The 71,468-nt window shown below is 44.1% G+C and overlaps 3 protein-coding genes across 18 annotated transcripts in view; all 3 read left to right on the plus strand.

Moving 5' to 3' along the window:
- Positions 1-11,718: 11,718 nt before the first annotated feature.
- On the plus strand, positions 11,719-25,497 carry LOC120704721 (tubulin-folding cofactor C-like). 15 transcript variants are annotated; one of them, XM_039989240.1, is made up of 10 exons: positions 12,857-13,723; positions 15,655-15,721; positions 15,909-15,979; positions 17,160-17,252; positions 18,171-18,919; positions 19,012-19,324; positions 19,403-19,480; positions 19,938-21,833; positions 21,944-22,062; positions 22,143-22,808. In XM_039989240.1, exons 8-10 carry the CDS (start codon positions 20,237-20,239, stop codon positions 22,632-22,634), a joined length of 2,208 nt encoding a protein of 735 aa, XP_039845174.1. In that variant the 5' UTR covers positions 12,857-13,723; positions 15,655-15,721; positions 15,909-15,979; positions 17,160-17,252; positions 18,171-18,919; positions 19,012-19,324; positions 19,403-19,480; positions 19,938-20,236; the 3' UTR covers positions 22,635-22,808. The 15 variants fall into 15 exon arrangements, with proteins under 15 accessions (XP_039845201.1, XP_039845211.1, XP_039845222.1 ...); XM_039989216.1 differs by lacking the exon at positions 12,857-13,723 and adding an exon at positions 14,505-15,379; XM_039989232.1 differs by lacking the exon at positions 12,857-13,723 and adding an exon at positions 14,505-15,379 and having other exon boundaries at positions 19,408-19,480.
- A 21,624-nt stretch (positions 25,498-47,121) lies between these two features.
- On the plus strand, positions 47,122-51,291 carry LOC120704793 (immune-associated nucleotide-binding protein 9-like). Of its 2 annotated transcripts, none has more exons than XM_039989320.1 (6): positions 47,122-47,279; positions 48,616-48,869; positions 49,586-49,854; positions 49,983-50,147; positions 50,214-50,342; positions 50,853-51,291. In XM_039989320.1, exons 2-6 carry the CDS (start codon positions 48,647-48,649, stop codon positions 51,063-51,065), a joined length of 999 nt encoding a protein of 332 aa, XP_039845254.1. In that variant the 5' UTR covers positions 47,122-47,279; positions 48,616-48,646; the 3' UTR covers positions 51,066-51,291. The 2 variants fall into 2 exon arrangements, with proteins under 2 accessions (XP_039845254.1, XP_039845261.1); XM_039989327.1 differs by having other exon boundaries at positions 47,187-47,279; positions 48,556-48,869; positions 50,853-51,266.
- Positions 51,292-69,220: 17,929 nt separating this feature from the next.
- Positions 69,221-71,468, plus strand: part of LOC120704808 (two-component response regulator ORR2-like) — a 2,802-nt gene continuing 554 nt past the window's right edge. The window contains exons 1-6 of the mRNA XM_039989338.1: positions 69,221-69,624; positions 70,058-70,146; positions 70,587-70,664; positions 70,746-70,816; positions 71,042-71,252; positions 71,347-71,468. The exon at positions 71,347-71,468 is cut by the window's right edge and continues 554 nt beyond it. Of these exons, the coding sequence (XP_039845272.1) occupies positions 69,492-69,624; positions 70,058-70,146; positions 70,587-70,664; positions 70,746-70,816; positions 71,042-71,252; positions 71,347-71,468 (704 nt within the window). The 5' untranslated portion in view covers positions 69,221-69,491. The remainder of the gene's footprint in view (positions 69,625-70,057; positions 70,147-70,586; positions 70,665-70,745; positions 70,817-71,041; positions 71,253-71,346) is intronic.

Below are 71,468 nucleotides of genomic sequence, written 5' to 3' on the forward strand. Positions count from 1 at the left end.
TGGATCTATCCAAGGCGTATGACAGAGTTGAGTGGTGTTTCCTTCGCAATGCGTTACTGAAGCTGGGCTTTCAGAGGAATTGGGTGGACTGAGTCATGACTTGTGTCACATCGGTATGCTACACTGTACGTTTCAACGGTGCTATGTCAGCACCGTTTACACCTACTCGAGGTCTACGGCAAGGTGATCCTCTTTCGCCATACTTATTTATGTTTGTGGCTGACGGTTTATCTACCTTGATCAAAAGCAAGGTTAATGCAGGTTCTCTTCAGGAACTAAAAGTGTGCAGAAATGCACCGGGTATTTCGCACCTCCTATTTGCTGATGATATGCTTCTCTTCTTCAAATCTGTACCGGAGCAAGCAGCAGAGATTAAGAATGTGTTGCAGACTTACAGCAGATGCACCGGACAACTGATCAATCCAGAAAAATGCTCTATTATGTTTAGCGGCAAGAGGCCAATGGAGATTCAGGAGCAAGTAAGACACATACTACAAATTGATAGATCGGTGTTCGATGCAAAATATCTGGGCTTACCGACGCCGATTGAGAGACTGAAAGGTGACTGTTTCCAGCACCTGAAGGAGCGCTTGAGTAAGCACTTGCGAGATTATACTGAAAAGAATATGTCCATTACTGCAAAGGAGATTTTGATAAAAGCAGTAGCACAAGCCCGACCAACTTACAGCATGAGTGTTTTCAAGTTACCGCTGGGCTTATGTGATGACCTGACCAGCATCATCCGTGATTTCTGGTGGGGAGTTGAAAATGGGAAAAGGAAAACTGCATGGATAGCTTGGGAAGAACTAGTTTTAAAAAAGTGCTGCGGTGGCATGGGTTTCAAAGATCTTCGGCTCTTCAATCAGGCCCTGCTTGCCAGGCAGGCATGGCGCTTAATACAGTTCCCTGATAGCCTCTGCGCACGTCTGCTTAAAGCCAAGTATTTTCTGAGGGGTAACCTAGTTGATACGGCCTTTTGCTCCAATGCCTCCTCAACCTGGCAAGCCGTCATGTATGGACTCGAGCTCCTCAAGCAAGGTATCATTTGGAGAGTGGGCGATGGCAGCCAGATTCGGATTTGGAGGGATCCATGGATACCCCGGGAGTTATCAATGAGGGTGTCAACTAGGCAAGGTAGATGCAGAATGAGATGGGTGTCAGAACTTCTAGACATGGAAAGTCGAGACTGGGGTTTTGATAGACTCATTCAGATTTTCAACCCAGCTGATGTGGAGGAAATTGTTAAAATTAAAATCCCAGCTAGGCGGATGGAGGACTTTATTGCATGGCACATGGAGAAAACTGGCCTCTTCTCAGTACGGAGCGCGTACAATCTTGCTTTCAGAATCAAACTGGGTCAGGGAACTGCGTCCTCTAGTTCTGCACCTGATGGTGCAAGGAAAGTGTGGTCACGTGCATGGAGCGGCAAGATTCCCCCAAAAGTGAATGTATTCACTTGGAAATTAGCTAGAAACAGGTTGCCGACAAGACGTGCGAAGTATATCTGACAGACACCTGGAAGCAAGTGATACATGCGCTCTCTGTGGCCGGGAACCAGAGACAAGCTACCACGCCACAGTCACCTGCCCCCGGGCGCAAGGTTTGAGAAGCGCAATGCGCGAGCATTGGCTGTTGCCGGATGAGGAACAATTTCACTACACTGGACCTGACTGGCTCCTATTGCTTCTTGATCAGTGTTCAGATGCAGTGCACGATCTCACCAAGCTGCTGCTCTGGAAGACATGGTCCATCCATAATAACATCACCCATCAGGAAGGTCCCATGAGTATCCCTGAAGCTGTTCATTCCCTTCTATCCATGCAAGCTACGCTGTCAGATGTTCTGTCTGGCAGCTGTTCAAACACCGGAAAGGGGAAGCTGCCCTGCCTAGTGCCAGGCAAGCAAAAGCAGAGTAGTGCTGGATCCAAATAGTTAGGGAGGACAGCATGGGATCCCCCTCCAGCGGGATGGACCAAAGTGAATATAGATGGCTCCTTTGTTTCCCAATCTGGGACTGCAGGCGTTGGCATCATTGCTAGGGACAGTCAGCGTCGAATTATTTTCACTGCGTGGCGTGTTCTTTTCAGGTGTCGAGATGCAGCGGAAGCGGAAGCGGAAGCGCAGGCATGCTTGGAGGGTATTCGACTTGCTGCACAGTGGGCCCAAGAGCCCATCATCGTAGAGACGGACTGTGCTAGAATTGTTCAAGCAATGGAAGCCCAAGAGGATCGTTCCACACTCAGCTTCGTCATAGCTGAGGCCAAGTCCCAAGCCCGGTTGCTAGTTGATTGGCGTGTTGCCAAGGTAAAGAGAGAGTGTAATTTAGTTGCTCATGAGTTTGCTCATTTAGCTCGGAGAAATACTCACACAGCAGTGTGGATAGGTCAAGCACCTGCGTGCGTACATGATCTTATCAAAAATGAATGTAATTCTCCGTCCTAATCAATAAAGCTCTCTTTTACCCGCAAAAAAAGATGAGTGAGGTGAGAGGAAATTCATGGGAAAAGTAAAAAAAATAAGGAAAGTAAAAAAATACTGAACCTTCAACAACGTGGCCGGGTAAATGTGCGACGTGGCCACAAAGGATATAGGAACGTGCGCGGCTGCCCTTCGCCCACGTCAATACCCCCGCAAAGGCGTCTTTTTTATTTTTATATTTTTCAAAAAAAATTTACAGAAATATATTTTTGATTTTAGATTTTACAGTTCTATACCCCTACCGCTCGGCAGGGGGGCGGCAGGGGCCTCCCGCCCGGCAGGGGGGCGGTAGGGACCTATATGTAAATAAAAATATTTTTTTTGCGCAGAGGTCCTTGGCGGGTGCCTGCCGCCAAGTGGTGGGGCGGCAGGGGGCCTGCCGCCCGGCAGGGGGGGCGGCAGGCTCCCGCCCCAAATATAAAACTCCGTCCATTCCCTCGCGCCCTCATTTTCTGCCCACGAGATCCAGAGAGGAGATAGGAGGGGTGAGGGCGGTAATTCCACCGGCGAAGCCCTGCCGGATTTTGGATCCGAACCGAAGGTAACCAATATTTCTCAACTATTATAGACTTGTTTCTAAAATAATTATGAATTAGAATAGATTTAGTTTTTGGATAGCGAAATATAGAATAGTAAACTTAGAATGACAGTACCTTATTGTTATTGCAGCATAAGACAATGGCTGCCTCCAATTCTGTTGGATTTTCATGGACCGAAGAAAAATCTAGTATATTTCTTGAGATCATGACACATCTTGTAATCAGTAAGAAGTTGGATCCATTAGCGGATGGTACGATAGAGATGGTGTTGTCCAAATTAATTGAGTTTAAAGATTTGACATTGTTTCGAGGTATTACAATGCAAGATTTAAAGGAATACCTGCTAGAACGTCGGAAGATATACATGAGGGTATGTGAACTAGCGAATCATCCTTATGTTATTGGATTCTTACAAACTACTTGTAAGATATGGATGCGGCCAGAGGTGTATGAGATGTACATTAAGGTAACTCTTATTCAGTTCTAATCACGTCCGTCATTTGTAATCTATATTTACGAAATAATAAAATTATTGTGTAATTATATACTAGGATTACCCCGAGGACATGGAGTTGATTAACAATTCGATACCAAATTTCCGTAAATTGGTATGTATCTTTGGTGGAGTTATGCAGCAAACTAGACGAAGGAGGTGGAAAAGATCTTCGGGTGATAGTTCTTGGCCTCCGCAAGAACAGATGACCGGAGGTTCGTCAAGTCATGCTGCACCACCTCGAGCACCAAGTTGTGTTAACTGGGATGACGATATAGATGACTTCATGCCCCCCAAATCATGGCCTCGAACACCTGATGTTCCTCCCCCAGTACATGAACCTAGAACCAGAAAAGAGAGAAAAGGAAAGCCGAGAGGTTCGTCAAGTAATACTGCACCACCTACAGCACCACCATCTGTCAACTGGGATGACGACTTAGATGATTTCATGACATGATCTGTAACATATGATGGACATCGGTTTTAGATTGTGATATAAATTGTGATGGGACGCCTATACCTTTAATTGCAATACTTATATGTTTGCTATGTTTGATTGTAATGATTATATTTATGATACAATACCACATAAGATACAATGAACGAAATATAAATAGAATGTTAAACAAAATACCACATAACATATTACATTGAAGGTTTCATTCGTTACAACCAAATTCGAGACAAATACATAATATACTTAGTTTCGTACACACAAATATATTGCAACCTGTTACGTGCACAACTAGATGCGGCGAATTCTTTTAGGTGGAGCCGATCCATCCGTCGGATTCCCGGAAGGTCCAGCCTCGGCAGCAGCAGTGGGTACTGAAAGCTGTGGGCACTTCTTGTAAGTGTGACCGTTCGCTCCACACAAGTTGCAATGTTTTATCTTCTTTCCAGCCTCGGACTCGTCCATTCCGTTCCGGATACGACGTGTCTGCCGTCGGCCTATGCCCCGCTTCGTAGCTGCATCAGGGATGAGCATTGGATGAGGATTTTTTGAGTGAATGGGCCTAGAATACCGATGCCGTATATCTCATGACACCAAGTCTGTGCTGCGGCTTCTTTTGTGAAATATTGAGAAACATATGACGCAGCATCTAACCCAGATACAGAACAAGCCGCGATGATATAGGAGCATGGTAAGTGATGCACCTTTGGCTTCTGACATCGGCGGAACACCCTACCGTCAATGGTTATCAAAACTTCTTGAATTACCCTTTGTCTGCGGACACCCTGTCCGGTCCTGTCCCTGCATGATACCTCAAATCTTTGCTCCTTTGTGCCCATCGATATGACTGAGTGAAATCGAGCCTTTTCAATTTTTTTCTCCATGTACTCATTGACCCTTCTGCAAAAATGCACTCCTGGATCATTAAGTAAGGAAGCGGCTGATGCGTATCGCTCCCTAAAATACCTTATACATCCATACATGATGAACTCAACAATGCCAACAAGAGGAAATCCACGAACACGACGCATTACCATATTGTAACATTCAGCATGGTTGGTCGTCTCGATCCCATAATGTCTCCCATCTATGTCATACAGAAGTGACCACTTCTCTTTAGGCGCACCATCAATCCACTGTGAAAATGGCTTAGCATGTCCAACTAATGAATCTGTAGAACGTCTCCTGCTGGATGATGAGGCCTGACTCTTAATCAATTCAGCGCTCATATCATCAATTATACCCCACAAAGCATCGAACTTCCTCTGCTAATTCTGAGTGCACAATCGCTTGAACCAATTCATTAGATCCTTATTCTTGAACCGCTCATAAAAGTTAGCAGCCATATGCCTCACACACCACCTATTGACAACATCTGGCCATATAGGAGGTGAAAGTTGACTACCTTCTTGGAGCTGCCTTATAGCTGCAAGTAGACCTGCATGTCTATCACTGATAAGGCAAACATTAGGTCTTCCAGCAACAACGTGAATCTTCATACGTTCAAGAAACCAGTACCAGTTTTCTGCGTTCTCATTCTCAACAAAGGCAAAGGCGATGGGAACTATCTACTTGTTGCAATCAATTCCGATTGGCGTCAATATTGTTCCATTATATTTCCCTGTCAGGAAAGTGCCGTCAATACACAGAACATGAAGGCAGTAAATGAATGCCCTCACACATGCTCCAATGTAGAAGAAAGCTCGCAGCAGAATGCTTGGCCCCCCTGACAAGCTCGGTACACTGTATGTATCAAAAGCACTTCCAGGATTTCTGTGCACAATTGCTTCAAGCATACGAGGTAGGTTGTCATATGATGCTTCATAAGTGCCAAATCTCATCTCAAATACTTTTTGTTTAGCCCGCCAAGCCTTTGCATAGCTGATCACATACTGGAAATTCTGTTTAATGTCCCTAATTATCAATGCAGGCTCGTAATCCATTTTGTCAAGAATCACCCTATACATCTTCTTAGCCACGAAAGTTGATGTGATATTACGATGATGTCCCACAACACCTGTCAATCTACAAGTATGTGGTGTAACAATTGAACATTCCCAGTGTGTCTTGAACTTTCCCTTGTATGCATGCACTCGCCATGTACAGTCTCTATATGCACACCTCACCTCGTATTCTTTGCTGCTTAGACTTCAGTACTCTGAATTCCTTCCTCAGAGATACATCCCAGAGCTTCACAGCATCCTTCACATCCTCAATGGTACGATACTTTGCCCCTTGTACAACATCATTCACTCTGTATTCAAACTCCAAACTCTTAATATCTTGTACTACTGGATTCCCAAAACCCTCTTCACGCCATTCACCTAGCACTGGGAAGCGCTCATCGTCCTCATCGTCCGATGAGTCCCCACATTGCTCCATTATTCGCGCATCCTGGTCTTCTTTCTCTATTTCCTCCACAATTTCAGGTATCCGCTCGCCTTCATCTGCCAAACCTTGTGGTTCTGGTTCTGATTCTGAAACTTGCATGTTCTCTTCTTCTTTATCCTCTTCCATCTCTTCATTGCAGTAATATGTTGTGTGTGTTGACCCTTCACCTAAATCACTGGTCTTCTGGTGAATCTGAATTACCATTTCAAGAGGCCACCCACTTTCAAGAGCTACGTGCATGTAATATTGCCATTCTTCCGTACTAATTATATGCGTCAACTCCCAGAAATCCCCATTAGTTTCCCAGTAAGTCAAGGTATGAACCGTAAGCAAATGAGTCTTTGGATTCACATTGAACATCCTGTGAAGTCATTTCCTTATGGACTCAAAACTCCTCTCTAGGGGTTTATCTAGACTGCATTGTCTTCTTTCCAATGCTGATAGATTTACTCCATAGGAATCATGAGTAATTCTATAGAAGTCATCGTAATGAACTACGCCACTTTGCTCGACATATCTGGCCATTCAAAGACTTCATTTTAATTAATCTAATATCTAGAAATATGCTATGGCTTCAATTATAACCACTAATCTGAACCCTAAGTGCTTACAATAATAAAAAATACTAATCATAAAATTAAACATACAAAAATTCTGAAATGACAAAGTTGAGAAATATTGGTTACCTGCGGTTCGGATCCAAAATCCGGCAGGGCTTCGCCGGTGGAATTACCTCCCTCACCCCTCCTCTCTCCCTCTCCCCTCTCTGGATCTTGTGGGCAGAAAATGAGGGCGCAGAGGGAAGGGGCAGAGTTTTATATTTGGGGCGGGAGCCTGCCGCCCCCCTGCCGGGCGGCAGGGGGCCTGCCGCCCGGCAGGGGGACGGCAGGCACCCGCCAAAGACCTCTGCACAAAAAAAATTATTTTTATTTACATATAGATCCCTACCACCCCCTGCCGGACGGTATGCCCCCTGTCACCCCCTGCCGGACGGTAGGTGTATGGAACTGTAAAATCTAAAACAAAAATATATTTCTGTATTTTTTTTTGAAAAATATAAAAATAAAAAAGACGCCCCGCAAAGCCGGCAGCGAATTCCGCCGAGCAGCCGGATCGGATGGCCCAATGAGGCCTTTTTCCTGGGCCCATAGAGATGGGCCTTACCCAAATAACTAGACTGGTCTTTTCGAACTTTTTTCATTTTTATAATTTTTAAAAATTAAAATTTCAAAAATATATGTCCGTTTTCAAATATTTCAAAAATATACCCCGGTCGCCCTCCCATAGGGCGACAGGCCCAATGTGTAATTTTTTTTTCAAATTTGCAACGAAGTCCCTGGAGAAAAAAAAGGGGGGGACCTGTCGCCCGTTGGGGGGGCGACAGCCCCCCCTTTTTTTTCTCGGACTTTTATTTTTGCAGGGACCTATTTTGAGCTATTCGAGCGTGTATTCGTCATCATCGTCGGCAAGATCTCAGCCGCTAACTCCTACCGCACGTAACTTGTCCTTCATTAAATCACGGAAAAAAATCGCAAGAACTTCCCTTATTTCACGAGCATTATGGAACCCACAAACATAATAAGTTCACATAAATAATATCTATATAAACAAATGACAAGTAACCTACCACAATCATAAACATCGGATACAAATAAGCGGTCCACAGCTATCTCATTACAAATAAACATCATATACATCTAACCACCCCTAGGGCGTCGGACCCTCTTAGCCCTCTGCTGGGCACGGACATGTCCCTCGGAGTAGGTGAGAACATCCGGAGACCTCACCTGTCACTCAGGACGCGCAAGGGGCTGCGGTGTCTGCTGCTGAGAGATCCCAAGTGGTGCTCCTCCTAGCTGTGAATACCCCAAGACATCAGGGTCACCTTGCGCGGCAGGCTCTTCTGGACTCAAGCTGTCGAAGTCGTCTAAGGTGAATGTCTCGTTATCTGGTCGAAAGGAGGAAGAAGAAGGTCCGGCGCCCGCATCGGGGTAGAATCCTACGCAAAAAATATGGATGTTAGCGTACGCTCGTATATTTCGTAATGACATGTAGAAACCGAAATACGAAACATAAATTAACCTGTGTACGCCGGTATCTGTGGCCCCGGTACCATCCCTGGATACGGTCCGCCAACTGGTGCTGTCCCTCTAAACATTCCAGTATGGCCGAACGCAGTAGCTGGATCGTATCCTGTATGTGATATTAGTAAATATGTAGGAACACTTGATGTAATTTTAAAGAGATATGTACATTATCTGCACTTGGGAAGAACTGCGACGTCGGCCCGTGTATGGTCGACGGACACGGGAACGACGACGACGCCTGAGACGACCCGTGGCTGTCTTCGTACTGCACACGGCTTCCGAAGTTGTGCGTTACCTGACGCAACTGATCACGCTGCCTCGACCATGCCTCTATCTGCTCAAACTGGGTCATTGGGGATCCGGCACGTACCCTCGTCAGGTAAGTCGAGCAGTCCGTCTCCATCATGTTGCAAAGGCGAAACTGTATCAATTCAGTAAAGTTACAAACACATGAATTATCTTATGAATATGATTATATATATATGCAAATATGATCAAGAGACTCACCGCGCCAGCTAGTGCCTCCACGTGGTGCCGGCCATAGCCAGTCTGAGGCCTCGCCTGGTGTGGCTGCGGGTGAGTGTCAACAAAAACCAGACGAGCCCGAGTCCGGGGTAAGTACCAGGTGAGGTAAGCCCTGAAGGAACTGTCTGTGTGTGGTCCTGTTGGTTGGACCAAGAGCTCGTCTGCCTGTTCCCATTGGTCCACCCACGGCTGGATCTTGGTGAGCCAATCATCAGAGCATGGCAAGCCACTCCTTGACAACCTACAAAGTGGAGTACGAAGAATCGTTAGATTCGACACGAATGTATGAGCCAAGTTAATTCATAATTACCTGTGGTCCTGGCGACTGACACGCTCCAACGCGGTGGGCACCGGAAACTCCTGGCGCTGCCCAAACTGTCTCCTGACTCTCCAGGGGCAATATGCCTCAACCGCGATGTCATAAACCAGGACGGCGGAAGTAAGCCACAGGCTCGCATTCGCGGAGCAGTGCGAAGACAGGCCTGCTGGTGCACGTCTAGCCACAGCCTCTGGGCTGTAAGGCTCCCAGATAACGTCCTCGGGCGTCAGCATGTCGAGCTCCGAAACAAACTCAGGATATGCGCGTCTAACCCGCGCATGTGCCCAGGACCTCTGCATTCCGAATAAGTAAAATTAAAATTGCGCTAATACATCATGTAACAATGAATAACAAAATTAGATTTGATACGAACGTACCTGACGCCAGATCCAGATAGTTCCCATAGTGGGCCTCTCGTCCTCCTCGTCGCCGTACATGCCTCCGTGGTAAGGCTCGTGGCTGACAAAGGGCCGACCAACGGCTAGCCTCTCGTACGACCAAAGCTGTAGCAGTAGTGGGCACCCTGACAGGATAGCGTTCCCATGTGTCTTCATGCAGCCGTCACAGAGTCCACGGTAAGTGGCTGCAAGTACCGCCTCACCCCAGCTGTAGGGCGGTACGTCCTCGTCCCCATCCGCAATCTCCCGTGCATACGGAAGGAGAATCCTATCGACCGAGTTGCCATGAGTGTTGTTGAACATGATGTAACCAAACAACCAAAGTAGGTACGCCTCCAGCGATCTGGTCACACTGTACTCGTCGGCATCCGCAGCCAAAAGGGCAGGCTGCATAAACAATTAAGATAAATAGTTTCAACTATCAATGGAACATGTGAATTGTAACAATTAAATTTATATTTGGAATGAATACGTACTGTAAACTGTAGGAACCAGGTCTTCGAAGGACCTGCTGCTCGCGGGTGCGGGTTGATCGGACCTGCTTCATCCACGCGGTCAACCAGGGCAAAACGGGCCTCCAGCTCATCCTTCCATGAGGCCGCCACCACACGCGGACCTACAGCCTCCCCGACGATAGGGAGGCCGAGGAGGTAGGCCACGTCCTGCAGCGTAGGAGTCATCTCCCCACACGGGAGGTGGAACGTGTGTGTCTCCGGCCTCCATCTGTCAACGAGCGCCGTCAGGAGGGATCAGTCGAGCTGAATAGGCCTAACCTCGACAAGACGGCTCAGAGTCAGTAGGCCGGCCTCACGTAACCTGCAAAAAAACAAAAAATGTCGAAACAAAGGAATACCGGCGAATACATAAGTCATAAACAATAATATTTCATTACATACTGGCATGTACTTCTGCCAGTCATCAGTGCTGTGTATCATCATTAATTCCCATAATTCACTTTCTACCTCCCAATTAACAAGAGACTGGACAGTGATCACATGTGTCAACGGATCAACATGGAACTCACGCTGCAGCCACTTACATATGGAACCAAAACTCCTTTCCAGAGGTTTATCTATGCCGCTAGATGTGCGCTTAAAGGCAGAAAGATCTACTCCATTTGGCCCATACATAACATTGTATTCACCATAAAATACTTGATACTGCATTTTGCTCGACATATCTGTATATCACATAATACTTATCGAGTTATACTCTTTACTTCACTACCTTATTCAATAATCCGTAAAAACTAAGTATGAAATTCAACTACAACGTATAAGTATTCATAACTACGTGATGACTCTCGAATTCTATACTGCATATGCCAAATTCTATTCTAAATCATAATTAATTTATAAACATGTCTCTAATAGCACTGCAATTGTAATAATAAATGCGTAGAACTAATTTTCTAAACTAATTTACTACTACGTAACTACAAACTAAAGTATCATTGAACTCCTACTTAAATGGATCTACTATAGCACTAATTAAATTAAATTACTCATATTTAAATACGTAGTACTTAAATATAATAATATTTAAACTAAATGTACTAACCTGCAGATCACAAGTGCTGAATCCGGCAGGGCTTCGCCGCTTTCCTTCTCCTCACTCCTCTCTTTTTTTTCTGGTTTTTTGGTGGAATTTTCGGGCTCAAATGAGGAGGGAAGGGGAGGGCTGGGGCTTTTATAAGGGGGGAGACCCCGGTCGCCCGCGGGGGAGGGGGGGGCGACAGGCCCCCTGCCGCGACTGTAGGCCGGGCCCAGCGGCGGTCGCCCGTGGGCCGGGCGACAGGCCCCTGTCGCCCCCCCAACGGGCGACAGGGCTTGTTTTTTTTTTCTCCAGGGACTTCGTTACAAATTTGAAAAAAAAAATTACACATTGGGCCTGTCGGGAGGGCGACCGGGGTATATTTTTAAAATATTTCAAAACGGACATATATTTTTGAAATTTTATTTTTTTTAAATATAAAAAAGAAAAAACCGCGGTCTTTTCCTGGGCCTTCCTGAGCCCGGAAACGCTCATGGAGTCCAAACAAGAGGACTCGAGTCCATCCATTTTCTTGCCGTTCCCTCGACGCCTCCCCCGATGCCATCCGGCGCCGCCGCCGGAATGGAGCCGGAGCCCGAGCAGCCAAAGGCCGCCGCCGGCGGGGCCCACCGCAAGCACCTGGCCATGCTCGAGCGCCTCTCCAAGCGCTCCTCCTCCTCCTCCGCCGCCGGCGCCGGCGCTTCCTCGGACTCCGCCGGCGCCTCCCCCGTCGAGGCCTTCCTCACCCGCTTCGCCGCCGCCAAGCTCGCCGCGGAGTCGGCGCTCTCGGCCTGCCGCGCATCCTCCCCCGAGGGCGACGCGGCCGCCTCCCTGGCCGCCGCTGCGGCCGCCATCGACGACCTCGACCGTCTCGTCGCCGAGTCGTCCCACGCGCTGCCGCCCTACGAGCTGCGGTCCGCCCTCGCCGCCGCCGCCGACCTCCGCGCGGCGCACAGGGCCGCGGCCTCCGAGATCCGGCCCAAGAAGTCCTTCTCCTTCAGGAACAAGAGCAGGGCCCCGAAGAACCCGCCTCCAGATCCTGCCGCCGCGCCACCACCACAGCCGCCGCCCCCGGAGCAGCCGAAGCCTAGCATCGACGCGGTCCTACCAGGGTGTGGGTTCCGGGGCAGGAGCGGCGCCACCTTGGTGAAGGATCTGCGAGCCTCCAGCAACAAGGATGGGGATTTCACGCTCGCGGATTTGGTTTCATGCGAGGTCTATGTCAAGGGCAAATGCCGGGCACTGTATGTCCACAAGCTGAGAGATTGCCGTGTGTTCGTCGGCGCTGTTCTTGGCTCGGTGCTCATAGAGGATGTCGAGGGGTGCACTTTTGTAATGGCGGCGCACCAGATCAGGATTCATGAGGCGACGGCGACGGATTTCTACCTGCGGGTGAGGAGCAGGCCGATCATTGAGGATTGCAGTGGTGTGAGATTTGCACCGCATGCTTTGAAGTATGATGGGATTGATGAGGATTTGACGGAGTCTGGGCTCGATAAGGAAACTGGCAACTGGGCCAATGTGGATGACTTCAAGTGGCTCAGGGCGGTGCAGTCACCGAACTGGCGCTTCGTTCCGGAGGAAGAACGGTTGCAGATTGTTGACATCTCGGAGATCCATGAACGGGAGGATGATAGCTGAAGCTGACCTGCTCTTGAGGGTTATTGTTCTTGATTGATTAGTGAATTTTGATACCTGCGGAGATCATGTTTGAGTTTGTTTAAAGCTGGCTTGTAATGTACATGCTGAGTTCACAGTATGAAAGATGAAATAATTTGATGTTTCTAAACAAGACTAGTTCGTGGTTTACAACTTTGCATGCACAATATTGATAAGAGCAGAGTGTTTTGAGAACTAAAAGGATGTTGGGATTCTACTTCATATTTTACAACATCGAAGCTATTGATAAGATTAGAAGAGGGTTTTTGTGGAAGGGAAGGAAAGATGTGAGAGGAGGACATTGTCTGATTGCTTGGTCTAAAGTCACTAGACCATGCTACCTGGGTGGTCTTGGCATCTCTCACTTTCAGTTCTTAGGTTGGGCCCTGAGGCTGAGATGGCTCTGGTTGCAGAAGACCGAGCCTGATAAAGCATGGTCCTCCTTCCAGGTCAAAGCGCCACATCAAGTCCAAGCTTTCTTTGCTGTAGCTGTTGTGACTTTAGTAGGGAATGGAAAGAACTCTCTCTTCTGGTCTGACAGTTGGGTTGGCTGATCAGAGTCTAAAACAACTCCTCCCACATCTGTTTAGTGCAGTTGCTGCTAGGGGAAGAAAAAGAACAGTTTGTGCTTCTCTTGAAAATAGAAAATTGGTCACAGATATAAAAGGAGCTCTCACAGTGGAAGTTCTGCGGGAATATCTGCAGCTTTGGGATCTGCTTCAGGGGTTTGAGCTGCAGCCAGAGGTAGAAGACAGTCACATTTGGCAATTCCCCACCTCGGGCAACTTCTCCACAAAATCTGCATATGAAGCTTTTTTTCATTGGGTCCATTCAGTTCAACTCTTGGGTAAGAATTTGGAAAAGCTGGGCCCCTAGCAAATGCAGATTCTTCTTATGGACAACCAGGGAACACCTAGATTTCTGCTCACCCCCATTTGCTGCTCACCAAATCAGAGAACTTCTCCCGTTTGAGCCATTGTTTCTCAAAATGGAACCGCCTTTTATTCAAAGGGTTTTTGATCAGATCCTACTCTAGTCATAGTGGTTAAAGAACATAAAAGGGAACTTTGCCTTCCAGTCAGTGGACATAAACGCTCTATCTATGTTGCTAAAAATTGGAGTATCCTGGCTGTCCGTAGTGAACTTAGCACCCCCTTTATAGATCTCCCTAAGCTCACAGACCTCACATCCCCCCATTGTGAGTGCTTGTATCCTCTATGCATCTTATCAAATTAAAATCCCCACCTATAACAATCCTCAAAGCCATGTTTGTCAGATTAAGTTTCAGCTCTTCCAAGAAATTTAAGGAGAACTAATGGTAATTGTTACCCCACAAAAAATTCTCCCTTTCCAACACATCATCTTGGATACCCACTAAAATACATACAGAGTGCTCACTTGCTGGAAGCTCCTGATGTGAAGCTAGTTCCAAACAAAAGGCACGGTAGATAGAGGTTGAAGCTCCCAATGTGAGAAATCACGTTTTATCGTTTCCTTTACCCCACAACAGGGAGGTGGTCCTGGCAGATAATATCTCTAAGTTTTCTTCTTCTGGACCCTTTCCTAATCCTCAATGCAACTGTTCGGCAGGTTGGAGCTGGAGGCTGGAGCTGGAGTGGTGTGAGAGAAAAACACTATTGCTTGGCTGGTGGCTAGAAGCTGATGTTGGAGTTGTGTGAGAGGGAAATATTGTAGGGCTGGAGGCTGGTACACCAGCCGAACACGGTGAATGACACTTCATTGAGAAACTAGCTAAGTTTTCTCAGCTCAGTTCCTGCGTTTTTCCTCCTTTTCTCCTTCATAGCCCCTTTGGTCATTCTCAATAGGAGCTAGTTCCAAATTTTCCCCTTCCAAATTATGGTTTCGTCACGTAAGTTTCGCCTACAGCAGCCCTAAATTTCTCCTCCATTCGCATGGCAGAAAGCACATTTGCTACACCCCCTCATCTGACAGTCACATTCTAAATTTTGCAACTCTTCGTCCTCGTATGCATAGAATCGCACCTTCGTGTTTCCGGCTCCGCTCCTCGCACCTACGCGTTTTCGACTCCGCTCGCTCCCGTGCCACGCTAGGTGTCCTCGACCTTTTTTGCAAAAAGGTCCTCCAATTTCTCAAAAATCAACCCGTAGTCCAAGTCGTCGTTTCCAACTCCCCGCAAACCGAACCCTAGCTTCTCTTTCCTTCCTGCCGCCGGCCGCCGCCCAACCCTTCTCGCTTGCACATGCCTCCCGGCTCGCCCGCCCAAGCTCTGCAGTCGCTCGAGCAACGGAAGCATTCTCGGCCTCCGGCGGGGACGGCGGGCTTCTGGCAGAGGGGGCATGGAGTGGAAAAGCCCGTCCCTCCCGGCGCCGTCGGAGATCCGGTAGGGCTGTGGGGGAGCCGCTGTCCCCGGAGCCGGCCAACGCCGCGGCCGTGGGGCTGACCGGCGAGCTCGCCTGGGCTGCAGCAGCAGCTCCTGCTCATCTCCGCCGCTACCTTCGCCGCCGTCGCCAAGCGACCCTAGGTCTGTCATCTGTGGCTTCCTCTCTTCACCCCTCTATCTGTGAGATCAGTGAGCTCTCACGTTCTCACCCCTGGCTTCCACTTTTGAGCTTAGTGTTTACTTTGCCATGATCTGATATCTAAATTTTTCCTGTGTTCGTAACGCCGGCGATGGAGTGTCCTTGACCCATGTTTTCTGTCCTCCTTTTCTGATGAAGCCTACGATTTGCACAATTTTTTTTTTGTTTAGAGGCTTCCTATCTTTGATCTTGTGAACTGCATCTTTGTTGACTGCAGATTTTACTTCTCCTGGTGCCTGCGGTGAGGATCGTGAATCAGAGCAACATGATTAAAGCTTTTCCAGGTGAGTTCTTGCCTTCTCCCTTTTATCCTTTAACTGATGAATCAAGATCTTTGTTTTCATTCACTGGTTTTGCAGTTTCATGATCCAAAGTCTTAGATTTATGTGTTTTGGTTGTCTTAGTTTAGAGTACTATGATATACCTGAATTTTCAACTCATTTGTGGTTTATGTCCTCTTTGTTTATGCAGTACCTTGTGCTTCCATGGACAATAATTTCTTGGACCAAAACATTATTGTACATACCAATATCCTTCAGTAGGTAAGTTCTGTACCCCTTCGCTTTTATCTACAGTGAGGGTTCCTCGAAATGTGGATATTGATTAGTTTTTCTTCAATAAGTTTTGAGACTAAAGAAAATTTGTACTTTGAATTTGTTTTCTGTAGTCTGAAATTTGATGTTGGCCTTTTGCCTCGCTTATAAATTTGTGACAGCAGAAAATTTTCATATATAATCCATGGAGTCTGCCTGGAATAATGAGTTAACACACACACTTCCACCAAAAGTTATTCATAATTCATCTGTAAGCAGCAGGTGCAAAGGATCATGTTATATGGATTTGGTTTTGGAAGCTCATTGGCAATTGTCTCACTGTCTGCCGTGAGAAGAAAATATATTGTATGTGTGTTTCTCTTTGCATGTCTGCTATTCACAATGAATGGTGGTATTATATAAACAACAATTTAGGTTCTATCTTTTGATTCCCATTTCAAACCCATTGTTCTTCTGATTTGCTTCAGTGCGGTTTTATTTTAATCAAGTAAGCTAGCACAAAATATTTTGTTGGAGGCATGGCCTCGTGATGAAGATGGACTGATAAGCTGTCACTCCACACCCAAGTACTTGATAAGCCATAGGAGACATCCTTGTTGTAATTTGGTAAACCAGTACTTGTTTCACTTTGTATACCAGGATGTCTGGCTCTGATGTGTGATACTCCTATGATGATTGTTTTCAGTTTCGTTACAGAGTCCTATGCAAGTTTAGGCTGCAACTTTAAGCTCCACTGGAATATAAATTTAGAGTGCAATCTAAGCATTCAGACACACTTACAGTTGGAGTGAAACTGTGAACTGTTTGCTTCAAGGCAGCCAATTGTATGTTTATAAAAGACATGATTTGGTTTCTATCTTTGGTGTGTGTCACTTCACAACTTTACAACATACTCTAAAACAATAATCTAGGAAGGATTCCGCTAAATAGACAAGAGAAGACACTACATGCCTATCTCCAATATTATGAGAGATAGCTTACTGTTGTGTTGTTTTGCGTGAAAAGTAACCTGACTTTAGTGTTTGTTAGTCAAACCACATGTTCTATAATGTCATCTTGAAGTTTAGCTTACTTCTTTCTGAAATTTACGTGGCGTTAGTTTAACACTATGGGCTTTTGCCACTAAAGTTTGCATTCCTGAAATTTTGCTATAATTGCTAATTTTCAGGTCTGCTTCCAACTGTAAGGAAAAGGATGAGGGTCCATTGGTGCTCTCCGCTGCTGGGCGTGGAATCTAATGTTGCCGCAGCACGATGCAAAGGTGGGTTTAGTTTCTCTGCTTGGCACCAGCATTCTACTTTTGTGATGCTTATATACTGCAAAGGGTGCTTTTCCATGTTTTCTTTGATACGTTGCATTTCTGTACTAACCTAAAGGCCCCGGGTATTGTAAGGGGCATATTCTCTTGTTCAGAATATCTGATCCAAACATACTTGATTAGGATAGCACAATCTTTGTGGAATTCTCGCTTGACTAAGTTGCACACAGATGTTCAATGCACTATAATTTGCATTGTGTTTCTGTTCTGAAAGAGAGTGTAATAGGCTCAAGTAAGAACCTGGAAACATAAATGAACATTTCAGTGTTGTGGTACAGCTGCCAAATCATGTTACATTGTTTGCAATGCAAGAGGGTCGTGTGCCATGCTGGTTACAGTAGAGACCGTACTCCCGTTCTACCAGCTAGGGAGCCAATTACAGTATGGCTGATGGATTCATCTATGATATTTTTATTATATTTTTTCCTCTCAGATTTTAGTTTACTTCTCTGATAGCTATGAGCATCGATTTAAAGAGCTGAGTGCTATTTGTGGCGCGTTTTGCTGATACACTCACTTGAGGTTTTCTATTTTAGATTCCTTCGTTGATTATTTTCTTTTTGCACAACAATGGCGACATGCAGGCTTCTCATCTCAAGTAGCAGAACTGATATTTAATTTCAATAGTTTCAAAATCTGAGAAAAAATGCAATCAGATTTGCTTCTTATAGCCTATACAACAGAGACAGGCCTGGTGTTCCTTAACCTATTGCCGTTCTCAATGCCATCTATATATTCACATCTAAATATTCCTAAGCAGGATCATCAGAGCACCATTGTGAATTTCAGCATTGCTGGCAGTTTAATTCCTTACTCGGTTTGATGGTAACTGGGCTGTTTATGCTTGTTTTTTATTTACAGGCCAAGCAAAGATGACAAGAAGGGGATGCACACATTTTGGCTCTACCAGTTGCAGCCAGCCATTTAACTCCATATGATCGCCTGCTGCTCGACATTTGATCTTAAAGAGCAGTTCTGTTAATTTGCTAAATGTCCTTTGGACAGTGGTGGAGCTGCCCATTGTTGTCAGGTTGGTGGACCCCAATAGATTTATGCAAAATCAATAGAGATTACTGTTCTATAGTATTTTTTAAAGACAGACCCCTGTGTGCAACACACAAGACCCCGGTGCTATTTTGATCTGGCTTCGCCCCTGCTTTGGATACCTCATGGCCTGCTGCTCAGTTCTGTTAATTAGCTAAATGTCCTTTGACCTCATGGCCTGCTGCTCGACATTCGATGCTATCAATTAAAATGTTTATTAGCTATGAATATATATGATTACAAGAACTCTACGGGCTATGGAGGCCACACAGCCAGCGACATCAACGCTTATGAGCAAAATGGCCTTGACCCTATCTACAATCATGTCTATTCTTAAATCTTATTGCTGAGCAAGATGGATTTATATGTATAAAATCTTTGTTGTTTCTAATCCCCAGACCCCGCACAGTGCGGGAAGCCTACGGCACTGGGTACGCCCTTTTTTTTTCTAAGCCTGTGTTCTATCCGAACTCATCATCATGGTTTAAAAGTCGTCGCCTAGGCGTCGCCTAGTCGTCCGGTCGCTCTCCAGGTACTGGGCGTCACGCTCGACTTACCAATCCGAGGTATGGCGTCTGACTTAGGTAGTTTGGCGTCGCCTAGGCGCTATATGGCGACTTTAGACGCCTCACGGGTAGAAGGCGACGCCATATCGCAGCGCGGGAGGAGCGCGCGGGAAAGCGCGACCCGCGCGGGGAGGCGCGCACGCGGAAGGATGACCCGCACGGGGGAAGGGCGAGAGCTGAGATTCAGATAGGGAAAGAAGAGAAAAGGGAGAGAGGGCGGCGACGCACCTGAAGGTTGGCGGCGGCGGACAGCCTCCGTCTAGCCTTTCCCTCCCCTTCTTCTCCGACTCCGGCGGATCTTCTGCCGGTCCTTTCCTTCCTCTTCTCCGCTTCCTCACCAGTAGCTTCCACCAAGGAGCCCAGGAGGCAGGAGCTGAGGACCAGGACCAAGGCGCCAAGCCACAGGTACTCTGCTCCCTTCCTCGCTCTCCGCTCCTTTCCTTCCTCCTCTCCGCTTCCTCACCAGCTGCTTCCACCAAGTAGCCCAGGAGGCAGGACCGCAGGAGCCCAGGAGGCAGGAGCCCAGGACCAGGACCAAGGCGCCAAGCGCCCAAGCCACAGGTACTTTGCTCCCATCCTCGCTATGCAGTTTGCACCCTTATGAATCCTCTCTTTTCTCTAGTCTGTACTCTCTGCCTCTGTTATTATATATTGTTGCTTTCTGCTTTGCTTTGTTTACTAATTGCGATGCCACTACTTTGCTTTCTGCTTTGCTTTGTTTACAACTTGGTGCTATACTGCTATGCCCATTGCTCAACTATTTGTGCCCTGTAGGCCTGTACATTGTGTTTAGTTTATTGATTGATCCATGGTGCTCTGCTAATTTCTTATTCAATTTACTCTGTGCTTTGTGCTTTGGCTGTCTAGTGCTCTGAACTATGTGCTCACCTGATTAAGTGATTAGTTTAATCTGGCCAATTCTATCTTGTCTGCTAGCTTGATCTTTTAATATGCACTGTTGTCCTCATCATATTTTAATTATGTCTATGATGGTTGGCTCTTTTCATGTACTATCTAGCAACAAAAAATGGCAACTCCAGCTGCCTCTGTCAACCCTGCATATGATCCCAAGACTGATCCAGCCAGGAAGCCCAAAAGGTCTAAGGACCCAGGCTGGAAGTATGGATATTGGGCAGACCTTGGTAACCGAGATGAGGTGACATGTACCTTATGTGGCACAATGGTTCATGGGGGCATAAAAAGGCTGAAGCAACATCTAGCAGGTGGCTTTGGAGATTCAAAAATATGCAGCGAAACTACTACAGAGATTAGGGTGGAGATGACAAATTACTTGGAAAACACAAGAGGCAAAGGCCAATGTACCTAGATGATGAGGAAGAGCAGGTAGAGGAGAATGGAGAAGCAGATGTGGTCGTGGTAGAGGCAAGTGCACCTGTGAATGAAGTTGAATCCCAGGCCTCTAAGGTGATGCCAAGTTCAGGGACAGCAGCAAAGAAAAGGCGTGTAGCCTATTCATTCAAGGCTGTAGCAGTGAGCAAAGGCAAGGAAAAGCCAAAGGGAAACAAGACAATTCTTGAGATGTTAAGAAAAACACCTGAAGAAATAGTCGATGAAAGGCGTAAAGGGTCTTACCAGCCCCCAATTCAGTCCAGCACTAAGACCAAGGAGCAACATCATTATGTGGATATGCAATGGGGCCTGTTTTTCTATGAGTGTGGCATACCATTCAATGCAGCAGCATCAAGACAATTTCAGGTGGCAGTTGAGGCAACAGCACAGGTTGGTTCAGGGTACAAGCCTCCTTCTCCATATCAGTTTGGGGAACCGTTGCTTAAAGATGCAGTGAAGTTGACAAGTACCATGAGGGAGGACCATGAGAGAGCATGGAAGCATTTTGGCTGCACTCTCATGTCAGATGGATGGACTGATAGGAGGGGACGACATTTGATTAACTTCCTTGTCAATAGCCCAGAGGGGACTTTCTTCTTAGAGTCTGTCGATGCATCAAGCGAGGCCCACGATGCATATATGCTTGCTGATTTGTTGGAGAAAAGAATTGAGGAGATTGGAAAGGAAAAGGTCGTTCAAGTTATCACTGATAATGGAGCTAACTACAAGGCAGCGGGTAAGCATCTAATGGAGAGAATTCCTTCACTGTTTTGGAGCCCATGTGCTGCACATTGTCTGGATCTTATGCAAGAAGATATAGGAGGGTTGAAGGAATTTAAGAAGCCCATAGCATGTGCAAGGCGTGTAACAACTTTCATCTATAGACATGGGAGAATCCTTAGTGCAATGAGAGAAAAGACAGGTGGGTCTGATCTTGTGAGACCTGCAGCCACAAGGTTTGCCACAGCTTTCCTCACTTTAAAAAGTTTGCACAAGCATAGAGATTCTTTGAAATCTCTTTTTGTCAGTGAAGCATGGACTAGGAATAAATTGGCAAAAACTAAAGCTGGTGAGGATGTGCATGACATTGTGCTCTCTACTGAGTTTTGGAACAAGGTTGAGGACTGCCTTAGAGCTTCAGCCCCTCTTCTCATTGTTCTTAGGGTGGTTGATGGTGATGAGAAGCCTGCCATGCCAGAGGTTGCAGCATTAATGAATCAAGCAAAAGATAGGATCAAGCAAAGCTTTGCTATCCCAACTAAGAAAACATTGCTAAAGAAAATCATAGATATTATTGAGAAGCGTTGGGTGAAGCAAATGGACCATCCTTTGTATGGGGCTGCATTGTATTTGAACCCAGGAAAATTACATCCCCTCATAAGAGATGATGATGATGCCACTGTTGGGCAGCTAAGAGGTTGCTTCCTTGAAGTTCTTGGAAGAATGGTGGAAGATAGAGATACCCAAGACAAGATTGATGCTCAGTCTTTGGACTATGAAGCCCTTAGAGGAGAAGCATTCTCAAATATAAGAGCTAAGCAAAACCTTGAGAAAATGAGTCCTCGTAAGTCATGTTTTTACATGTAATTTCAGCAGCTTGCATAATAGTAAATTTATTGCAGCAAGTCCATTTCATTCATAATTCCTAATATATGATTATATTTGGTCATGTAGTTGATTGGTGGGCCTCATATGGTGGTCGTGCTATTGACCTTCAAAGGTTTGCTAGGCGCATTGTTAGCCTATGTGCTTCATCATCCGGCTGTGAGAGAAACTGGAGCACGTTCGAGTTTGTGAGTACCATTTCCCCTGCTCAGTTTTTGTTTAGTTTCAGCATGTTAACCATTCTCTTTATGTCTTCCCCCCTTTTCAGATCCACACCAAAAAAAGAAATAGGTTACTGCATAAGAGGTTGAATGATATTGTCTACATTTCCTACAATCGAAAGATGAAGACTAGGTTTCAAATAAGGCGGGAGAAGAAAGGGAAAAGCTTTGACCCTTTAGTCATTGAAGAGTTCGATTGGGATAATGAGTGGGCTGACTCGTCGTATGTACACCCTCAAGGTGCACGTGGGTGTGATGAAAATGACCTCACATGGGCTGCTGTTGATGAAGCTCTTGGTGCATCAAACTCACTTCGAGGACGCAATCTCCCAAGGAATGCAAGCAGTAGTTGTGCAACAAATTCAAACCCAAGGTTGGATGAAGATGAATCAGGTTTAGGCAATGAAGAGGAAGAAGATGAAGACCCACATGATGATGCTTATGTGACAGATTCTGAGGATGCTCCTCCCGATGGTGGAGAAAGCATGGAAGGATTGCAAGCTGCAAATAACCATGATGAGTTTGATGATGGATATTGAGTTGGGGTTGTCTTTTGAGAGATGTTACTTATGCTGTATTTTTTATGGACTGATGTATCTAAGTTATGCTACTTATGCTGCAAATTATCCCACTAGTATCTAGGTTTATGGACTGATGTATTAATGTTACTTATGCTGTATTTTTACCCATTATGCTACTTGTGAACTTGCCCATATACTACTATTGTGGATTGTGATCACATATTGCTAAATTTCTCTATTTTTTTAGCTTGGTGCTTGGGAGAATAAAAGAGATCACAAATCATCAGCAAGAACAAGGTACACTTGATCCATATTTACATAGCTAATTAATTGCATTATAACTTGTTTCTTACATTCATTATCACTCACAACATGTTGCAAGTACATGCTACATCAAGTAAGAGAAATTGGAAAGAAGAGAGCTGGAAAATTGGCACCAACAAGGTATGTTTCTGCTCTTTTCCTACATGCTAGGACATCTGTATGGCGTCGCGTCGCCGTGCGCCTTAAGCGCCTAGTCGACTCAAAGGGCTGAGTCGCCGCGCTTCGCCTTACCGCCTTAAAAACATTGCTCATCATGGCTATCTACATGATTTGTTATTTTGAGGTAGGTTAATTATTATTAAAGTACTGTATTGAAATCCTGATAGGGCGCGCAGCGCTCGCCTTATGTTCTAGTCCTAAAGGAATTAGAAGTGGCTCTTCCTCATAGCAAAGACTCGACTTTTCTAGGGTTTAGGGTCTGCTCTCACATAAATTCTCTACACCTAGTTTTCTCCTGCGGCTCCTTTTTTTTGTATATTCATATTTTTAGAAATGACTATAGATATGTTATATTTTTTCAAACAGAAAATCAAATTTGCAAGACTGGAACATGATTTTAAAGATCTCAAGGAAAAGTTCAGCGAGGAGGCAAAGGAACGTAAAAATTTATACAAGCTGATAGAGATAAAGGGTTAGTTTTTTATTATGTTCTTACTTTAAATATTTTCACCGCAAAATATGGTTGTGACAAAACTAACACACTCCTATAAGTTTTAGAGGTTAAAACTATTATTTTCTTGTCTAAATGTGGGATTAGAAGTACTTTTAATCAGCCACAGATACCTAAGATTCCTATTATTGGGTTGTGAATGAGATAATATTATAATTTCTGAACATCATAATATTACATAGCTGACCTTTTTAAATGAATGTTCACAAAGTTCTGAAAAAAAACGAAAGAATGGTTATCTTATCTCAATTATTAAAACTAAATATGCATAGGAAAAGTAAAATGTTTAAGCATATTTAATGTCTTTATACTCCCTTATGTATCTACACATGATACTCAAAAGGGACTTATAATATGGAATAGAGGGAGTATGAAATTATTGATGAGTATTCCACCAATATGTGGTTCATATTTTAACGAGAAAATGATGGAGCCAATGGAATGTTAGAAACCTCTAATAAAAATTCTAGTGCAAAATTTGTAAAGAACTGACGCACACAAATGCCAAATCTAATGCAAATTCTAATGCAGGGAATGAGAACACGCACAACCCTTTGATGAAAGAAAGTATCAATGGTGTGGCCAATTCTACTAGAGGGAATGGTAAAACAGGTGTGAGCACCCAAGGTGGATCCTGTTTCAAAGTTTAGGTGTCTACAATAATAGATGTAGAACTTACCTCTATAAGTGGGGAGAAAACATGCAGTCCTCTAGTCAAAGAACCTGGCCTCCAGGTGTCTAGAGTAATTGATGTACTTCTACATCCAAAAATGGGGAGGAGATAGATAGTGCTGGTGGTCTGTTATCACCCATTGCAAATACATCCTCGTCAATAGTTAAGTCAACAAAAGTTTTGACATTCTACACAAGAAAAAGTTTTGCTACGAGTTCTTTTTCTTTTCTAATATGGATGACCATGAAAATTTAATGTTTGCTTATGAATTCCCTCTAACATCATTTTGCATATTACAGGTAAACACCCTCGGAGCAAAGATGAACATAGCATTGTGAATAATCCAACGATTATCAAAGAAATCAACAATTAACCGGACACAAAAAAAATGACAGTAATCAACAAAAAAAGTCATGGATATAGTTTCACTTACTCTATAATTTGCATGAATGGTAATACTTTACATGACACAAATATCATATTTAGAGAAGGGTACACCTCGACTCCAGATTTTTAAGGACACAACTGAACCATGACTCTACACTCAGAAACAAAGTCCATATAGTGGCATGAAAAAGAGATCATATATCAATGATGGAGGACAAAGGCATGCGAGGCGTAAACTCAACCTAGATGAAGAACCCGACGATTCAGAAACACCAATGTGTGCCCACACTTTGAGGGCCCTCGCTAGGGTAAAATATACTAACATGGATGAAGATACAATAGCACTTAATCTTTTGACAGAAAAAGTTTATCACTTCATGAAGAATGTGTGCCCTATTATTGGTAAGGACAAGAAGAATGTGCAGCCTATTACTGGTAAGGATCCTATCTGTGTTCACAAACACAATAATCTATGAAAATACAAGTACATGGATTCTATGAGAATTACCCTTCTCTGTTTCTGAGTGTAGAATAATTAGGTACTTACATGACATAAATATCATACTTAGAGAAGGGTACACCTCGACTCCAGATTCTCAAGGACAACCCTTATCTATTGCTGGGGCTTGAGGAGCTTCTCACCTCACCCTAGCAGCTCCAGCCATTTAGGTGGTTCTGGTCATGTGTTTTTAGTCTAGCTGTATTCCTTTTTTGTAAGAAGCTTTATTCTGTTTTAGGGCGGGTTGCAGGCCCTTGTTTCTGTAACATCCTGTGGGTTCTTTCCCTCTTTTTCTTTTTAATATTGATGCGTAGCTCTCCTTCGCGTTCGAGAAAAAAGTTCATAAAATCAAAGCTGAGTTTGTGCTAACCATATCATAGCAATGAAGCTCCCAGGAGACTTCACTTGACAAACCCCAGCTTCATTGCGTTCAAAGGTGGTAAGTTCTCTTGCTGTCCTTTCCCCAGTGTGGTGCCCGTCTTACTGGCTCTCCATTGCTTCTCAGACTATGAACACCTTTGCGATTTTTCATGGCGTCACTGTCTGATGGCACAGTGTCAGTTTTTTTTTTGAAAATTAGGGCAGGAGCACTGCTATGTCATTTAAGCAAAAAGAGAATGCGAGTGTCTTACATAGTTGTGATTACATAAAAGGTGCATAAACTCAATACTCTGAAAGAAAATTAATATGGAAAACTAAGATAAATCGGGAGCGCCACATGCCCTGAAGCACAACGTCAGACTTGGGCTGAGCGTTTGAGCTTAACTTCTTAATTGGAAGGATTCTCCGATCTATTAGTGCCTGATGCGAGGAAAGGTTAGGTTTTCCTATGAGTGGATCTTTTATTTTTTTAGAAATCCTAATTATTCTTGATTATGGATTGAAAAGGGATGTTATGAATTGAATGTGTAAAAGAAACAAGTATATTGATAAAGAGTCTGTAAGTCAAAAAAGCTATTGGCCTGTAAAAATAAAAGATTTGTTCTTGTTTGTTTTGTAATTAGAACAAACTTAAACTAATTGGACAGCAAGAAAAGGAGCGGAAAAAAATCTGTAGATTAGACTCTCTTTCTTTCCAGGGTTTGTATTATGCAACACCTTGTTCTGACCATAATGCACAGCCAAGCCCGGGGCACCAACATCTCACGCTTGCTCGACTTGCCTGGCGTGCCGGCGCTGCCTGCTTGCGAGCTCGAAGCCTTCGCTGGTTGTTGCGGCGTGCGTGGGCCCTACAAATCGGCAAACACGGCACGACCAGCTACGCTTGGCGGGCAAATCGCTCGGCGCCGCTGCAACAGCCTGTTCCCTTCTACATGTAAGCAGACGCTGATGTGGCTAGGCGATTCGCCAAGCTGAAGTGGACTATTTGGCATGCTCTTAGCAGCCTGAGCCCTGAGACAGGGCTTTTATCTACTCCTACTACTGAGATGTCAAATTGTTGAGGGCATCAAATTTGTGCTAGAAGACCGGGAATTCCACGTCAGTTGAACATACATACATGCATACATTAAGACGGGAAAAGTACAAATTTTTATGCGTAATGCCCTTGCTGGGTGAAAGCTGATCCATGGTCCATATTCACCTAGGTTTCTTTGTTAGTGCTTGTTACAATGTTACTGATGCATGATATTGATACGGACAAAGAGACCTGGAAGAGAGACATAAGGGAGGCAAGGAGGCCGGGAAATCCTATGCATCCCTGGCGATGCTAGCTTTGTCTGCGTTGTTGTGATGGGCAGCGGCGCTAGATGTCGTTTCCGTTGTTCGTTGACGGTGTTGGCGGCGGCGGTAAATTTCTCCCCTTCTTCCCTATGCCTGCCGGTGGCCGATTTTCTTTCAATGTTTATGATGCGTGCTGGAGGTAGCTCCAGGCGTTGGCTTATGCGGCAGATCCAAAGCTTGGAGTCGGCGGCGGAGGGGAAAGATGGAGCTGCTTCGGCTTCGGTTCCGGCGAGTGGCCGGAACTCTCGAGGACGTTGGGGGTGTTGGTTTTAATTTTCAGTATTTCCAAGGTGTTTTCTGTAAAATCCCATGGTTGTACTGTTCTATCTGCTTAATACAGTCCCCCTTTCGCAAAAAAAAATCTGCAGTAAATACGCACTACATAATCAAGACAAGCAAACTCAGGACAAGACCAAACGCTACTTCAATATCAATATTTCTCCACCTGCGTAGTTATATGGGCATCCACTGTCAAGGATTCTGCGCTCATAATCCGTAATACCATTCCAAGCACCTGGATGAACCCATTGCGGCCAAGGCACTGGCCATCTGTAATTCAAAGTTTCCCCAAAAAAATGTTATAATGTCATACAGAACACTGATTGCAATTTTTAGTGAGGGTGATATATCAGCATACCGTTTCAGACGAATACCAATACCGTCTCTGTCAAGTTCAGCAGCAGTCCTACAAAAACACAAAAGAATAAATTTAATGGAATATTACACTTCCCTAAAATGTGCATGCAACCAAATCCTGAATATTTCATTGGCAGTCAGACAAGGGAAATCTAGACATACCCATTCTTAAAACAATCCAGGACATCAACAATATCATCACAAAACAGGGCTGGGTTGCTCACTTTTGGGTCATAGAAGTTCATGCCAATATAGTTCCCTTTAGCATCAACAAGGGGCCCTCCAATCCCAGCCTAAACAGGTTATATTGAGAAAGTTCGTAATGCCAAAATAGAAGATAAAACTTCTACTCTGACAGAATTATTCACTTCCATGGTTTAAACATGGGCATAAATATATCAACAGAAATACCTTAGTGATTCTACATGTTGAGTATCGAAGCTTTTTGAAATCAAATGGGCCAGACCACTGGGGAACCAGTTCCCCAATTGAACCCATTAAACCACCTGATTTGAAGCAACGCCCTACAGCAGCGACTAACTTAGAACAAAGATTTGTCGACCCATGTCTAAGAACTGGAAGAGAGACAGAACAGGATGTCTTGACACTGACTAGAGCCACATTATAATGTAGACTATAATGTATTAATGTCCCTTCTCTGTGCTCCTTGCCTGGTAACTACACTTGAATCTGCAAATGATATAATGAGATTTAAGCGGTATCTTGGAAGAAATAAGGATAAAAAATAATCAAGAGCACCAACCCTCAAGCCATCAATAATCTTGCTTCCACCATCGTAAGGATAATCAGGATTCCTAATCAAGCATGCTGAAGTCAGAATAGTCTGACATTCATTATCTTGAAATTTATCATGCCAGTCAATGAAAGTTCCGGAGCATGCAAAAAAATCTTTTATTTCCTGGACACCATAATTTTGATCATTAGCATATGATGTGGGAAATAGTAGCAAGCACAATAATATTAAAACTCACCATTAAATGAAGCAAGGGAGACAACACTTCCACGTATCTTCTGGCAAACACCTTTACTGAGTTGAAGATACCAAAAGGCTTCCAGACACCATGACGATATACATCACCAAAAGGCTCTTCAAAAGTATTAACCAAAATCAAGCCACCTGGTTGAAGATACCAAGGCTGTTAGTTGTACAGTAGATCTGCAAAAAGCAGATTTCAGTACTAGTCAAGTGCTGTACAAGCATTGACTCACTGTCAAATGGCCTGGGATAACCCAAAGCTTCAAGATGTCGATTACAATCCTTGTTGGGAGCAACTGCGTGTACTAGAACAAGAAAAAAGTGATTAGGATTGAGATGTGTTTAATACTAAGAATGGTAAGTGAAATTCAGATAAAGTTCTGCAAGCATGTAAGGTTACAATTTCATGACAACTTGTGCAATAACCCATTAGAAGTGACTGCTTGAACATACAGATGAACATATCTAAATGTGAAAAACAGGCTTGCGAATAGCGATGCTGTTGGTGTGCTCTATGCCAATATCCACCCTAAAATATAAATCCTTTGTTGATGTAAGACAAGTATCTTAATTTGAACAAGTACCATGCTATTTTCATGGGTGCACTATGCAGCTTTTAAGATTAGAGTAGTATTATTCTTAATTTAAGCTAAATCACCACGTAGAGCTACTATTATAGAAGAACATATGTAAATGCATGCATCACTTGAGGACCTTGCAAAAAATGATGAAATGCATGCTAAAATAACATTTAGGTCTTGTTTGGATAGAGCCTGACCCACACCAATCCATACATATTATGAGGGATTGGCAGGAAAGTTAGTTTTTGGAAGGGATTGGATTTAGCCAAACATGGCCCTAGTGATCTGAGTGGCTGCTGTGCAGTCACCTCCAGGATGGGAGTTAGGTATATCTGTCAGTCTTCCTTCAAACCTGTGAAAGAATACCAACGTAAGTATGCTAACTAATATGCTAACTAACTCTAAAGTAAATTGATCAAACCAGCATATTAATATGCAACACCAAGATGAGTGGAATCGTAGGAAAGTAAATAGACAGCTGAAGTTATGAGCAAATTGGATGTAAAATATTTCAAGAGGACAACAAATAATTGAGCAAACATTAAAACAAATCTCATCAGTCAAGAGCTTTGTCAGCCCTTCTAGTGCGGATATTTTAGACTGAACAGAAAATCTCCATACATTAATCTAGACAATGTACTGGCTTCAATATTGAAACAAAAGGTGTTGTAGGCTACATGTGATAAGTGCCAATAGAACACAGCTTGCACCGGTGCAGCATTCTTCGGTAGAGGAACCAAAGAATCAAGTTGTTATTGCGGGTACATATTAAAAAATGAGTAAAGTCCATCAGCGGTCCCTAAACTTATACCGCTGTGTCATCCCGGTCCCTAAACTTGCAAATCGACCATTTAGGTCCTCAAATTTGTTCATCTGGGTTATCTCGGTCCTCAAACTTGTTTGACTATATCATCTCGGTCCATAAACTTAGAAATCACCCGTTTAGGTCCTCAAACTTGTTCAGTTATGTTATACCGGTCTCTAAACTTAATTTTGAGTTTCATCTAGGTTAAAACAATATGATCTAAAAACTCTATATCGAAAAATAATTCATAAATTTTTCATATAAACTCGAATGAAGACAAACTTTATATCAAAATTGTAGCTCTCAACGCGATCTATAACTTCGCAGTTGAAAAGTTTCTGAATTAAAATTGTTTTGGGTCCTAAAATATTACTGTAAGTCTATAGATTTTGAAATTTAAAATTTAAAATTAAAATTTGGGACACTAAACGACTCCAAATAAAAAAAAATCAACTATAAAGTTGTTTACAGTGTCGAGGGCTATAATTTTGACATAAAATTTATTTTCATTTGAGTTCATATGAAAAAGTTATAAATTAATTTTTAATATAGAGTTTTTAGATCACCCTGTTTTGACCCAGATGAAACTCAAAACCAAGTTTAGGGACCGTAATGACACAACTGAACAAGTTTAAGGACCTAAACGGGTGATTTCTAAATTTAGGGATCGGGATGACACAACTGGACAAGTTTGATTTGAGGACATAAATGGTCGATTTGCAAGTTTAAGGACCGGGATGACACTGTTAGACAATATTTGCAGCAGGCCTAGTTGGGCTAGGCGCATGGGCTTAGCAGCCCAGCCGCCGGTAGGTTTTATGGTAGATGATACTTATATTAGGCAAGGATCTCCTTGATCGGGTGCTGATTCTATAAACCATTGGATCTTCTTGCCTATATATTTTACATCCTTGTACCTTGGTTAATCAATCTACTATTCTACCAAGCCATATCTTCTTTCATGGTATCACGAGTCTGGGTTCCTCTCCCGGCTCCCCTTCCGCTGCCCTAGAGCGCCCTACAGGCCGCGCCGCGCGCCCTCCTCTGCACTCGCACCGGCACTCTGCTGTGCTGCGATGACAGGGGATCCCCTCCCCCTCCCCCCGATCCCAAGGCTGCAGCGGCTCCCGACGCCGAGGCCAAGGCCGTCGCAGCCGCCGCCAAGGCAAAGGCCTCCGCTGCCGCCCCCTCCCCCTGGACGCGGACGCCGCCGCCGCTGCGCGCATGCACGCAGCCGCTCGGAAGGCCGCCCGCGCTGAAGCCCTGGCCACCAAGAAGGAGCGCGCCGCTGCCGCGGCGCACGCCCAGGACGCTCTGGCTCGCGCCTGAAAGTGCATCTAGGCCCCTAAATTTATTTTTGGTGATTCTTGACAATCACAATTTGGGATATGATGCTTTCAATGAGATGTGTGCAGGAATAAATAAAAATAATCAAGAAGAAGATGAAAGGAAGGCCCCCAATTCAAATTCATTGTATGGTGGATTCTATCAGAGTTTTAATTCTAATTTTTGGTTTGAAATTGAGTATAGGACCACCGTACTATCAAGGGGGATGCGTTTGATTAATCTAGGTCGTTAAAGTGTTTCATTTGAGATGAATTACACGCATGAGAGGCACCTTTTGCACTCACAAAAACAAGTTGCACAAAACCTCACACTGGGTCGGATGATCCGGCCCACACTGCCGGTTCCTCTCTGGACACGGCCGGATGATCCGGCCCCTATAGTTTTTGTGAGCCCGAACCACACTGTCCAAGTCCGGATGATCCGGACCCTAGAACTTTCTGGACATTTCTTCTATCTAAAATAAAAGAATTTTGAGTGAATCCGGATGATCCGACTCTATGCCGGATGATCCGGACCTGGGGGTTTTCGAGTGTGTTTTAGCCTATTCTGTTACCCATCCGGATGATCCGGAACCCACTGAAAATACACATAACGGTCACCTGCGGGGGTGGGGCTATAAATACCCCCTCACCCTCCTCATTTACTCCTCTCTTCTCTCCCGACCAACCCAGCTCCAAAAGCATTCATTCCTCCACTATCCTCCATCCAAAAGTTTGATTCTAGCAAGGATTCACCTAGGGATGGAGAGGAAGTGAGATTTGGGAGTTGGTGTGTGAGCATTTCGCGAGCTTTCACTTGTTCATCTCAAGAAGCACTTGAAGCAACCTTAATTCGTCAATTCGCGTTCTTTACTCTTGGAGCTTTGCTCCTAGATGGTTAGAGGTGCCGGTGAGCTCCCATTCCTTTGTGGTTGAGCCTCCGACAGTTTGTATTTCCCCCTCTCTTCGTGAGAACAATAGTAAGTAACTCAATCCTCCTACGTGGTTGATTGGGTGAGAAAAAAGGGTTATAGGGCAAGCCTGCTCTTTGTGAGCCCCTCAACGGAGACGTAGCTCCTTCGTGGAGTGAACTTCAGGATAAATCTTGTGTCTCCTTTACTTTTGTGCTTCATATTGTTCTTCATATTATTCTTGAGCTCGTTTTGACCCGATCTAATTTTTAGCACCATATCTCTTGTGTAGAACTTGCTTGCGAGCATCTTTACTTTATTTGTCAACTTTGTATTCAAAGGGAATCATTAAAAGTTAAGTAGATTTCAAATCTCGTTCAAGATTCTTTCTTGCTGTCGGATCATCCGACCCTACGCAGTATCATCCAAGCCTGGGAAGGACCGGAAGATCCGACGTAAGGCCGGATCATCCGGACCTGACATTTTCCTGCCAAGTTTTTTCAGGAAATTTTTAAACAGGCCTATTCACCCCCCGTCTAGGCCTAGTGTCGATCCTTTTAGCGCCAAACAGGCGCGTGCCACCGTCGAAGGTGTGCCCCTTGGCGCCGACTCTGACGTTGACGACGCAGTCCTCTCCGACGCCGGCTCCGACCTCTCCGAGTCCCCTGATCTCCACGAGGCCCTGCTCCTTCACGAGGCGCAGCGACCAGTTCCTCCTCGCCGTCGGGAAGTACTCGCTGCATGACCACGTGCTGCAGGACACCCCGGTGCCCTCCTACCCAGATTGGCAGCGCATGGATTGCGTTGTCAAGTCGTGGATCCTCGGCACCATCTCCGACGACCTCGCCGAGACAATCTCGGGCCAGCACTCCACCGCCCGCACTGCTTGGTGCGCCGTGGAGTCGTAGTTCTTCAACAACCGCAAGACGCGTGCGCTCCTCCTCGACACCAAACTCTGTAAATTTGTCCAAGGTGATTTATCACTGAATATTGCAAGGAGTTGAAGAAGATGGCGGATCAGCTCGGCGCCCTAGGTGAGGTTGTCACCGATCGCACCCTCGTCCTCCACGTCATTCGCGGCTTGAGCGAGCGGTTCAAGAACGTCGGCATGCACCTCTGACATGGGCGCCCCTTCCCCACCTTTATCGAGGCCAAGGCAGATCTTCTCTTGGAGGAACTCACGATGGGGCCTCGGGCGCCATCTCAGGCCACGGCGCTGGCGGCCTCTAGCTTGACGTCCCCCACCCCCCTTAGCGAAAATGGCCTCTCATGCCATATTTCAATATAATGTTTTGGTGATTGATGACACACACAACACTTGGACTAATATGATTGTTAAGATGACCATTCTCAGGCTTTTAGGTTCAAGTGATGACAAAGAGAAGATAGGCGTAGCTAGGCCCGAAGGGCCGCCCCTCGCGGGTCTCAGGGCAGCGCCCTTAAACTTCTTCGTTCCAAAGGATTCGAAGATTGAAGAGACCGTGAAGAAACCAAGTCAAAACAATCAAGACAGAGATATTTTAGTATCACCGGTTGAACCGACGCTAAGAAAATTACATACGTCGGTGCATTGACTTGGAGCACGTCTGGGAGTTTTGGTAACACCGGTTGAACCGACGCCGGGAAAGTTGAATACGTCGGTGCAATGAACTTAGCAGCTGAGGCAAAATCTATACACCGGATGAACCGACGCTAAATATTGGTGAACGTCGGTGCAGTTGTCCAGAGAGTTAGTTTTTCAGCAACTACACTCACTGGTTAAACTGACGCTGCATCGGTTGATTACGTCGGTCGATTGAGGTAGCCGTTGAAGTATAACGGCTAGTTGGAAAATGCACTCACTGGTTAAACCGGTGATGACAAAAACGGAAGTATCGGTTTAACCGGTGATAGCGCTTTTTGTCAGCCTTTTTCCAATGGCTAGTTTGGGGTGTGTGGGCTATATATATGCCACCACACAGCTCATTTGAGGTTGCTGGAGACTAAGGAAGCATACTACACTTGAAGAACATCTCCAACCACCATAGAGCTTCATTGTACATCATATAGGCTTAAGCACACTTGTGAGAGTGCTTAGTGCTTGTAATAGGGATTAGTTCTTGCGAGAGCTCCCTTGAGAGAAGTCTTGCTGCGGCAAGCAATCCTTGTGATCAGTCGTGTGACCCTCCGACTTGGTGTGGAGTGGCAACGACACTTTGTACGGGGGAAGAGGAGACCCCCTCCTTGGTGGAGAAACTCCGTAGTGGATTTTGGCTGGGTGACCGAGAGAGACGGTGGCGGTGCACGAGACTCGGTGTCTTGTGGGCACTTGCCTTTGCTTGCCGGCATCGCCTTGGTGGCGTAGTGCAAGACGGTGATCGGAAGAGCCTCGGTGTCCCATGGACGTAGGCGTTTGTGCCGAACCACGTTACATGACTGTGTCTACTCGGGAGTTTGCATCCCTCTTGCACTTACCTCTTTACTTACCATATTACGTTTCCGCATTTACTTTATCTTGCGTGCCTTTACTTTCCTAGATAGTTTGTTTAGGATTGGCTATAGGTTGCAAGTCTTTTAGGGGTAAGTAGAGAGTAGCATAGATAAACCTTAGTCATAATTAGCATGTATAGGACGTGTTAGGTTTATCTTATGCAAATAGATTGAGCCCTATGATAGAAAGCGATTAGCGACCCTATTCACCCCCTCCCCCTCTAGGGTCGGACACCCCGGTGATCCTTACACCCCCCCCCCCCCCCGCGCCCGTGCGCTCGGGTGGCACCAGCTCCGGGGGCGCCCCTGCTTAGAGCTGCTGCAGCAAGCGCAGCGACAAAAATGGCGGCTCTGGACAGCAGCAGCAACAGTAGCAGAACGGCGGGCAGCCCTCCAACGGCCAGCCCGCCGGCTAGAAGACCGGCTACGGGGCGCCCCGTGGCCCTCCTTCTACAAGCCTTGGACCGGGTCCATCCAGATGTGTCCCGGGACGAGGCCTCTCCAGCAGACCACGCCGCAACAGGCCTTGCTGGTGTAGCCGCCTGTCCAGCAGCCTGCCCCGACGGTCGTCCCCCCGGAACACGCCGGCCAGTGGGTCGCCCCCCTCCCCCCTCTCGGATTCTATAATCCACTCGCCGGGTTGCCCTCCTGGGATCAGCAGTCCCTGGAGTCGACGTTCAGCACCATGACCCTGCAGCAACCTCAGCAGCCCGCTGAATGGTACTTCGATTCAGGTGCTACCTCCCGTCCAGACACTCTCTCACTTTACTTTCCCGCGGTATCCTACTCCTACTTCAATTATTGTCGGTAACGGTTCCTTACTTCCCATTACTTCCACTGGCACCACAGTCATTCATCCTTCCTTACGTTTTAATAATGTTTTGGTTTACCATTGATAACAATTGTTCCGTTGAGTTTGACCCCACTGGTTGTTCTGTGAAGGATCTTCTGTCTCAGAATGTGATCGTCAGGTGCAATAGCTCCGGCCCGTTGTACCCTCTTCAGCTGCCAGCTGCACATTCCTTGGTTGCTGCCTTCGGGTCCCCACTTTGGCACCGTCGTCTCGGTCATCCTGGGCGCGACGTCCTCTCCACGCTTGCGTCGTCCTGCCTGCCCGACTATAGTCATGATCATTGCTCCTCTCTTTGTCATGCATATCAGTTAGGGCACTGTGGCAGAACCGCCCGAATTAATCTGGCTCAAGTGCGCTAACCATCACCCTAAAGGTAAACCCGGCTAACACGCACTACAAACGGAGTAATCCGGCAGTGCTGTCGGGTAAAGTCCCGAAGAATCCACCTGAGCGTAGATCGAACCCAAAGCTTACATGCAATTCACACGAAGGTGAGTCCAGAGAGTACAACATTTCACAGAAATATTATATTACAGAGTCTTAACTTAAATAATATTATAAGCCAGTTTGAATTTGAAAGACATAGCTCAACAAATTCAACTTGAGACATAGTTCAGAGTTTCTTGCAGCGGAAATAAAGCGAGTTCTAAACGAAGATACAAGATGTCATGATGAAGCCCGTACATGACATCACTCGGCATTGTCATCTTTGGCCGGAGTCGTATCCCACTCCACCGACCAACTAGGAGGTAAAGTACACGGCCAAGTCAAGCTAGCTATCTGATCTTCCAACGTATCGCCTGAAAACAAAGTTGAGCCACAAGCAAGGCTGAGTATACTAATACTCAGCAAGGCTTACCCGACTAAGGGTATACTTAGCCCTTAATCTAGACATGCAAGGCTTTTGGCTTGTGGGGTTTGTTTTGCCGAAAAACAGTAAAGAGTAGATCCTTAATTTCAGGTTTCAGCTTCCAAATTCTAGTTCAATTAATCCTTCTAAGTGAGCATCTATCCAATAGCATACATGGTGGAAAACAATTATTTTTCATCATTCAACCATATTCATCATCATCATCATCATTGTTCCACTTCTTACTCTATGTGGCAAAAGGGTTAAGCAGTCTCAATAACCGCGAGAAACGGACGATTCGAATCGAGTTTGTTAACCTGGCCAGGCAGACCTAACACACACGCATGGGAACAGAGTCACCCACACAACAGTTCCCTTCAATTCCCGCTTCACGGAATAGGCCCACCGCCCTCAAGTACAGCAGTACGACGACTCTGTACTCGCCATTAGCTAGATGTGAACGAATTCAAGACGGTGGGGAGTATGTTCCGGCCTCGGTTCAATCCAGTACTTAAGCTTACCGATTACTATATTCTCGGCATGTGGTTAGTACGTTCAAACGTTTAACCACCACTACCACACACTGCGACCTTAGCCATTTTCACTACCCAGATGGGGCCTCAACCAGTAACATGAATATCATATCATAGCCCCGCCCATCGACCTTACGGTTTCAACATAAATTAAACAATAAACTCCTAATTTTCTCGCGAGTGACAGGGAATCACTCGACTTCTACCGAACCCTTAAGCATAGCCAACTAGCGACCTACACATACTAGTGTTCAAACATAGGTACCTAGAATCATGCAACTAAGGTTTCAATCAACTCCTGTAAACTTAAATGCACAAGTATATAGAAACAATAAGTTGTATAAAGTTAAAAGTAATAGGTCATGCTCCGGGGCTTGCCTTCCTGAGTGTAGCTAGCCTTGGGCTCTTCCGAAACTTGGTTCGGGTCTTTAGTGGCTTCAGTTAGATTCACTTGAGCTTCACGCTGCTCACTCTCGGACTCGGGCACCAGCTCGTACGTACCATCGGCGAGAGTAGTCGAATCTACACGAGATGCATATGCATGAGTTTACGTGATGATCTCAATTCATGATTTAATTCACTATAAAGTTGTAAACCAACACAACTCCAGTTAAGTTGGAGATTATATTCTCTTTATTGGGAAATCATTTATAGAGTACTATCTAACATGATTTTATTCATAAAAGGACTAGGAGTTTGTTGTCTTTCATTTTCTTGACATGTAGAAATGGTATTTTTCTTAATTAACACTATACTAACCTGTAACGCCATAACTAGGGTTACATATACTTTCTAGTACTGAAATTTTTATGCAAGGTACATATCTGAGTAACATGCCTACTGTCAAATTTTTAGCTAATTTCATTGAGCATATTAATTATTAAAAAGACATTAAACAGCTACTACTAGGGACAAGATTCATTTATACAGAACAAACCATACAAGTAAAGATGCTACAATTTTTACTGAGGCTTCCTACTCTTATGTGGCGTCTACTGTCAATTTTTCAGATTTTATGGAGCAGTAAACAGAGCATGAAAAATAGAGAAACATATAGTTGTATGGATCAAACCTAATTTCCATAGACTGTTACACTAATTTCTAGAGGTTCAAACTTTACCAGAAGGATTTAGTACTCTAATAGAAGCTCTAGTAAAAAATATGAGATTTTTATATACATAGAAACTATTTGTCTTTATTTAGTACATTTCTTCCTACCATAAATTATTTGGATCAGTTTGGCATAACTAAAAATTTCCAAACTTTTTCTGAGGAATACATGAATCACAATAGAGAAACTGTAAAAGTTTCAGCTAATTAATATTAGCAGAACAATTTGTATAAATAAAACTATTTATCCTAGGCATAAAGCAAGGTCTATTAAAATCTATAGCTAGAGCTGTCCTATGGTCATGAAACTTTTACACCGAGCTACGCTATTTGGTACTATACCACTATCCAAAAATCAGAACCAGAAAATGCATACAACATGAGATATAAATAAAAGCTACTTATTTTTGTATTTTAAAAAGAGCAAAAACTATTGATAAAATAAAAAAGTGCATGTAACAAAAGTTGTAGATCTAGCCACAAGAATTCTAGAACAGTTGATTTTGCATTTTTGCGATTTTTCTACGAATTTATATCGATTTTACAAGTTCGCTGTTTTTGAAAACAAAAAGAAAAAGAAAACAAGATCTTGCATCTAGGTCCCTGGAAAGATTTGGGCGATTACAAATAGGTCCCTGGCTGGACTTGGAGCAGGAGAGACGTCGGGCGGCCGAAATCCGGCGAGCTCGCTCGCCGGCGGCGTGGGGTAGGTGGGGGAAAAGGAAGAGGGCGTCGAGGCGCACCGGTGGGAGGTCTCTGGGCTCGCGGGGATGACTGGACGGGGCTCACCGGTGTGAAGCAAGGGGCGCCGTCGGGTCTGGCCGGCGGTGGCGGCGGCGCTCCGGCGGATGGTTAAGGGATCGGCGAGCACCAGTGGGAGGTGGTGATCCCGTTCCCGTGCTCCGTTGGGGCGGAGGGAGGCCGGAGATGGGGGCTCCGCGGCGAGGTCGGGCACGGCGGCGACAATGGCCGACGGCGAGCGGCGTTCTGGGCAGGGGAGCGGCGGTCGAGCTTGAGGAGGAGAGGAGAGTGGAGAGGGAAGGTGAGGGCGCTTCCTCGCGATGCAAATGGGGAGCAGATGAGTTCTGCAGGGGGAGCGCGGGTGGAGGGGCCCTCGACGGCGGTAATGGCGGGCGCCAGCAGTGGTGCACGTTTCCTGGTGAGAGAGGAGGGATGAGGCCAGGCCGTGCAGCTTCAGTAGGGTGGTGTGGTGGTGGTTGGGGCCTCGGTGGAGTCTGGGACGGGGCGGAGGGGCGGGTTCGGTTGCGAGCTCGAGCTCGACGCAGCAATGGTGGACGCGGGGCGGCTCGGTTGCGCGAGCAGGGAGCTCTGCGTGGGGAAAAAGAACGAGGGGGAAGGGAAGGAGGAGTGGGACGCTTTGACTCGGCAAGGGAGGCCGGGCAGCTCGGGCAGCGGCCGCGGCGCTCGGCCGGACGCAGCTGTCGCCGAGCGACCGTCGGAGCGTGGCGTGCGCGGGCGGAGTGGAGCGTCAGCGACGGCCAGGGCGCAGCGCGTGCTCGAGTAGGGTGGTGATGGCGCTCGACAGGGCAGCAGCGGGGCAGCGAGCGCGGGCGGTGCAGCGGCGCAGCGAGGGCGGCGCTCGAGTGCTCTGCCGCGCGCGCAGGGAGGAAAGGGGAGAGAGAGTAAGGGTTGAAAAGTCAACTATTTGACTCGAGTTAAAATCAAAATTTTCAATTGAAACTCGAAAAACTTTGAATACGAAAGTTGTTCAAAATATCGAAATCTACAACTTTTGTTTCAGGTATTTTCCCATTTGAGGTTTCGTTTGAAAGTTACAAATTCAAATTTTAATGCAAAAGAAATTACCCTCTACACATTGTTTTTCGAATTTTCTCCAAATTTTGTGTGCTAACTTGAAAAACTTTAAACATGAAAGTTGTTTGTTATATGAAACTCTACAACTTTTGTTTTGGGCAAAAATTAATTTAAGCTATGGTTTGCACTTTGTGTTTTCGGATCTTTTCCGCATTTTCTGAAATTAATTATGGGAGAAAAAAAATGTAATGTGGATCGACTTATCATTTCATGTGCAAAAACTCACTTCCTTCCCATGACTTCAAGACTTTGGTTTATTATGATTTTAGTGAGGTGCCTATGAAATTTCATAAGCAATCTTGCATCAGTTTAAAAACTATTTAAAGTTTTCGACTCATGCACATATACACCTGGACACACAGACATTCAGGCATTTGTTTCAAAGTTTTCTGATTAATAATGCATGATTTGGTGCTAACAACCTTAGATTAGCTAATTAAAAACCTGGGCTGTCACAGGCACCATGTGCGTCTGCCTTTTCAGTTGTCATCATCTAGAGCGTCCAATAATTTTGATATTATACACTGTGATTTTTGGACATCCCCTGTTCTTAGTGTATCTGGCTACGAGTATTATTTGGTCGTTCTTGATGATTGCTCACATTACTTGTGGAATTTTCCATTGAAGCTGAAATCCGACGCTTTCTCAACGCTCGCTCACTTCTTTGCCTTTGTGCACACTCAGTTTGGCGCAACTATGAAGGCCGTTCAATGCGACAATGGCCGGGAGTTTGACAACTCCACCTCCCGCACGTTCTTCCTCACGCACGGTATTCACCTTCGCATGTCCTGCCTGTACACCTCTCCCCATAATGGTAAGGCTGAGCGCATCATTCGTTCCATCAACAATGTTGTGCGTTCCCTTCTGTTCCAGGCATCCCTCCCACTGTCCTTTTGGTTGAGGCGCTGCAGACAGCCACCTACCTCATCAGCATCTTGCCAACCAAGACGCTGCAAAAATCCACACCACACCTTGCCCTCTTCGGCAAGGCGCCCACCTATGATCAGCTGCGTGTCTTTGGTTGCAAATGTTATCCAAACCTGTCAGCAACCACTCCCCACAAACTCTCTCCTCGGTCTACACTGTGTGTTTTCCTAGGATACTCTGCTCATCATAAAGGATATCGTTGCCTTGACCTCTCTTCCAGCAGATTGATCATCTCTCGTCATATCATCTTTGACGAGTCATCCTTTCCCTATGCTGAGCACGGCTGCTCTCCCTCCGCGGTGGATTTTGAGTTTTTCGATGCTACTGACTTTGTGCCAGCACCTATCTGTGTTGCGCCTAAGTTTTCCTCTGCAGGTCCCTCCTCCGCACAGCCACGTGCGGCTGCGCCTGGTGTTGATCCAGCTGGTTCAGCAGCGCCCGATGCGTTCCTAGCTGGCCCCTCGCCCTCGGACGCGCCCTCACATGTGCTGGGTGTCGCTTCCTGGCCCGCACAGCCACGTGCGGCCCCCCAGGTCGGACCTCCTCCCCGCACTGCCACGTGCGGCATCAGCTTCCTCGCCTGGTGGTGCGCAGGCCCCCCCCCCCCCCCCCGCCGGGCTCTCCTGCCGCCTCCTCAACACCACAGTGGAGCGGCCCCCTCCAGGCTTCGCGCCGCTACCCCAGCAGTCGCGCGCTTGCTCCCTGGGCGCCTCCGGAGCGCGTCATCACCCAGGTCTACGCGCACCGGCTCCATTTGGCTGCGGCGTCAACCCCGACCACCTCGGCGCCCTCGGCCACCTATACGGTGCCCCCAGCTCCTGCTGCCCCCGTGCCTCTGCCAAAGGGTGCTGTTGTTGTCCCTCCTATGACCAACCAGCACCCAATGGCCACACGGGGTAAGTCGGGCTTCCGCGTCCCATCGACATATCACGCCGCTCCATTGTCTCCGATCCCGAAGACCTTCCGTAGCGCACTGGCCGATCCCAATTGGCGTGCCGCTATGGAGGAAGAACATATTGCTCTCATGAAGAATCACACCTGGGAGCTCATTCCACAGCCTTCGCAGGCTAACGTGGTGACGGGCAAGTGGGTCTTCAAGCACAAGTTCACCGCCAACGGGTCTCTTGAGAGGTACAAGGCTCAATGGGTTCTTCGGGGTTTCACCCAGCGCCCTGGCGTAGATTTCGGTGAGACTTTCAGTCCGGTTGTGAAGCTAGCTACTGTGCGGACAGTGCTCTCTCTGGCCCTCTCTCGTCAGTGGCCTATTCACCAGCTTAATGTGAAGAATGTTTTCCTTCACGACACTTTGCAGGAGACCGTTTATTGTGTATAGCCGTCTAGATTCAAGGATTCCGCCCACCTAGAGTTTGTTTATCATCTCAACAAGTCTCTCTATGGGTTGAAGCAAGCTCCCCGTGCTTGGTATAGTCGGTTCTCTACACACTTGCTCTCTCTCGGATTTGTTGAAGCCAAGTCAGATATGTCTCTTTGTCTATCAGCACGGCTCAGACACAGCTTATCTGCTTCTGTATGTTGATGATATTGTGCTCACAGCCTCATCACCTAGTTTTCTTCGGCGGATTATTTCAGCCCTTCAGCAGGAATTCTCCATGAAGGATCTCGGGGAACTGCACCATTTTCTAGGTATGCGAGTTCAGCGGTGTGGCCAGGGCCTTCTTCTTTCCCAGCGGCAGTTCATGCTGGATATTCTGGAGCGTGCCAAGATGACTAAGTGCAAGTCGTGTTCTACTCCAGTCGACATGAATCCGAAGGTTGCAACTGATGGAGGTGCGCCAGTGGCTGATGCATCAGATTATCGGAGTCTTGCTGGTGCCTTGCAGTACCTGACATTCACCAAGACAGATATTGCTTATGCTGTCCAGCAGGTCTGTCTGCACATGCATGATCCTCGGGAACCTCACTTGGTGGATCTAAAGCGCATCCTGCGCTATCTCCAAGGCACTCTTGATTTGGGACTCTTGTTGCGACCTTCCACCTCTTCGGATCTTGTTGTCTATACTGATGCTGATTGGGCCGGTTGTATTGATACGCGCAAGTCCATCTCGGACTATGTTGTGTTTCTGGGTGACAACCTCATCTCCTGGTCCTCTAAGCGTCAGTCGACTATCTCAAGGTCCAGTGCGGAGGCTGAGTATCGCGCTGTGGCCAATAGAGTTGCTGAGGCTACTTGGCTGCGCCAGCTCCTCCAGGAGCTCCGTGCCCCTCTTCGCCGCGCAATACTGGCCTATTGTGACAATATCAGTTCTATCTACATGACTTCCAACCCTATTCAGCATCAGCACACAAAACACATTGAGATTGATCTTCACTTCGTTCGGGAGCAGGTTGCAGTTGGTGATCTCCGGGTTCTACATGTACCGACCTCATCGCAGTATGCGGACATCTTCACCAAAGGCCTGCCTTCTTCTTTGTTCACGGAGTTCATGTCCAGTCTGAACGTGTGTAGTGGCTGACGATCAGACTGCGGGGGCGTGTTAGACAATATTTGCAGCAGGCCTAGTTGGGCTAGGCGCATAGGCTTAGCAGCCCAGCTGCCGGTAGGTTTTATGGTAGATGATACTTATATTAGGCAAGGATCTCCTTGATTGGGTGCTGATTCTATAAACCCTAGGATCTCCTTGCCTATATATTGTACACCCTTGTACCTTTGTTAATCAATCTACTATTCTACCGAGCCATATCTTCTCTCAGACACAACCGAACAAGTTTAAGGACCGGTGATGAACTTTACTCTTAAAAAATACTGCAAACGACAAAACAACAACTAACAATAAAGACTTGCATACAAAACAGTAAGCTCATGTAAGGATTGGGGAACTGGGACGATGAGAGTGGGCAAACCAGCAAGGGAAAATGTATAAAAGCGAATTGGAAACATTGCAAGACATACCTCTCCGGCTTCAATTCGTTTACCCGTGCTAGAAACAGAGTCCTTTGCCGAGATGTCGCAAAATGCTGCAACCGTTCATGAATCAAACGCACAGGCACAAAAAAGGATTTCTCCATACTCGGAACAAGGTTCATGCCAATAAAGCGCCCAGTAAAACCAAATAGTGGGCCTCCTTCCCAAACCTGGCACAAAACATGAAAGGAATATGGGTCAAGGGTTAACGAGAACAAAATAAAATTTTGTGGGACTTGTCATGATAATTGTCTCGTGAAAATTTTAAACATAAATATGTCATGATGATTGTCTTGTGAAAATTTTAAACATAAATATCTGATTAATAATTTGTAAATCTACTTAGAAATTTATAATCTCAATAAATTGAGTTCAACTACAGATCTAATGATATGAAATCTGATGATATTTTAAACATAATTTGTAAGTATACTTAATAGAATGTCCAAACGGGAATCTAACAATTTAAAAGTTATTAGCAGTCAAACTTTGTACAGTGCATTCAATTGCAACAAATAGAAGCTTGAATAAGACAGTCAACATCTGATAGTCAAACTTTGTACAATGCAGTCAATTGCAACAAATATATACCTCGGATAGTTTACAAGAAGAGAACATAAGACATTCAACATTTGATCTGCCTGAATAAGGAGTCAGTTTCCCAGTTGTGGTCAATAATTTCCCAGAGGTGTCACGCCCTAGAGATACTACATCATGATAGATCAAGAAGTGACACGAATGATAGAGAAACGCGACATGAACATCAAGGGATGATGCGATTTTGACAATGGCAATTTCATGATCTAAATCATATTCCTCCAGCGATCCAATGAAAACATTTCCTTCATGACGTACTTCAATCTACAAAGATAACGAAAGAAAACAGCACAGAATGATCAAGAACATATTATATTATATAAACAAGCAAGATTAGTAAATGATTATTAGCAGCACCAACCTTCAGGTTATCATGTTCTTTTAAAGCTCTAACCAAACTTGCTGTAGTCAGAAACCTATAACCAGGCTCCAGGGGTTCTATAGCTATGCCAGAGAATGAAAATAGCACTGTGTGGCCTGCACAACATCATAACTATATATTATTCATAACTAAAGATGTTTCTATATTTTTCTGACAACTAAAAGAGTACAAGAGCATAATCACCATCAGATAAAGCAAACGAGACAACACATTTTGAGAACTTTAAAGCAACTTTTTCACACAAGGCGGCTTTTTTATTAGCATACCACTGCGAGTCACCTTGCAAAAGAAACATAATAGAGCAGAACTATGAGTGCTCAAATATAGCTGTAAAAACATGCAAGAAAAGGAAGAACCAGCAGGCAGACCTGAATGCAATGACCTGGTTCTTTTAACCTCATTTGAGCTTCCTGCAAGATCATGACCATCCCTTTTACTTCTCAGCATCTTTCCAACACTAAAGCAGAATTAAGAAGACTGAATGTGGGCTGTCAAATATGCAATATTGCAAAACCATCATAGAACCTACGAGAGATTAAAGCGGGGCTGGCCTAGATTTGGCGGCGGTGGCGTTAGCTGGATTGACGAAGAACTAATGCACGTTATAGAATCCAACTGTGTAAATGCAAATTGGCAACGAAGGGCCAAATAAGCCAAACAGGTCGAGAAAAAAAACATTCAAACTTTTCGCTGGCCACACGGAAAAGCCTGATCTGCAATAGATTCGAACAGCCTGAGAAGCAATCCGTTCGACGTGACAATGCAATGATGCAACTAAAAGAGGAGCCAAATTAATAGTCATCGGAAAAAGTAGCAGGTTAATGGGGGGAGCTTACGTGATTTGGCGGCGGCGGCGGCGGCGGCGACTGGATAGCGAGATGGGAAAAGCAAAACCAGAGAAACCTAACTAGGGTTATCTATATCTTCTCGATCTGATGCTGCGAGGCGATGGAACTCAATGGCTAGGGCAGCGAGGATGGGCTCAGAGCTAACGACGTCTACATATGCATGATCCCGTTCGTTCATTGGAGTACACGTGAGAGAGTTCAGTAGACTCCTGATCAACAAGCACCTGGTGCAACATTCACCCGGTACTAGAGAGAGCCTTAGGTACCGATTGTTTTACCCGGTGCCAAAGACCGAGACTTTTGGTCTCGGTTTCGTAGTACCGGTTCAAGAACCGGTATCTAAGGCCCTTACTAACCGGTGCCAATAGTCTCTTTCTAGTAGTGGTACGTACACCCAATGCTTTTACAATTTATGATACCTTGACATATTTACCGGTATATGCTGTAATCTCCTATCTTATAAGACCTCCTCCAATGGTTAGAATCAACCACTAGCTCATAGCAACAAAGAAATAACATATGAGACAACTTTTTTTTAATGATCTAACTACTCTTAGCTCATAGTACGTCGATACGCCACCCCTATTTATGTAGTGCTCCCTCCGTTTCAAATTATAAGTCATTCCAAGAATTTTGGAGAGTCAAAGTTTTTAAAGTTTGATCAAATTTATATGACAATATAATAACATTTATGATATCAATTAAGTATCATTAGATTCTTTGTTAGCTATATTTTCATAGTGCACCTATTTGATGTCATAAATCTTTATATTTCTCTCTATAATTTTGATCAAACTTGAGATAGTTTGACTCTCCAAAAATTTTGGAATGACTTATAATTTGGAATGGAGGGAGTATGTAATAGGGAAGATCTCTTTTACTAATCTACCTATAAGAAACCTCTCATCTTCTAGTCTAAATAAAGTTACCAGAGCTCAATATTTATATTAGATAACTAAAGAGACGAATTTGCTAAGAAGTCTCCACTCACGAATGTTCTTGTTCGGTTCGGAGGACAGGGTTAAATTCTCATTCTCAACAAGTTAAAATTACCTTCAATCCCTTCCAATTTTTTTATTAAACATACCTGTATTAAGTTAAGGACACAGTAAAAAAACCAGTATAAGTACAGATACGTTCAGGTAGGATACAGACACAAGTGCTTTGACGCCGCCGGTCAGTTTCCGTGTTTGCCCCGGCGATCCGCCACGTGCGCGACTACTCCCGCAGATCCTACGGCCCAGGGCCACTCCACGGACGCCACGCCACGCACCCCCACAAAAACCCCGTGGAAAGCAACGGCAACGCGGCGGTGGGAGTCTGTTACCCCCTCCATCCCAAAATAACTCCCTCCCGTCCCAAAATAAGTGCACATTTCGCACTTCAAGAAGTCAAACACTTTAAATTTTGACCAAATATATATTAAAAAATATTAATGATTATGATACTAAACAAATATCATTAGATTAATCACATTATACATTTTCATGACAAATTTGTTTAGAGACACAAATGCTAATATTATTTTTTATATATACAGTCAAATTTAAAATTTGTTAATTTCTCGAAATGCGAGATGAGCAATTGTTTTGGGACTGAGCGAGTACGACTTACGATACGGCCCCTTGCTTCCGTTACAATTAAAAATAAGCCACAGAGAAGCCGCGGACGGGCCCTCCTGACGACTCCTCTACGCCGGGAGATAAACCGACCTGCACGGCTGCACCCGGCCGCGACTCGCAGCTCCGCTCCTGCTGCTCTCGCCCGCCGCGCCGCGCCGCGCCCCTCCGGTTCTTCGCGAGCAGGTGATTAATCCTCTGCCGCTTTGTTCTTCTTCCTCTTCCCCGCTCGTCTTAATCTGCGCGGTTCACGAATTTCACCGGTGCACAGGGTGCGTCCCTCCATGTTTTCTTTGAAAGATTGATCTGGCGAGGACTGCGCCGTTTTTTTTTTTGGGGGGGGGGGGGGGGGGTTGCGCTTGGGTTCCTGCGGGTTTTGCCACCAGCCATACGATTCGACGGCGAGATAGATCGATTTTCGATGGGTATGCTGAGTGTTCTTTTCTTTGCTGTCAAGTCAGCTCCTCCTCGTCAATTCCGCACGCAATCGGGGGCGCTGCTCGGGTCCGGCGGCGCTGCGGTAGATTGCGGTTTTCAGCAGTATGTAGTCGTCTTGGGTTTTGACTCTGTAAGTAGATTCGTCTACGAACCTGATTGTTTGGGATTTAACTAGGCCACGGTGCTGTATTGATGAGAAGCGGGACTTGCAGTTCTAGCGTGTGATTGATGCTTTGCGGTCTTTAGGTATTGTGATGGATTAAAGTTTTTTTTAGCTGAGTTGCAGACGTCTGACAAGATAGGGAGGAAACAAGGTGACCCTAACCTAGGAGTTCTGGATGTATTCTATCTCGTAACCCTTGCACTTGCGGCATTGCACTACCGATTTGAAATTTTTGGTAACCTTGGTGGTTCACAGTTAATACTCTTTTTGGTAGGTCTAATCTGGTTTCTGATTTGTTCAATAAAGTGGTAGTTGCCCCTACCTGAGCTTTTATCTATATTTGTAGCTCCAATGAAGTTGCTTTTAGGGTAGCTTGCTCAAGCCTCCTGGTAGGCCTTATCCCCCATTGCATATAGTATTCTGTCGAGACTATATGATCAAAATATATAGGTTTGAGTTGTAGATCTCTTTTTCTTGCACTTGTAAGTTGTAACTAATAATGAGTCACCTATTTGATCTTCCATTCATGGTTTTTCTTTCTCAAGTCACATTAGATAACATAACAAACAGAAATAGAAAGATTAACCTAGGGGACTTTTAGCTAAATGTTTTGTTTCTTGTCATAGTGTCATATCATAATTATTTTATAACAATTCAATTCTTCCATTAAGAAAAACAGTTCAACGTTATCCTATGTTAAAACGATGAATTTGGCCATTGGCTAATCATTTAGAAAGTTTGACTGCAAAGCATTGATGCATCTTAAACTGTGTTGACTATAATTAATTCCTACAATTGATGGGAGTGGTCTTTTTCTTTCATTAGTTTAATTGCTAATTTTTTTACATAATTTGAATGTAGTCACTTATTGAAGATAATTGGTGCCTTAGTGATGCCCTGATGTCTTGATTTCCTGAACAGTTCTTGTCAGACATTGCCATCACCTCTTGCAATGGATGGAAGCCAGTATGATGATGACTGGGTATTGCCTAGTGCCGATATCACTCTTGTTCTTGTTGGGAAACTTGGCTATGGCAAGAGTGCAACTGGAAATAGCATCCTTGGACAGAAAGCATTTGTATCAGAGTACTCCCATGCTAGTGTTACTAATACTTGTCAGATGGGAAGCACTACCCTGAAGGATGGTCGCACAATCAATGTTATCGATACACCAGGTAAAGGCAGCTTTTCAATGTTACCTTTATCTGTTCAATCTATTGGGGCATTAGCCTTTTAGGCGATATGAATTTGTGATGCTTATATATTTTCTTGTACCACAATTTGTTCGTACATCTCTCTGTCTCTCTCTGTTCTATTGTTACAACTGTCCATTATATTAAGGGTCCTTATATTAAAGTATCATTATTTTTATGATGTTTGGTATATGACCCATGGCTTCCATATTTTGGATACCATTTAAACTTAGTGGAAAAGCAATCTGCTACCATCACCTGTGTTTACTTGAAGTAGTTTTATTCATGAAGATAACATTTATATTGATAACTATAGAGCTATCTGATATGACGAAGTGCCACTGCTCAGCATGTCTGTTTACATGAAGGGATTTTCATTCTTTGGATGTCCTTTTTCATCTTCAGAAGAAGTTTACTATATGATATGTAAAGTCCTATACTTAAAATACTTCATGAACCAGAAGGATTCGCAGGTGCTTCCCCATTGCATGATGGAACATATTAATTATTGTTTTCATGATCTGTCAGTTCACACTGCATTTCTTTCTTGTTCAAAGGCAAAAGCAACTTTGTGCATTATACAGTGTTTGTCATTACATATGGAAATTGTCCGCACAGAATACTTAGAAAATATTACTGCTTCCTTAAGAATTGTTGATAATGTTTGTTATTTTGGGCTAACCTTAAATTTCCTATAGGGTTGTTTGATATGACCATTTCATCCGATGATGCTGGTAAAGAGATTGTTAAGTGTATGAACATGGCTAAAGATGGGATACACGCAGTTCTGATGGTTTTTTCTGCCACATCTCGGTTTTCTCGAGAAGATGCAAGTACAGTTGAGACCATTAAGGTCTTCTTTGGGGAAAAGATTGTCGACCACATGATCTTAGTTTTTACTTATGGAGATCTAGTTGGTGAATCAAAATTGAGGAACATGCTAAATAATGCACCGGAATATTTGCAGGTTATTTTCTCCCTTTTTCTAATCAGATTTCGTAATAAAATTATTTCTTGCCTTTTCTATATCACTTAGTCATATGGCCTTCTTGCAAAAATTGATTCTTAATAGATTGGTTGGTGTTTTGTTTACAGAACATTGTTGAGCTATGCCAAAACAGAGTTGTGGTTTTCGATAATGTGACCGAGGACCGCATGCGCCAGGCACAGCAGCTTGACAAATTGCTTGATGTAGTGGACTCTGTTTGTGCAAACAACGGAGGAAAACCATTTTCAGATCAAATGTTCACTCGCATCAAGGTAATTGATAAAATTTGAATTCGGGATTAGAGTTTTAGCCCTTATTTTTTTTCTTGTCTTGTGTAGGAGGTGCATGATAGAGAAACAGAGGTGCATACCATGGGATATTCGGGATATTCAGACGAGCAGATATCTGAGTTGAAGAAGGAGATTCATAGAACCCGCGATGAACAGCTTGCCCATATAACCAGCATGGTAAGAGCTATCATATTAAAAGACACATTCCAAATTCTAGGACTTATATTGTCTAGGATAGCATACAGCTTTGCAGCACCTCTTAAGTTCCATCATCTGCTCTGTGGATGCTGTTTCATCTAATAGTAACCAGAATTGTTAAAACACTCAAATGCATATGCAACATCCAAGTAAGTCAAATGTGATTCCAAGTTTCCAACATGTGTGTAAATTTCTAGAACTGCAAGATATTTTTGAACGAGTATTGGCTATTGGATATTCTTCATCACAACTTTATTTTATTGAACTGTCATGAAACTTGTGTTTTGCTGAAAGACTGGAAACTATTACTTAACCCATAGAACATTGTTTCAATAAGAATTTATAGGACTGTTTTATCTTCAGCTTTTTCTTTGGGTTCGCTGGTCTAGCCTCCAGCCATCTAGTGACTATAAAACATGATATGTGAAAATTACAATCAGTACTATTACAAGTTCAGTTATCTAATAGTCGCATGGCACATATTCATAGGTTGAGGAAAAGCTAAACTGTACAGTCGAGAAGCTGCAAGAGCAACTCATGGAGGAACAAAACGCAAGGCTCCAAGCAGAGAAAGTGGCATATGAAGCTAGGATGAAATCAGAAGAGGAGATCAACAAGCTGAAGGAGAGCCTCAGGAAGGCCCAGTTGGAGAACGAGGAGTTCCGGAGGTTGGCGGCAGAGCGCAGGTGTGCTATCCTCTAAGGGGTAGCCGCATCATCCAGGATTTCCCTCTTCAATCTTCAATGGGTGGAGAGCAGATAAAAACTTTTGCTGCCGTGCCAACGTCTCATATCTGTACATTACTAGTAGTGAGTATCATCACAAACATGCAATGCGACTAATCAGGATGGTGTTCTTGTGAATGGATGGATAATCTAGTCTATATGCTTCTTTGCTGTGTTCTGGGAGGCTGGCATGGTGATTGTCTGATTGATTGCCTTTGATTTGTGCTTGCATTGCAGCTGTATGTTTTGAAAGCCTACAGCTTTGCATCACGGTGGAAAGCTGCTGTATAGAACATACTATCTCACTCCGCACCTCTACGGTGGCACGTCGTAGTTCAAATTGTCTTTCATTTCAGAGGCAACAAATGTCTTTATATTCGCTAATACATTGCAATACTTTATACAATTATATATTTGAGGTAAGCTAGTGTTAAATTATGTACATGAAACACAAACATATTGCGTTGTTGAAGATTTGAGGGGAAAAAATAGAGATCAAAATGCAACGCTGAGGATTAAACTGGTTCAAACTGATGCTAGGATACGAGTTGAAACCGAAGCAGGCACATGGTGACATGGACCAAGGCTGCTAGAACTGGGCTGGCTTACTTTGTGGGTTGTGAATAGGCCCATCTTCGCCGTCGGCACTGACACTCTAATCTATATATCCTATATAGCATCCACTAACTATTTCTCTCTTCATGCAAAGTGTCCACCTCATTTTCCACTAAGTGTCCCACTAACTTTCAACTACCTTATTAATTACAAAAATGTTCATGTCATCTCTACAATATGCAATACTTTTAATCTTTAATTAACTAAAGTAAAATCATACACATACACTATTTTTTCATCACCTATTCTTCTATAATGTGATCAAATATTCTATTGGTGTTTCTTCTTTTAGCTTATCGATTTTTACGAGATTCAATAAACAAGAAAATATCCATATGACCTCTACTATGTGCAATACTTTTAATCTTTAATCTATTAATGTAAAGTCATATACATACTCTATTTTTGCAATACTTTTAATCTTTAATCTATTAACGTAAAGACTCATATACATATTCTATTTCTTTGAGCACCTATTCTTTTATAATGTGATCAAATATTCTATTGATGTTACTTCTATTAGTTTATCGATTTCTACCCAATACTGAAAAAAAACATGCAAGTAAAATTCATATAATCTATATAGCCTATATAGATGACACCCACTAAAGTCATTAACTCTATTTCTCTTAGCATACAAGTTATCCGCATCATATAGGAACTCATTATATCAAATGCCACATCAACATCCACTAGGGCCATCTTTTTATGTTTTTCATCGATTTTTTTGTGAATGTTGCTATGCAATCATCTTAACTTTTCTACTTTCAAATTTCATGTTAAAATTTTATTTAAGAAATCCCGTAGCAACGCGCGGGGAATCACTAGTTAATCCTTGACGCGGTGGTAGGCCAATGCAACTATCGAGGAGCTGGCCTTTCCTCTTGGCCTCTTGGGGTCTATGTGATTGTGTAAAATCAATGAGTTTCACTGTTCTGTGCTGTTGTTTAAATGTAAGGACTTCCGTTCCCAGATTTTATGCGTGCAGGTGCAGCGGAATATAACCCTACGGCCCACGGCTGGCTATCTGCACTGGGCACTGACCCAGGGGAAAGCTCTCTGGAGGAGGCACTTGGCCTTGTTTAGTTCGCGATTTTTTTTTGAATTTTGACACTGTATCACTTTCGCTGTTATTTGATAATTAATGTCTAATTATAGATTAATTAGATTTAAAAGATTTGTCGCGTGCTAATCAGTTAGACTATGTAATTAGTTATTTTTTCAACTACATATATTTTATGCTCCATGCATGGGTACAAAGATTCGATGTGACGGGTACTGTAGAAATTTTTTTGAAACAAAACGGGTACTGTAGAAAATTGCCTACAGCGGCATACTGGAAGCCCTACGCTATCGAAGTGGAAGCTCGCGAGTACGCTGAATCAAGGGGAGGTAGAGGAAAAACGGTACCGCCGACGTGGCGCGGGATCCGCACGTTCGTGAGCCGTCCCAACCACTAGCGCGCAGGCGAAGGAGGCTGGCAAGGGAGGAAGCAGGGGAGGGGGTGGCGCGGCCGCCGGGATTCAACCCGCCGGCGGCCTCTGCTCGCCTCGCCACCTAATGCCGCCGTGCCGAGGGAGCCTGGAGGCCGCCGCCGGGCCAGGGCCACTGCCGTCGCTGGAGGCCCACATGCGCCCAGGCAGCCCGCCCACGCCAGCGCCGAGCTCTGCTGCCTCCCCGTTGCCGCGCTGAGCTATGCTGCCGGCCCTCCGCGTCCGCCACAGCACCCCACATCGGCCACAGCCCGCCGCCGCCGGCCTGCGCGGCCCTCCGCGTCTGCCCCACGGCCAGCGCAGGGGAGGAAGATAGGGCGGCCAGGGAGTGGGGAGGCCTTGGCCCGCGCGCCCACCACCGTGCCGCGAGCTCGCCGACCCTGCCACCGCCCGCAGGCTACTCTAGCACAAGGATGGGCACCTGAACACATTCAAATCTTCAATACAAATTCTCTCCTAGATAGTTTATCTATTTTTAAAACTGTTTGCACCATGTTATACGTAAATAATACAACAAAATAAGTTGTACATGAATATATTTTGAATTTTTCTATGTTCATCATTTTTTAAATTTTGAATAGAGCATCAAAACATTTTATTTTGTTCTTGGAACAATTTCTCTTTTGTTAGATATTCTTATTTCTTACTTGGAACTAAGTTTTAAATTTTGTTTCTTTTGTTTTTTTTCCATTGGCTGGTTTCTTTCTTTTTTCTTTTGTTCCATTGGCTAGCAGCTAATGAAAGTGTTGTCCAAATCAAATTTTGATTACAACGTAGTATTTCTTATGATGAGATTTTTAAAACAAGACTACACTTAATTATACTTTGATGATATTTTCTACATCTTGTTTGTTACAAAACAATTTATTTTTCTAAGAACATTTTATCTTTTTTGGGAACATTTTATTTTAATCTAAGAACAATTTCTATTTTTGATGGAATATATTCTGATCAATTTTGATGTGGAACATTTTTATTTGTTCAAGAATAATTTATATTTTTTAGGGTTGAGCAATCATTGTGATGAACATGTTCTAGCTTCACCATCAAATTATTCAAACTAAAAAAGTATCCAAACATATTCAAGTATAGTCTTATTTTGAAAATCTCACCATGCATGAGAAACACAATGATCTAGTTGAAATTTATTTTGGACACATAATTTATGAGATACAGTTTTTTAATTGAAGGGCCATGCTAATCTGGCTTTCTTTTTCATTTTCAGTTTCATATGAATGATTAGCGTTGGGTTGTTGTTCGGTATAGTAATTTGTGTGGTCCAATTGTTGGTCGGTACAAATGTGCAACAAACAGTCCGTCATTTTTTCTATGTCCGTCGGTATATCTCCAGTGGGCGTCTAACGGTCGGTCGGTATAACTCTATACCAACTCCACTTACTGCGACCGATGGGTCGGTATAACGATATACCGACCAACGGTGCGTCGGTATAGAGGAAAATACCGACTCCAATGTAATCAGTATAGAGGGGCTGTGGTATAGTGAGTTGAGGTTGTTTTTTTGGGCCAAGCTCGGTCGGAACTCGGAAGCCAGCCGCCTTCTATGACACAACAGCATATGATCGCATGTCCTATGAATAGATGGATCCAACAAAAAACAACAACCTGTTAACATCGTCCATTATCTTATCATGTTTTTTTTTGTCACAGGCGATCAGATCCCCACCGGCCACCAACACAGCAGTCTTATTAGTTCTTCCTCGGATGTGTGTATTCCTTGCCCGAATGTTCTTCCACGCGTGCGAGAAAATTAAATTTTATAGTTATAATAATGTGTGCTGGCATAGATAGTTATTTCCTGAGTGACAATTTGACCTATTGGTACTTTACTGTTCCTAAATGCCATGTCAAAACACTAGAGAAATCTCATATCTTCACGACTAGATGCCTTCAATAAAGGATCTCCTAGTTCTAGACTCAACAAAGTTTGTTCTCTATGCTTTTAGCATTTCTCCAAGTGGCCAAGTTACTAGGAGAAGTCCACCTTGCTTATAGTGGATGCCAGCTCATCTATTAAATATCTATTTTCAAGTTGGTTGTGTGCCTAAATGAAGGGTGAATGATTATGTATTTCTTAGGACTAAGCTTCCAACCAATTATCTCATCTATAAATTTGTTTGATTGGCAGAAACCAACAAGTTTCAAGGCACAATATTATTAGAGATGTCATTCAAATTGTCCAACCGAGCAATCTCCTAGTACTGCAATTGTATTAATTCACTACATAAAATCATTTAATCTATGATGAAATAAATTTGTCACATATTGCTGAAAAAATATCATAAAATAGTGTCTATGACGGTTTCTATGATTTCGGATAACGTCATAGAATGAGCATCACAGATTAAATCGATCTACGTTTTATTGCGTAAATGTAACAGATTTGCACGACCTATGACATTTCTAAACTGTCACAGAACGACCCGAAGCCCACTTAGTCCAACCCAAGCCCAGTATTTATGATAAAAATAAATGTCACAGATATTGTCACAGATGGTGCCACGTAATACCCATTAGTGACATGGACATTGACGTGGCATTTTTTTTGGAGAGCACATGGCCTACTTGTTATTGGATTCATTTTGGAACTGGACTGCTACGATGGGCCATTTTTTCCAGCCCACTATATTTTCTAGCCCACTAATCCAATGAACCCAACCATTTTTATGGATCCCAAAAAATCTAGCCCATCAAAATTCATCAATTCCAGCCCACTTTCTAAAATTACCATTACAACCCAAAACCAGCCATAAAGCCCATACAAAAAATACATTATAATTTTGTTGACACAGTAAATTGAACAAGAACTTATAATGAGATAAGAGAATGCGAGAGACAATCGATCTGCATGTTGGCTTGCCATCGATGTTGAATGAGAACAATAGGAGGATATGTGCTAATCAATTTAATAATAGGTGCAGCTCATATGCTGCCTACTACCTTGGTTATTTTGTTATCTGTCCTTGCAATCAAATGCCAAAACAATATTACTTCTTTTTGTGGTCTTTTGTAAAGACATTTTTATTATAAAGTTCTCGTGTTCTCACTAAGACCATACCAAGACATTACCTCTAGTAATTTAATCATATTTTAAAAAATATCTAGATATTTATAGCAGGAGATAATTGAGTTTCATATTTTAATATTACTAAAATTTATACACATAATGTTTATAAATAGTAGCCACTTGGAGCAAAGTCAAAATAAAACAAGGCAATCCCAAAAATCGAAAGACACACTAACAACTAGAGCTCACAACACACTCACGACACAAATAAAAGAAGTTAAAAATATCAGATCGGAAAATATCAAGAACTGGTCATCTATATAATACTAAAGCAAGGAACATGGACATCTTGTATATGCAACGTCTTATGTAGCCAGATTAAACTAATAAATTAGAATCAGCATCTTAACCAATAAGTCCAAACAGATAAAAATGGATCTTGGCATCTTGTAATGGCAAACGGATAAAAGAAGATAAGATACGTTGGATGCACATAAGCCTTGGTTTTCTCAAATTTCATCATTGGAATATGATGTGTTCGACGGGAAGGGGCTACCAGATATTTGCTATCGCAACTGCATGATATAGGGTTCAAAGAAACACAAAAGACTTTTTTCCCTAAATAGTACAAAGAATAAAAACCAAAGGAAAAAAATAGTATAATAGAAGAATAAATGCAGTAATGTCTTAACCTCATAAATTTTCTACTCGTGATGATGGTATTCATGTGATCATAATGGAAATATATGAATTTCCTGTAAATTAGTCTTTCCAATAGAACCAATAGCTAACCGTTCGGACTCCACTTGCAGAATTTGCCAGGAGTATCTTGGATAACTACCTAAATGAACAATAATGTTATCGTAAATTCAAAATGAATCAACTAAAGCTTACTCAAACATAGTTTTAGTTAAAACCTTATCCCATCCAAATTCAGTGCTTCTATCATTCTTCAAGGTGATAGACTTTGGCTGAAGGTAAACATTATGTTCTGAAGGTTCTTGTGCATGCCAACGCATCAGAGGCATTCCGGTGCCTAGGAGCGGCACTCCAAGAAACATCTGATATATGTGATTTGACACCACATGACTCTTCTCCAACTAGCAACCGGCCACAATAAAACAATTTTATTTGATCTTGTCTCTTGACTACATGTATAAAAAAAATTAATCTTGAATAATATCTTACAACACTAACAACATTGACATATAGAAAGTTCAAAGTTGGTGATTGGAGAAACTTGTCTTTTTCTAACACATTTTTGTCTACAATCTATCTATTCCAGCAATAATTTCAACTGGCACCATGGGACAGAGCACCTGCTTGGTGGTTCTGTGATCCTAGATGAGTTTATGGGCCTCACCATAAATGTGAATCTTACATGTGGAACAATACCTACATGAAAATAATTAGAAGACAATTTGTAGTAAAACATATATAGATCGCTAACATCTGAAACTTGTAAAATTTAGTAATAAACTCAAACGAAAATAACGCGGTTTGTGTCAAATACAAGATAAATATTAAAACTTCAAATGTTTCTAGTCTTTAAAAGTGGTTATATAGTAATAATTTAGACTATCAACAAACTTAGGGGGATGTGTAATGGTGTAACCAGACTGTTTTCAATCTCCTGATACAATGACACGCAATTCTCCTACGTGCTATAACAATTAAATTTTACGGAAATTGTTCCATCCTGATTCATATGTATGTGCATAACTTTCCATTGACCTTACACAAATATGAAACATATGTTAATGTTAAACAGTAATTTGCCAAACATCACAAGTCTAGTAACAAACAGAGGCAGACGTAGTAGAGGTGCATGAATTTTTGGGAAGAAAAATTCACTTATGATGCATATACATATAGGTATAATCATAACTAGGATAGACAACATATATTTGAACCGAAATAAGATGAAGAGCTTCTCTCAACTTAAAGAGGGCTACAGCCGGCCTACTATTCTGACCCAATTAGGGAGGAATGGCAGCACACCGAGCCTCTGAGCACGCACTTGCGGAAGCGCCCATTCGCTCGTTCGTCGCTCCTCACCTCTTTGGCTTATGCTGCTTAGAGCAACTCCAGCAATAACCTTTAAATCAAACACTCTAAATGTTAAATGGAGGATGTCTCTATTTTACAGGAGTTCCAAATTTGCTTCAGCTCCAGCAGTACCTGTCAATTCTAACTTATAACAGAGGGCTCCCTAGAGACCCCAAGGAATTGAGGGTGGAGGAGGGAATTTGGAGACCTCCCCAAAATAGAGGGCCTAGTATAAGGTATGCTGGAGTGCATCTTTTTATTTAGCCCTCTAAATTTAAGATAAAGTGTTATTTAGAGAGTCCGCTGGAGTTGCTCTTAGCGCTGCCACTGCCTAGTGTCTGGTGCATGGAGGACACGCGGAGAAGCCAAGAGGACTCCTAGTCATGTTGGTTCTCTACGATGACGACGACAATGGCGGGTGCGAAAGGGCTAGAAGCGAATCTAGCCACACCAACACCAGCCACGATGGCTAGAGATGTGGACAGCGGAGCCCGAGGACACCAATTGAGTATTTGAGTGATCTAATTCATGTTTGTTTCAAATCAACTATACCTAGTGTTTGCATACTCCTTTTGCACCATATATGTGATGATTGTTCGATTCATTAATATTTATGTACATGCAATCTTAAATTTTTACATCCGCCACTCATAACAAACCTCACACAAAAAGGCATTCTGGGGAACTTCTTGTTGATCTAGTTAAAAATAGATATTAATCCTTCATCAGCCAGTTTTGGTTCTTCACCTCCAACATACCTCCTTAGATTTTAGTGATAATTTGTTGACACTGCACCCAGTGGCGAAGCCAGCCCAGGAAATGACCTAGGGCGGAGTTCTACGAGAAAATTTTGGCTAACAACGACATCATGCATGTTTTGAGCAAAACTTATAAAACAACCAATAAGAAGTAAGATGTTACCTTTTAATAATGGAATTATTAATGATACATCTTGGAATGGAGAAATAAAGTACATAACCTGTCAATTTTAAAGCAAGTCAATTAGAAAATAACATTAATCAAAAAAGCCTTGAAGAATGTAAGGACATTGGACATCTAGACATACCTTTCCTAAATCCTAAGAACTTCGAGGCCGCTTTGGAGGTGGAAAACTCATCTTTCGATCTTTCATGGATTGGAAAGTCCTCTTAATTTTCTCATGATCAAGTCCTCTAAAAATCTCCTTCTCAATGTAGCACAAAGCCAAGTCATTAAACCACTCATCGCCCATTCTATTGCGCAAATCAGTTTTGATTATATTCATAGCTGAAAAGGCTCTTTCAATTGATGTGGTTGCCGCCGGAAGAAGCAATGCTAGCTCAATGATGCGATAGACCAATGGAAATGCATGATGCCTCCCAGTTTCGACCAACTTCATGGCCAAACTTGCAAAATCATTACAAGATCTAAAAGCATCAACTCTTCGCACATGTAAAATGAATGTCTCAAGTTGATCCCTTATATTTGAGCGATCAACAAGTGAAAAATCTTGATCATAGATCTCTGTTAGACGAGCAATCTTATCAATATCAAACATAGAGAATGAATCTCTTGGATCAAGACAAGAGAAGCAAACAAGTACCTCTGATGATGCCTCATTGAAGCGATGATCCATCTCTGTGAGAATAGCATCAAGTGCAGCCAAGAAAGTATCAACACGATAATGGTGTTCTTTAGTTATCAAGTCATCATCAAGCCTTGAACGACCCCATCTTGGTCTAAGCTCACTAAAATCTGGCAGCTTTATCTTTTTTGCAACACAGAAATCTTTGACTTCTTGAAATAATGCTGCCCAACCTTCATTTCTCAAATGTACCAAACATGTTTTGTCATCAACAAGCAATGACATGGCCTGAACAATATTCTTATCCTTTTTTTGTAGTAAGAGGGATAACTCATTAGTAATACGAAGCACTTTCAACATCAACTTCATATTCAAAACAAACGTAAAGCTCTCCATTTTCTTCAACAAACCGGCTGCTCTACCAGGATTGCGTTCGTCCCCATGAATCATAGACAATACCCTTATCACAGATTCCCACATGTTCTCAATACGGAGTAATGTGGTGAAATGAGAGCCCCATCTTGTATCACCGGGTCTAACCAAGCTTGTTCGTTGATGCTTCCCTTTCCCAGAAAAAATCTCTCCACTATCCAATTTATCTATAATGGTATTACGATTGTGGAGAAAATAGCCTCTCATGCCATATTTCAATATAATGTTTTGGCGATTGATGACACACACAACACTTGGACTAATGTGATTATTAAGATGACTATTCTCAGGCTTTTAGGTTCAAGTGATGACAAAGAGAAGAGAGGCATAGCAAGGCCCGAATGAACCGACGTAGGGCAAAATGAACTCACCGGTGCAATCATAGAGAAGGTCTGCGGGCTAGGGTTTTACACCGGATGAACCGACGCTACGAAAGTTGTATACGTCGGTGCATTGGCAGATGAAGACCGAGGAAAATACCTACACCGGTTGAACCGACGATGCATCGGTTCAGTTGTCCAGAGAGGTGGTTTTTGGAGGAACGTGAAGAAGTTACACTCACCGGTTAAACCGACGCTAATATTACATACACCGGTTGATTACATCGGTTAAACCGGCGATACACCGGTTGATTGCTAACGGCTAGTTTTTCAAATAGCAGTTTACATACACCGGTTGAACCGATGATAGCTTTTGGGGTACGTCGGATTAACCGGCGTTACGCAGTTTTCTGGCAGCTTTTCTCCAACGGCTATATTTGCTTATGCTGCCTATATATACCCCCAAGGCCGGGTCATTTGAGAGTGCTGGAGTTCAAGGAAGTATACAAGAGCTAAAGATCATCTCCAACCATCATAGAGCTTCATTGTACATCATATAGGCTTAAGCACACTTGTTAGAGTGCTTAGTGCTTGATTAGGGATTAGTTCTTGCGAGAGCTCCCTTGAGAGAAGTCTTGCTGCGGCAAGCAAACACTTGAACTCGTCGTGTGACCCTCCTACTTGGTGTGGAGAGGCAACGACACTTTGTGCGGGGAAGGAGACCCCTCTTGGTGAGAAGCTCCGATAGTGAAGACGGTGCCGTGGTGACGCTTCGAGATAGACGGTGGCGGTGACCTCGTCTTGGTGACTTGGTGGCACTTAGCCTTTGCTTGCCGGGTGCCTTGGTGGCCAACGCAAGACGGTGATCAAGCGAAGAGACTCGGCATCACACTTGTTCGTGTTGGACAAGTGGCCGTGGACGTAGGGAGGGACTTTGGTGTCCTAACTGAACCACGTTAAATCGTGTGTCTTGGTGTCTTCACGGGAGTTTGCATATCCTCTCCCTTACCGTTTTACTTACCGCATTACGTTTCCGCATTTACTCTTTCTTGCTTACCTTTACTTTCCTAGTTAGTTTGATTAGGATTGGCTATAGGTTGCAAGTCTTTTGGGGTAAGTAGAGGGTAGCATAGATAAACCTTAGTCATAACTAGCATGTGTAGGACATGTTAGGTTTATCTTATGCAATTAAATTGAGCCCTAGGTTAAAAAGCGATTAGCGACCCTATTCACCCCCTCCCCCTCTAGGGTCGGACACCCCGGTGATCCTTACAACGATGATCAACAATTAAGCTATCTTTCCTTCGACAAGATGAACTAGCACTAGTCACAATCAAACCCACATAGTTGAAGAAATCAGAGAATGAGGAACAACAAGTTGAAACAGCCACAACTACTAGTTGCAATTGATGAGCAAAGCAATGCACATAGAAAGCATGTGGGTTTTCATCATGAATTTGTTTTTTGCAAACCATTGAATTCACCTCTCATATTAGAAGCCCCATCATATCCTTGCCCTCGAAGTCTTGCAGTAGATAAACCATATTCAGCAAGAACATCGAGCGATGCCTTCTTTAGTGCACAAGATGTTGTGTCCGCCACATGTTTAAAACCCAAAAATCTTTCTACTACCATTCCTTTGTCATTGACGTACCTGCAAAACAATACATTTGAATATATGATTAAATGAGATCACCACCAGTTTGTATTACAATTTATAATTCAGTAATTAAATAGTAACTAACCTTACAATCACAGCCATTTGCTCCGCTATTGAGATATCACAAGATTCATCAATCAAAACTGAAAAAAAGTTTATTACCAATCTCTTTCTTTATCACTTTCTTAACCTCTCTTGCAAAAGCAGAACAAAGGTCCTTCTGAATGTCAGAAGAAAGCATTTTGGCATTTAACGGACATAACTCCTCAAATGCAACCCGTACCTCATCATTCCTTTTTTTGTGCCACTCAATCATCTCTAAAAAGTTTCCTCTATTTAAGGAAGAGGAAGATTCATCATGACCTCGAAATGCATGAGCTTGTGCAATAAGAAAACCTGCAACATCTAACGAAGCTGTCACATGTGTTTCATATTTACTTTCTGCATCAACACTATAGGCCTCAATCTTATGTTCGATGGTTGCCCTCCGATTCTGAAAATCTTCACAAGCTGTCCTAGCTTTATTGTGGCAGCTAACCGGGCCACCAACATGTTGAGGAAGTCCTTGATATGCATTTTTCCAATTTCTGTACCCATCTTTTGTGAATGCATCATGACCAAAGTGTTGTTCTAAGGGCTGCTGCTTAAAAAGAAAGCAATAGAAGCAATATGCTGCATCATTCTCAATACTATATTCCAACCAATCATGTAGAGTTAACCAATTCTCTACAAACATCCTTTTATTAGTTGGATTTTGGGGGAAATTGTGACCAAAAGGTTTGGTTGGACCCTTCACCAAATTAGCCCTCCTAATATCATCTCTAATGTCAGGATGGAATTGCTCAATTGCTACACGAAGGCCCGGATCAGAAACAACATGAACATCTAGATTAAAAACCCTAATACCTTCGACATCATGCTGATGTGATGGTTGGTCCTCATTTTCAGCATCTTGCACTGTTTCTTGTACAGTTTCTAATGAATGCTGCACCTCTTGTTCTTCAGATTGAGCAACATTACCACTTTCATGAGTGCTTGGGCCCGAGTTACTATCACTTGCTGAGTTTCTACTAGTAGTACCAAAGAACCTTTTCAAATCTATATAGTTAATGAATTGAATCAGTCAATTGACTATAAGTAATCAAATCAAATAATGAAGCATAGATTTGGCAATACCTAGTTTCTTATAGCACTTCTTTCTTACTGGAATTGAAGTTGTCTGCCTAGTTGTGGTGGCAGTGCCGCCGTTGTTTGAACCGATCTGATCTCCAGCTATATCTTCCCCACCCTCCAGCTATATCTTCCCCACCCACAACGGCTTCATCTGCTGCCCCATCCATCACCAAATGACCAAAAATCCCCAAAAATCCAAATGAACAAATCCCCAATACTCTGTGGGAGTGTGGGCAGTGTGGCTGGCGCCGGCGGCAGGCGGGTTGCTGCAGGCCTGCGGCTTACCGGCGTAAGATCCGCTGACCGCTGGTGCCTGGGCGCCTGGCGGCCGGAGCGAGGCGTCGAGGCGGGCTGCAGCCCTGCAGGCACGAGCGCACGGGAGCCTGCAGGCGAGGCGCCGAGGCGGGGCGGCGGGCTGCAGGCGCCCGCGGCGGCGCGCCGCGCGCAGGATCCGCCGGCGCGGCCGGTGGGTGCCGAGGCCGCCAGGCGGAGCCGCAGAGCTGCAGGATGCGGGGCTGCGGGCGGATGGGCAGATGGTGTCAGGCGAGGCGGCTGCTGGCGTCTGGACTCTAGAAGATTAGAAGAAGTCAAGAAGACTGGCGTTGGGCTGCAGGCCACAGCCCACTCGACCGGGCGGCCCACGAGGCCCATGAACTCCTCACGCTCTTCGCGTCCGAGCTCCGAGGGGCGCCGCCGTTCGCGCTTGCGGCCTACCTCACCGGAGTTGAGCTTGACTACTTGAGAACGGGGATTTGCTCCCTAGCTCGCCCAGAGGGACCTAGGGCGGCCGCCCTAGCTCGCCTTAGTGGTGGCTTCGCCCTCTGACTGCACCTTTTGTTTTCTAAAAGTTCAGATATTCAACATGCAAATTAACTGAAAACATATATATAGTGTCACAATGAAATGCTGCACAAAGGAAGCTGAGAATACTTGTTGTTCTCAACTCGCAAGCCTGCCGTATTGCCATTCTGAACCTCATTTAGTGTGCAGAAATCCTAAGATCAGTCAGGAATTAAGCTGAGGGAGGAGTACAGTTAGTTACATAAAAACAATGGTTTTTGTACTAAAAAAGTAAATTATTCTCAAGCTATTTAATAACATGGTTGGTTCCGTGTTTTTATTTGATTTTTTCCTTTATTGGGGGTATCCTTATCACTAAAATTATTGGTGTATTCTGAGGAAGAATCTTTCCTATGTTATCCTTTTCTGAGTTGGTTGGCCCTTTACCCCACCTCCAAATCCATTGAGACATTTCTTTTCTGTAATGCTACAAGATATGCAAGCAACAACATTTTATATGAACCAGAGAGAGAGAGAGAGAGAAGCAAGGAATATACAAAGTTTCTATGCACATTTTAATTATTTGTTTGTTCAAGATAATGTCTACCTGTGAAGTTATGATGGAGATGATAGAAAAAATATGGAGTTACCAATAATAATAAATGGAAGCATCGGTTAGATGAGTCTGTGTGTCAAGTGGAAGCCTGGAATTCACTGCAACCTATAAATGACACCAATAATATTATTACATAAAGAAGCGAATTTGTCGACATTGGTAAAATTTAGAAATTTCAACAAATGACAATAGATCGCTTGGAAGCAGAGGCAGCTTCCCCTTTATTAAAATTGTGACACATTGAGTTCGACATTTTCATTTTGTAAGGTTGTACAACAATTACACACACACACACACACACAACAATTACTCATAGAAATCTTTGTTTAGGTCAGTTGGTTAGATCTTAAAACAACTCTTCATGGTTCTTTTCGTTTCCTTTTGAACTGATGACATGTGTCTTTGTATCATTGTTCTCACTTGGTTCCTGCTTGATTATGTGAAAACATGCTCTTAAGCAGGAACAAAATGAAAAATGTTTAAATTGGTTTTCCCCAGTCATACTCGGTTCCTGACCAGAGAAAATAATATACAGCGAATTCCGAAAGTGTGAGAAGCAATCCAAGCATCAACTTCGCCCACTCTCATACTTCCCACAATCTAAGGACCAATTCTAAAGCCGAAGAAAGTGTCGGTGTCACTTAAGAAAGTGAAATTTCAGGCTGGATAAGTGAACCTAAAAAAAAACGCCACCCCTACCGTTGGGAGAGACGACAGCTGCAGCTATCACATATCGCGAGAGGAAATCCTGAAGATTGTCGTGACAGCGAGACCTACACATACATGTCGTTTTCTCGCCCGCTTTCAATCACAAATCTTCATGACACGCAGCTATAGCCTATAGCTAGCTAGCAGCCGGTGTCATGAGTCATGAGTGGGAGAGCGATGGAGATCCCCTCTCTGATCACCCTCTGTGCTGTGACCTGCCTCATGATACGCTACAGCGGGTAGTGTTCTTGGAGGGGGTAGCATCCCTACTGTTTCCGGGGACTGTTCGGTGGATGGACATCTCCTTGGGGGCCTGCCATCCTCGAATTATTCCCCGCCTTTGATTGCGAAGCTCCAGCTCGTTGCGTTGCGTACGTGTGGACCCTGTACGTGCCAGGCAACGCGCGTCGAACGCGAAGAGTTTGGCGGGATTAATCTGATTATTTGGCTCATAATCGACCGCGGAAACAAACAGGACCTGTGTATCCAGCGAAAAGCCGGCGTGGGGCCCAGCGGCGCTACTCACTTGTCAATTGCGATGGCCCGGTGGAGATGCAGTTGCCTGCCCACCGGCTGACATACATGCATATGTTCCGATCGACCTCCCTCCAAATTCCTCCCCTGCCTCAGCTGCCTAAGATCCTCACCGTGGTAATTAACACTGTCAACATGAGAGTGTGTTTGGAGTACAGTACTTATTATAAATCTCACTAATAACAGTGATCAGCTAGCTCCCTCCATCCCCTGAACTGATGAATATGAAGAGCACAACTGCATTTTTTTTCCAGACAGATTTAGACGTAGTGCATGCTGCCTTATTCCGGTAATTGTTGGGATTAATCATGTCATATGAGGTAATTAAGACAAGCAAGTGTTTTTAGCCACTTGATTAGGCGGGGTGGGTGGGAAAATTAATATCTAAAATAGCACCTTTTTGTGGTGTTTTTTTAATTAGAGATTTGTAATTTTCATGGGATGGATAGAGTATACGATATGGATTGGGTGCAATAATGCAAGAATATTTATCAGGACCGGCATCGGATGGAGTTTTTAATTTGTTACCAAAGGAGAAAGTAAGAGAATGGGGTTTGGATCAAATAAGTTTGAATAATTGAACTAATATGAATGTTATTTTTTGAAAATAATTGAAATATGAGTTTGGTATAGACTTGTCGAGTTCATCAAGCCATGGGTCTGACTGGACTGAAGAAAAAGCAAGGGGTGAAGGAACAAAAAGGCTTGGCTTGATGACTCAAGTCATGGGTCTGACTGGCGCCAACCACTTTCTTTCCCAAGAAGCGAAAAGGAGGAGGAGAAACTTCTCCGGACCCAAATAGTATTTTACAACTTTGCTTGTCCGAAGCAAAGCAAGCTGCAGATTTTTTAAGCGAACTGTTGGGATTTGGGGAGATTGCCATCCAATCATAACATTTCTTTATTCGGTTGACGATACCACGAGGATCTCCCTAAATAAAAAAAAATTGTGGAAAGATTTGGGGGATATATGCGACCCATATGAATCAACAGGGGCTGGATAAAAGTTGAAGGGAGCTCCACATGTGCTAAGCTAGCGACAAAATATCACGTCCGTGGACTAATCTTGTACGAAAAGAAAAAAAATTGAGCCTATGAGAGCGAGACTAATTTTGTTTTTTTAAGAACTCTAATTTAATTTGTTTTTGAGAAACATGAGGTGAAATTCATAGAGTTTTAGTTTATACACCATAGCTTTGCTCTAGCCATAGGTTTACACGCGCACTTCTCTGATTTAGTTAAATTTTAACAATCTCGTATGCCCTTTTCTTTAAACTTCATGCGCAGCAATATATCAAACATGGAATCATCGCTAGAAATATGACAGGTAGCAAATGTGGCGCCGATTCTTGTCTTAATGAAATACACGTTTAGACACGGTCGCTAAAAAAGAGCAAATGTGGTGCCGGTGAGACTACAGAATAATCAGTTGTGGTAATCTTGTCTGACGCCTCATGACTACCCATCAAGCAGCTTACCCGAGAATAATTGTATTTATGTAAATAAACACCCTTGCAACTCGATCAATATAATGTAGTTAGGGGAGCTACATATGCCATGAAATCAATGTATTTTCAGCCAAAATTTGAAAACTCTAAACTGAAACACCAACTTTACCGCCAAGCCATTTCTTGAGCTTGCGCTTCATCAAGAAGCTAGTGTCACAATCCACATTTCATTGTCACTAGAAGCCAAAAGATAAGGTGGCCACTACAGTGCACGGGGGCCGACACGTGGGACCCGAAGATATCGGACCCTTCAAATATAGAAGAATCTCGGGGGGGGGGGGGGGGGGGGGGGGGGCAGTCGAAGATCTCGATCGTTAGATGCCCTGATGGACTGTCGCAAGTTTGATTTGTTCGGGCACGAGTGTGCCTTTGAAACAGGGAGTTCAAAACCCCTACATAGCGATAATAACAAACTCTTCCATCTATTTTTCAGAATTGGCCATATACGGATGCCCCTTAACAATATCAATATGGTATAGTTCCTTTATTTTCAGGAAAAGAAATTGCATGCATCTTCTTGGACGCTACTGCTGAAAGCTAGAGAGCAAGACTCTACAACTCTATCTAGCAAAACAAATCATGCATCCATCTCTAACAGCAGATATTTCAGTGATAAATAGCACACAAAAGAACAATATGAGCCCAACAGACACCTTAACAATTCTATTAAGAGCTCGTTTGGTATGGCTTCACCACCGGCTTCTTGTCAAGCCCTGCCAAAGAGCCATCTTCAAAACAGCTTCAACATCAAAGCCACAAAGAAGCAGTAAAACGGCTTTGGTTGCGTGATTGAAGCAAAAAAATTATGGCTTCTCACAGCTTCACCCTCATCTACTTCTTCAGTCCGTTCATGAAAAATAGAAGACGTCATTTTCTCAAACGTTTTTCAAAATGCACCTCCACCAAAGAAGCTGCGTCACTAGAGAAGCCGTCGCCGGAGCTGTTTTAAAAGGAGCCGCAACCATACCAAACGAGCTATAAATCATGTAGATGTTTGTAACTGAAACATGTCCCACCACTTAAAAGTCGTTTATATTGAATGCGAAATTGGTCTTATAGATTTATGCAACTGTATCTATCTAGCAAAATAATCCGTTGATACGGAAATTTCGATGACTAAATAAACACTGCATTTTCTCTGAACTCGAAAGAACGGTCTGCACGGCACGCACAGAACAAAGAATTGAAGTATATGCGTTGACTTATCTAACAATCCAGTGGCCGCCAGTGGCTGTGCGGAGCATGAACACAAGAAGGAGGAGAAAAAAAAAGAAAAGAAAAATTGAAACCCGGTTATCCACATACACCTTGTTTCCCTGTCACGGCGTGCCCTACCATCTTGTCTTGGACTTACGATAATGCGTCTGGTAGCGTATCTGCAATTAACAAAACGAGATCACTGTCAGCTCATACGGTCTCATAAACTCAACTTAATTATTATCTCCATTTGATTTTCGGGGGGGGAGGGGGGAAGGAGAGAGAGAGGGAGGGAGGAAGGAAGAAAAGCGAGCAAAGGGTGGGGAGAGAGATTCCCCCCCCCCCCCCCCCCCCCCCGACAAGCAAATCCGGAGGAAAGCATTTCCGCGGGCCCCACACCCTCCCTCTCCTCTTCGCTTGCTGACCCTCCTCGTCTTCCGGCCTTCCCTTCCTCTGCTCCACGGCTTCAGAGGAGCTCAGTGCTCTCTCTCTCTCTCTCTCTCTCTCTCTCTCTCTCCTGCACTGTGACTAGACTGTGACCCGGGTTACGGAGAGCTCCTCTCTCTCTCTCTCTCTCGTCGCCATCCGTCGCCTTATTTACCGGTTCAGGCCCCCGCGGTTTTTCCTGGAGTCCTGGTCTTGGTTAGTTCATCTTGCTCGCCACGATACTGCAAGCAGAGCAGAGGAAAGAAGCGCGCCGGCCCCATTACGTGCGCACCTGGAGCAAGGATGGGAGCGGGAGGAGAAGGGAACGCGGCGGCGGCGGCGATGAGGGTGCTGGTGGTGGACGACTCCCCCGTCGACCGGAAGGTCGTCGAGCTGCTGCTCCGGAACCACAAGGGCGGCGCCGCGCCATTCCACGGTCAGCTCCTACTCCTTGGCTAACGCCCATTTCATGGCTTTTCTTCTGTTCATGGCCAGCCCTTCCTCGGCGCGTGCGTGGCTATCTATCTTCGCAGAAAACAAGTGTTTCCTACTTTCCTTTGCGTCGCTTCGATCGTGTTGTTCATGGAATGGAACATGGTTGGAGATTAATCTAGCTGAGAAATATAGGCAGCAGCCCTGCTACTCTGAATCCCTGATCCTGCCAGGCCACCTCTGACCCTTGTGTTGTACTGCCATGTTCATGTTCCATCCATTCATCAGTCAGTTTCTTTAACCTGCCGACACAGTACCTGTCGCTGGTGCCGTTATGCTAGGAGAAAAGAAACGTATCGCTCAGGTGTTAGTTTTCATTCCTGTAAATTGCAGTCTGAATCAAGAGCTTGATTCCCTCCCAACTTCTTTTTCTTCAGTTACCGCAGTTGACAGCGGCAGGAAGGCGATGGAGCTTCTCGGGCCAAAGGGGCAAGGGAAGCTGGGTTCATCTGATACTGACGCTAATGTGAGTACTGAAATGCACGGCCCAAGTCCATGTGCTCGGCCAATCACGCATCACCGTTCATATCTGCAGATGCAAAGCTGTCTTAAGCTGCCTCCTTTTTTTTGTACATGGGAACTTCAATGAATAAATGAAGGCTAGGACTAGTGAAATAAAATTTTACCTGATTGGTAACATACCTATGGGGCTATGGAGAGGGGTAGATAGAACTTGTGCCACCGTACAGCAATGAGTAACCTGGTCCATCTTTTGTTCAAGAATGATTTAACTATATTTAACACTGTACTTGTTCATTAGAAGCGTGTTATTGTGCAATGACCCTGCTCAAGTACGTGCTCTGATAAATGGACTAGCATACAAACACATGAGCTCAAATCTTTGACTGCAAGTGCAGAGATGAATTGAACAAACTCTGAGATGGGCTTCCCCGAATTGTTTTGCAGGAGCCAACTGTTGACATCGTGCTCACTGACTACTGCATGCCGGAGATGACTGGTTATGACCTTCTCAGGGCCATCAAGGTACCGTAGAACCATCATCCTGTTCCATCATTCATTTGACTTATTTCAGTTGAATCGGATGCTAAACCTTTCAACTGTCAGGCGTTGAGCTCCCCGAACCCAATCCCGGTGGTCGTAATGTCGTCGGAGAATGAGCCCCAGCGGATCAGCAGGTGAAATTCTTCCCCTTTCCCCACCCTCATCATATTTTGCAAACTGCAAAGCAGATGCCGTTATATACGCCAACGGAAAGCCGCTTTTGCCCTCTGACTATGTTCTGTGCATGGTTTTAGGCCCCTTTCTGAAAGCTAGATTTGCCCGGCTTTTCAGAAGAAAAAGGCTTAGATTTGTATTGCACATCAACACTAACAGGCCCACCACCTCTTTGAATAAAGCAGATGCTTAACAGCCGGTGCTGAGGATTTCATCCTCAAGCCCCTCAAGTCCAAGGATGTGCAGCGCCTGCGCAACTGCTCAAACTCTGCCAAGCCAAAGGACGCAGTTGACGCTCAGTGCAAGAGCTTGAGCAGCAGGAGGAAGATGCCCTCCGATCAAATTGCCAAGAAGGCCACGTCGGAACAGAGATCACAAATTGCAAGACTAGCCATGGCAAGAAATTTTACCATTTCCTGCCATTTCTTTACGAGCATATCAACTTGTCAAAACACTGATGAAACAATGGTTTGTGCTGTTTTCTCTGCAGGTGCTGAATGCCTCCAGCATCGAGTTGTCACACTACTTCCAGTTCCTTTTCAAGTTCATCCTGATTGCGTACGCGGTGCTGTGCTTGGGTGAGCTCCTCCACAGATGGTCCAACGGCTCCTT

The sequence above is a fragment of the Panicum virgatum genome, chromosome 1K (genome assembly GCF_016808335.1).
Source record: "Panicum virgatum strain AP13 chromosome 1K, P.virgatum_v5, whole genome shotgun sequence".
Lineage (NCBI taxonomy): Eukaryota > Viridiplantae > Streptophyta > Magnoliopsida > Poales > Poaceae > Panicum > Panicum virgatum.

What these genes read in the sequence shown, in the direction of transcription:
- LOC120704721 (XM_039989206.1), top strand. Translation starts at nt 20,237, where the DNA reads ATGTACCTAGATGATGAGGAAGAGCAGGTAGAGGAGAATGGAGAAGCA. An exon ending in CCTTGAGAAAATGAGTCCTC is followed by an intron (nt 21,834 to 21,943) that starts GTAAGTCATGTT and finishes TTGGTCATGTAG; the next exon opens with TTGATTGGTGGGCCTCATAT. An exon ending in ACTGGAGCACGTTCGAGTTT is followed by an intron (nt 22,063 to 22,142) that starts GTGAGTACCATT and finishes CCCCCTTTTCAG; the next exon opens with ATCCACACCAAAAAAAGAAA.
- LOC120704793 (XM_039989320.1), top strand. Translation starts at nt 48,647, where the DNA reads ATGGATGGAAGCCAGTATGATGATGACTGGGTATTGCCTAGTGCCGAT. An exon ending in CAATGTTATCGATACACCAG is followed by an intron (nt 48,870 to 49,585) that starts GTAAAGGCAGCT and finishes AATTTCCTATAG; the next exon opens with GGTTGTTTGATATGACCATT. An exon ending in TTGCCCATATAACCAGCATG is followed by an intron (nt 50,343 to 50,852) that starts GTAAGAGCTATC and finishes ACATATTCATAG; the next exon opens with GTTGAGGAAAAGCTAAACTG.